Genomic DNA, 70,658 nt, shown 5'->3' with positions numbered 1-70,658 from the left:
GGCCACTTATAGAGCGGTTCAGTAGAGGCCCGTGATGGAGACACATAACAGAGTGCTGGGTAGAAGGGTGCAAAACCCCAGGGTCTCTGCAAGGTGGTAGAGTAATTACAGGTATGTGTGTATGTGTGTATCTGTAGTATTCATGTAAGGACATTTGTAATAAGGCCCTTAGAGAGAATTTTGTGTGGCACCTGATTGGTTGAATGGGCCAGACTGAGCCATAAAAACTCCTTCACCTCCATTAGGCCATAATGAGAGCTGTGTCGGGCTGCTGGATACTGCACTTTGGCTGCTACCACATAGCAAAAACCTTCACTGGAGAGGAAATGAGGAGTGATTGGTACAATGACTCACTGTGAAGTATAAGTGGCACTGGGACAAGCCAGGGATATATGCTAGAAGTAGTGGCAGGGTTTCCATCCACCGTGGTGCTTATTAACCTGAAGGGTGTTGGTGGGTGCTGAAACAGGAAGCAACTTGTAGCCCTCATGTCTCACTGTGTGTGGCTGTGCATGGGTCCGATAAAAGTAACAGCCCAATGTTTTAAATGTGGAATTTCACTCTCCGGCACCATTCTCCCCACTGTACCATGTTAGCACACCTCCCTCTTCAACACTGTCACAGGCTGGTAACACTTAATTGTGTCATGCAACAATAATCTCTAACAGCTGATTACATGAATGGAGTACTGTGCTGTATCACATAGAAAATATGCGGTGTGAATAAACCTTAACAGCTAAAGCGTCAGAACTACCAAGATCCAACATGAGTTATGGAGTCAAACAGAATTTTACCCACTTTAATCCAATGTTTATTTATACATCATGGGAAATCTTTATAAGTTGCTTGTTTTGTAATCATATTATTATAATCCTTTTGTACGAATAAGTTTCTTTGCTGCAAGTGAAGACTGGTTGTGTGTTGGTAGCACTTGGCAGTCTGGGGCACTAAGTTGCCTGACACCCATAACAAGAGAAATGGACAATAAACAGAGGGGAGAGAAAGAGGTGAGCAGTAATAAAGTTTGAAAAAAGAAACGCTTTATCTGCTTTTAATTTGCAGAAAGAGTCATTAGCTGGGTTTGTGCCAGCTTGCAGTAAAATTTTAACCTTTCAAATCATAGGGGCCATTCCTTAGAATCACTAGAAGGAGACGGTTATAAATCTAAAGGTTTTATTTTTTTCCACATGGGATCACTCATTAGATTGCAGCAGTGCAACTGAAACTAATACCATATGGTTGTTAACGGAAGAAACTCAATTAGTAAGCTAACAGGGTAATTTGAGGGCATTGGGTTTCAAGAAAGGGATGGTCAGACAGAAAAGAGGAAGCTACATATGGTGGTGGACCAAAACATAGGGAGACACAGTCTCTGTGTGTTTATTTGAACGAAGGAAGCTAAGTGATTCTCTATATTTAGAAATAAGATACAAAACACTAATGAGAAAGGATCTTTTTTTACAGTGATGTTGGCTTTCTTGCTGAGATCAAGACCTCTCTTAGGTCTTTACAATAAATATAAAGCTTAGCTTATCTTAGCATAAAGACTAGAAACTGACAAGTTCTCTTTCATCTAAATTAAGACACTAATAAACAGAGGAGCCCCACATTTTTGCTAACCCTTTACCCCCTCAAAGAAAAGGGGCATCCTTTTTAAATCCAGCATACCATTTGGCCTCAAACCAGACCTTAACCTTAAACCCCAACAAATAACCAGTGGCCTTCCCTTAGAGCCCCCTTAGACCCACCTTTCAGCCCCCTCACCCTCTAAGCCAGACCACCTGGGAAACTGTCTCTAGTCTTTGGTCTAGCCTCTACCTGTTTGAAGACTCCGGCATGAATCATGATCTCATTCTGGTGAGTTAATCACATCACAAAAAGCAATGATCCTCACAGGAAACAAGACTTAAAAACCAGGAAGTTCAGACAGACCAATAGCTTGAGGCTAGTAATCAATCATGTGTCTGACGTTAGGTCATCTGGATGTTTATGTATGTGTGTGTTTAAAGCATTCAGTGTTTCTAGCACATTGTATCAAGGTCTCACATAATCTTTGACTTTGGGAATTGTCAAGATATGACCTTTGCCAACCTGTGTAAGCCAGCGAGATAAGACATTTATGTTGCCACAGTAACTACCAGCTCAATTTGGGCTTCACTGGAATTTGGATCCGTCCTGACAGAAAACCTCATTATGACTGACACACAGTAACTGAATTTTTTTCATGAGAAACATGTTTTTCAGTGACCCATCTTGCTGAGTTTATGATTGGGAGATGACCTTCATTGCTGTGGTTCATAAATTTAGTGCAACCTCTTGTTTCCAAGGTTACAACATGGCACCGTCCAATTAGTGACAATGTTCTGACTGACAGGTAGTGCTGATACTCTCCCAGCTTCAAAGCATTTTCGCTGTCTGACAGTGGAAAAGAGGAGAGCAGGGTAAAATGTTTTACATTTTATACTATTGTTTTCCAGTGTCTTCTTTTTCTTCAGTGTATTCTTTTCATCCAGGTTTCACATTTGTTGCTGCCGTGTAAATTTAAATTCCAATGGTCATCTTGTGTCATGTTATATGTATATATATATATATGTTTGAATTCTTTCTTACTTACACTTTTACATGTAATTATTCTAATAAAAGACTGTGCGTTCACGTTTATCATTCACAGTGAAACTAGAGCAGACTTCTTCAATCTACAATCCCTTAGAGCAAAATACAAGAACAGAGGCTGTCAGCAAAGAGGAAAACAACACATCCTGGGGCCTGTGGCATGTGTCGTTAGTTAGAATTGAAATAGATTCATTCCCCTCTGCTGACAGTCTGCAATATCAGATTTTGGCTACACAGCAGTAATAAATCACATTAATATGGAATGTATTTCATTTAATTAGCTTCCTGCCTTCATGAGTGAGCACACACACATAAAACACGCAGATGCATGCTCTCACACACGTCTTACATGCAGAGAAAGATGCTTGCATTTTTCAGGGAATAGTTCTGGAAATTATTATAGCGTTCATGTTAAATCACATCCAGCTTGATACACCACACCTGTTCCACTGACACATTGGCTGAATGAAAGAACAGGGCAGGTCTGTAAAAGCGCACTCTCCTGCTGTTTACAATGTTGCTCTCAAGTACCCTAACCCTCCCGACAGGCTTTCTCTCCCTCTCTTTAAGCCGTTTTTGTCAGGTCCTTCTAAAGGATATAGCTGGTAGCTATGGTTAATGTACCATATCATCAGATGTGACACATCTTCCTTTCATCATAACTCTTTACCGTACTGCAAATGTTTGTACATTATGTGTTTTACTGTGATACAATCCAAGCCGTGGAGCAGATTGTTTTCATAGTGTCTCCATTTACCCTTAGCTCTTGTACAGGTCTCAGGAAGTGTAGAACATGCTGTCAAATTAACCGTTTAAAATACAGTGCATGTATAAAAGTTCGTCACTTACCCTTTTCACACTGATGGGGTGAATGCCCTAAAAGCCATCTTGTCTAAACTTCTCTAACCCTAATGTTGCCCTTGAGTTAGGCTCCAAAGCCAGTAAAACATAATTCTTTCCATGCTGCACAACAATGTCACATGTGTTTCATAAAAGCATATTATCTGTGCTGTATGAGCTTGTTCTTATATACTGTATATATATAGACTTGCTTTTAGACTTGCTGAAATAGTCCCAACGATTTGAAAAATACACTTTTTTGCTTCCATAGCAATATTTTGATGAGAGAATCAATACCACACATATATAAGTAGATTACACAGGAGAGGAGAGCACACCAGGTAAGAGTTAGCTTAGCCTTTTTTTAAAAAACAGCTACTCTGACTCTGTCCAAAGGTAACATTTTTTTTCCTAATAGCACCTCTAAAACTCTCTAATTAACACATTACATTTTGTTTTTCCATCCAAGCAAAAAACGATGTGTCAAAGCGACATGTTGTGGTACTAGAGGAGGTTAAGTGTAAGTGGCTTTTTTCTTGGCTTCAGTAAGTTTGTTTTTGTTTTGATTAAACAAACAATATAAAATGTGTTTTTTATTGCGTTTGTAAGGTACAGTACTGGATTTTTTTTGTACAGGCAAGAAAGAATGTGTATTTCCCAAAATGTCAACATGTTGTATTTTGTAATATTTTGGAATTTTGCATTGACATTTTTGATAACTTTGGAATGCTATCTATGCAATTTGAAGTAGAATTTAAGATTTTTTCCTGGGAGTGTGGCATTGCAACATGCATTTGAATGATGGATTCACCAGTGAGGGAGCCAAAAACAACTGAGTGGTATTTACAGAACAGAACAGATACACACACACAGAGAAGATATAAGATAGATGCAGAGAAGCTGACAAAAGTAGAATATTTATACTTTTAAACAGTTAAGATGGAAAAGCAAGCTGAGTCCCTGCATCTGGTATTTTGCACTCTCCTATTTGTCAAAGCTTAAAAGTAACCTCAAACAGCTGTTTGCTCCTTGCTCTGGCTACAGTAAGATCGTTGAGCCACCTGGCTATCCATATGGTCGGTGTCTGCATATTACATCTGTTCTGCTTTCTTAAAACTGAGCCATAAAAGTAAAATATTGGTTAAGATAACACAATTATTAAGATTGTGACTTTTAACATCATCTGCCAGTTAAATCAGCCATCATAGGATGTTGTACAGTACAAAGAACACTGTAGTGACGTTTTTTTTTACTGCTTTTCAAGGGTGCCATTGAGAAAGAGTGCTTGAATGATTAAGGTGCCCCAAGCTGGACATGGTGAGGATTATAGATCTCTATTGTGTTAGTACAGTCTCTGGGCTGTTGACAAAATCTCTAAGCTGCACCCCTGCTGACAATAGCTGCAGAAATTTTGAAGACTCCTTCAATAAATGTCAATGTTGTAAACCTATTTTAACGGACTCGCTCTCCCCTTTAGACGAGTGAATTTTATTGTCCCCTAAAAGGAAATGGTCTGTTGACTGACTATCCGAAAGAGCTGATGCAGTCCCTCTGGGCCTAGGGAGTGACTGTAAGGAATGAAAGGACAGATGGAGCCAGAAAGAACTGAGACCTTTGATGTGTGGTTAGTGATAGAGCTTCAGGTTGATGTGTTTGATGTTTGTGAGCTGGGCTGAGCCTTGGCAGGTCAAACAGTCAAACTCAGAGGACACACCTGCAACACTGTAAATATATATATTTTATCAAAGGGTACTGCAAACCCATACACAATAAAGCACATTTTATTCAGTTTTCAGAAAAAGTTTGTCTCCATGCATAATCAAGTGCAGCAGCAAACTGTCTGAGGGACAATAACTGAAAAGATCAGCTGCAGTGAGGAACCAGTGCGCAGAAAGTTGTGACGCATTTAACAGTTCAAAAACCTGGTTAAGATTAAAATTCTTTTTATCATGTGACTATGAGATTTCAAGTATAACTATTAAATACTACTACTATTTTCTAGTGTGTATGATGTAATTTAGGGCACCAGTTAGTGCACAGCATCATGTATTATCCACCAAAGGGGCAATTTGAATGCACTTTAGTCAAAAAAAATTTAGAAATACATAGCAGATATATACTTTTTATAAAGTTATATGAATTTATTCTTGATATACCAGGACTGAAACCTGTGCAGAAATCACAGCTGGGGTCATGCTGTGTTGTTGTTTTTACTTCCAGATGTTTAGTCCATTAAAGAGGTTTTGTGTTTTTGATTCAGAAACACATTGATGTTGTTTTTGGAAGCGAGAGTAACGCTCTATAAAAATCCTGCTTTTGTGATTACTATAAAAGTGTTTTAGTAACGCTTCTCTGACAGTAAAACAGCTGGACTCTGTATAGAGCCCCCCCCACACACACACACACCTATATATGCACACACATACAGTCTTAAAGACTCCCCTGTTGATGCCCTTATTAAGCTCTACCACATGGAAGCCATTGAGTGTGAAATTGAAAACAGGGACAGGAACACCATTATAATGTCACTGCTCTAACTTCATAATGGCAGTTCAGCAGAAGATCAGATAGTTCTTGTGCAGGCAACCAGTCCTAAATAAAGATTTCTGACACTTGTAAAGAGATTCATCTTTTTTTTTTCTTCAACTGAGAGGTGATGCTGATATATGTGACATAAGGGAATCATCATCATGGTTTAAGACATACCATCAAAATGTGAATGTTTAGGACAGTTCTGTAATGTGGCTGCTGCAGAACTCATTTTACAATATGTGATACTTGAATGAAGAGGCAATTACCCTTAAAATGCTCCAAACAGCGTGGCTTCAGCTGTTCAACTGTTTGAAATAAATAAGATGCTGAGTCTGAGTTCCTGTAGTAATTAACCAAATCACAGTTTTGACTGAACAAGGCGACCTGAAATTAATTAGACAAATAATTAAAGTAAAAGAATAAACTCAAAATCAGAGAGTAATTACAGGGAAATGAAATAAAACAGAGCGGAGCAGTGTGGATCTCAATAGCAAAAAAAAAAAGAATTTTACTTTTCCCCAAATTATTTAATTAATTGTAAACCTAGGCATACAAGCATATTGCCAGTGATCAAACAATAGTACTGTACTAATAATATTGTGCTTAATAATCTACATAATAACCATATACAGTAGGGTAGTTAATGCATAATGGATGAACTCTTTCATCCTTTATATTTACTTTTCCTCTTCTACTGTTAATCTGAGGCTCTCGGCTACAAAGATGTTATTCCTCTCTGCAGCCTCGAGTCTCCAAAACAGAGCAGTGACAAATTTTCCAACTTCACTGCAGTGCCTAGGTTACAAGTGGGGGTCGGAGAGTTGGTTACAGCTCCAAGGAGTCAGATCATCTCCTGGACTCTGGTCTTCAAAGAATACCCAGGAGAGCCACATTTTTTTGCCTCTTTTAACCCTCTTTCCCCTCGTTTGTCATGGAGCCGCTCTGCTGACAGCAGACCCATGGCACTGCTCACACTATCAGCTGTGCGTTCCTATGTTACAGAAGATGCTGTATGTTCACATATCCACACCTTGGATTCACTCTTTCCCAGATACTATCTTTTTTATCTGACCTGAGTTCACACTGTCATCACAAAGTCACTTAGGCGCCAAAACTGTTACCTCTCCTGTACTAACTACCTTCTAGGATTAAACCGAAGGGAGGGACTGAGAGAGTCAGTTGTCTGCTGGGATTCATAAGACCTCTGAGGCCGAGGGATTGATATAAGGATCTGTCATCTCTTTCTGTCTTCTTCTATTCCATCTGTCTGTCTGTTCCCTGTAGGGGTTGTGACGCCCCTACTAATGTGTATTTAACGTCTCGTCTGCCCTGTCACCACGTAGTTAGGATGATGTCTGCCCTGCCGTTCCACAGGACGAGCTGTGGTTTTGATGGCAGTGGAACAACTGCTGTACGCTCCGCTGGGGCCTAAAGGCTCTGTGTCTGTCTGCCTTTTTATCCCTCCATCCATCCTGTCCCTTCATCCCACCATCCCTCCTCTCCTGGGGTTTATGTCTCCTCGTCCCCCTCCCCTTTGTCACAGCTTGTCCTGTCATTACTCACATAGACTATACGATGACAGAAAGACAGAAAAATGCTTGGTGTGTGTGTGTGTGTGTGTGTGTGTGTGTGTACACTCAGCATCTTATAACATCGTAATCAGTAGTGTAGCAGCCAACAGCAGGGAGCAAATCACATTAAGATAATTGGGAAACACTTCATGTTGGACAGCTGGGGTTGTGCTGGATTGATTAAATAAATTTGATGTCACAGAGGAAAACCAGCCTTCCCAGAGCTAGAGACACTGTGTGTGTGCGTGTGTGTGCCCATGTAGTGATAAAAGACACAAGAGAGTAAGCTGTAGAGAAACAAGACGGAGGTTTACAAGCTTGCCAGTGTAAAAAAAAACACCAAGTAGAATTAAAGCTGAGATGGGGAGTTGGGGGCTAAATTGTTAAACGGAGAAATAAGCAGCATTATTGTTTGTCATCAGCACAGGTTGTCATCCACATGCTCTGCACACAAGCCTCATAATTCTTCTGAGTAACCACTAGATGTCACTATTATCTGCGTGTTAAATCTCCCTTTGACTGCCCTTGCTGACATGTTTGCCCTTGCTGATAACCGTTGCCAAATTTGCCACAAAGCATTACACTGTTGTTTTCAACAGACTCCCCTCAGGTAAACTTTTGTCAAATGATAAATCATTTTAATGGTTATAAAACAGCTGATGATTTTGGCATGTCTGCAAACTCCCCTCACAAAGACATACAGGATTTCTTGTAGGAATGTGATAAATCTGTAAACTTGCGTCTGCGTTGTTCTTTCATTTATTCTAAGGTCACCTCGACTCTACTGGCGTAAGGACATATTGGCTTAAACTAAAAGTATGCAAATGAGCAGCAAGTAATCAAAGTTCAAGCTGAATTGTTTAAGAGTTCATTGAACTGGAATAAAAAGATGTGCAGGAAATTACTTCAGTTTGTCATCGCTGTGGCAAATTAGGCAAGGACTGAATAAATGGATTAGCAGAAATGTGTGTGCTCGGTGCGTGTGTTGGAGACATAATAAGGGTGATGTGTGTGTGTGTGTGTGTGTGTGTGTGTGTGTGTGTGTGTGTGTGTGGGTGTGTGTGTGTGTGTGTCACACGGTTGTGTATGTGCACACTTTATTTTATCCATTCACACAAATGTATGTTTTTTGTGTCCGTATGGGGATGAGATAACAGGATACACAACATTGCTTCCATCTTTTTAATGGCGTTCGTCCTACTCCTCCCTGTGTTGTCATGGTGATGTGTCCCTTCCCAACCTTTTTTTAGATAGGTATGCAGGGTTTGTTCCTCCTTTGCAATCTGACACACATACAGCGGAGCAACAATGAACATGTACCATATTACAGACTCATTGTAAAAGTAGACAGCTTGCAGCGTTGTGGATAAAAATTCTAACTTACTTGTCCTGAATTCATGGGAACAACCTAAACTTACACCCAAGCTTATGATAGACCTAGTGTTAAACCTAAACAAATCTTGAAGGGATTTAAATTTAAAAATAACATTTCCCTTTGAGGTATTTACAGTAATGTAGGCTTTCCTCACTCAAATTTACTTTTCATTTGAACTGTCCTCTTTTATAAATCCGCCTTGCTCCACCCCCTGAGGTGCAACTAAATAGTGCAGAACTCTTATTGCCAGGCATTAGTAATCGATTAGGAGGAGAAATGAAGATTTGGTTGCTGCTAAAACTTTAAACACCCAGATGATCTTATTTAGATTTAGTCAAGGGAGAGGGAAATTGTGAAAAGAGACGTTTTGGATAGACAGGCTTGACTGTCTTATCTGCAGCCTGTGGTCACATCCACTTTTTCACACCTTCTGTTCTATCTGCTGCCCACACAAACACGTAAACACACACACACACACACACACACACAGGCGCACATACAGGTACATGAGCGCACACGCACTTGAAGACATGGTGGTTAATAGAAACGTCACTGGATGATTAATTATTACATGTACTGGAGATGATTTAGCCCAGTTAATACATTTACCGGTGCAATGGGTTGTCATCTAGATCCCCCTGTACAGCTACTGACTGGAACACAGATTTGTTCATTATTGGTGCCCACAAAAAAAAAAAAAAAAGCTATTATACCAATGTTCACATGTGCAAAATTTAACACACCTGTAGCAACAATATTATGCCCATCTGTAGCCTGTTTCCTATTTTCCCATTGTCTGCACGTTAACAAAGGCTTTGTTCCACACAAATACACACAGACACATTCAGCAAAACCCTGTAACACATTATTATCAAGGCAGACAAAACAAACCATTTTCCTGTATGAGTGGTTTCCTATTACATTTGAACAGGAAGCAAATTAGGCTGAGGAGACTGTTGCCGAAGAGAAGTGTGTATCTGGATGCCAGGTGCAGTGGAGAGCTCGTTTTGCATATCAGAGAAGTGCTATTATGAGTAGAGCCATGCATACTCTGCATTAGTGGATGTAATGACCGAATAAGGGGCGACTAAATGAGGGGTTACTGTTCACACACACACACAGACACACACATAGATATACGCACATACCGTACAGGTACTCATCCAGATAGACCCTGACATATACACACATAAACAGATACAAACTCTAATACACTCAGTCGTCTACTGTATGTGCTGAGTGCAGGGTCATCAGTAATGGAGCAGACTATGGGAGCGAGAGCGACAGTGATGGAACCGCATCTCCATAAAACCTGTTCTCTCCTTTGCAGCCTCCATACATATTCAGACGGGCTGACTGAAGCCGTGCCACGTCGTTAGCAAATGAAAAGTAGTTTAGCATGAGAATGAGCCCAGGGGTCAAGGGAAGAGAGATGCACAGAGATAGAACAAATTCCACTCGGCCTGTAATTGGCCCAAGAGGAGAAAGGAGGCAGAGGAAAAGAGGATTGATTTCATTTATTTCATAAGTATTACATTTATAGTGCTGCCTGTATCTAGATCCATTTTTGTAAGGAACATCTGTTTGCATAATAGCGGTATTGTTATTAGACTGAGCCATCTGATATTGAAATCACAGTGACATTGGTTAGTGGAGTTTCATATTCAGGTAGGGTGATACATTTGCATCAGCGAGGGTTATGAGCTCTGATTTGACACAATGCCACAGGACGGCAGCACCTTACGGTTCAAAAAATTGGATTTTTTTTTTTTTCCGTGTGTGTGTGTGTGCGTGAGGATTGCTGTACTTTGCAAACTTTAGATACAACATTCTGACAACAGTAACTTTGAGAGCAGCTGGCACCTTGTTGTTGGCAGAGATTTATTAAGGCTGGTTTGACATCTTCTGCTTTGCCCTGAGTTCTCCATATCCATCCCACAACATTTCCACGTTACAATAAGACACTTGTTGACTGCGACCTGCTTCCTGTCAACAAACTTTTGTCGTAATCTAGCTTCCTATAGACTCTATGGATCACCGCAGGTAAATGGCAGGGAGATTGTTAAAGTTTGGTGAAGGTTAGGCAACTAAAACTCTTAGATAAACTTGTAGGGAAAGTGCAGTGCCATTCTGAATAATAAAAACATAAACTCTAATGACACAGAACCCATAGCTTGAAAGAAAGTGTTTACATCCTGACCTCTACAGCACATTTAATGGTTGTTTTTCTCAAAGATGCCGCACCTTGCTGTACTTGTATTCCATATTAATTTTAGTTATAGCCTTGTTCAAGGCAATTTTAAAGTTTTATTGCTCACTTTCAAAGCTTTAAACGACATTGCTCCTGTATACATTTCCAATTTATTGATTTATTGTATGTGCTCGCTCAACCCTGTGGATGTAGCCCTGCTGGTTACACCCCAGGTCACAATGTGCGACAAAGGGTGATCAGAATTTTGCTATTTGTGCCACCCAACTATAGTACTTACATTGTACATCACTTTCTTGCATAAGATGAGAAGATATGTTTGCCCATTAAATATGAATCTATAGCCAAGAGACATTTAGCTTAGGTTAGCATAAAAACTGGAAACATGGAAAGAAAAAATCTGCCAACCAGCACCTCTAAAGCTTGCTAATTAACACGTTGTATCTTGTTTGTTGAATCCATGCAAAAGTCACCCTAAAGTCATCCCCTTAATTCCACAACTCTCAGCATTTCTTTGGGTATGGTATTTATTTGTGTTCCACAGAGAAACGCCAATGTCTGAGCTTTCAGAATAAAAATGGCAAACAATCTTGTATATAAGCATTGCTCACTGGGGGGGTTCTGGTGGATTCTTGGCAAACTGACATTTATGAGCCACCGCTGTTGGAGACTCAGCCTTCCCCTGTCTTTCTTTTGAAAACTCACCAGTGCAAAATATCGATTTGCTGGCAAGATGAAGTTTAGACCAGATGTTCAGTTTACCGTTGGCTGAATAGTGCAGTGCAGGGCAGGACAGGACAGGACCAGGACCGATCAGTAATCAAGATCAACATGCAGTCTGAACCAATTTACAACACCTAGAGAACCTGACATGCTTCAGTGCTCAACCCCAAACTCTCTCTTGCTCGCTTTCTTTGTCTTTCTCTGTCCTTCTCTCCCACTCAGTCTTTTTTATATGTAATCTCTCTGGCCCAAGTTGTCCACAGAGCAGAAAGTCATTAAGTGTTGGAGAAGCGACAGCGCAGTGATGGTTCAGGCTGAGAGAACACAGTCTCCTAGAGCAGGCCTGACCACGGCTGCACAACCATTAGCTCATTACAAGTCATGCACTTACTCTCTCTGTGCAAAGGCAGAGTGGGAATCCAAAGGGTAGCCAGGTGATGTTCTCAATGGGACTTTTTTATTTGCAAATCAGTCTGATTCTTTTCTTTTCTTGTCCTTTCTTTTCTTGTCCTTTCTTTTCTTCTTTCTTCTTGGCTTGTACTTCTTTGTTGAGGCATCACTGGAGTGATTAATTTCATTACACTGAAGGAAGTCTCAACGTGCTGTTTTATGTACCCATCACTTACGCCTAATGTACCTACACACACACACATATGCACACACATACAAACACACATTTTTTAAATATTACTCACAATTCAAGACACAAACCCTGATTTTTGTCATTTTATTAATTGTACATAAAAGCATTTTTGCATAATAAAGGCCAAATAGTCATTGCAGTTGACATCTAAAATTTCATGTGATGTGTGTGTGTGTGTGTCTGTCTGTGTCTCTGTGTGTGTATACCTCATTAGGCCCACAGCGGAGGATAGTAGCCTGGCCAATTACACCAAAATTCTCCTTTTCTTCCCTCTTCTTCCATCCCCTCTCTCCCTCTCTCTCTCTCTCCCGCTCTGCCTCTATACTTCCCCAACCTCCCCAAACAAACACAGCCATTTGCATATTGCTTAATGGATTGCGAATCATTCGACCCCCCAAAATGAGCTTAATTGAGGTAATGCATCATATTGTCGGCTGATTTAAAAAGGGTAATCATTTTTGATGTCATTCTTAAACATTTTGCCTTCCCTTTCCCATTTGTTTACAGCAGGCAATGGGCCTTTGAAGGAGTGGAGTGTCCAGTCATCACTGAAATGCAATTTCCAATTATGAAACACAAAATCACTTAATTTAAAAAGCACACTCTACTAAATAGGGATCAAAGACTAAAATGTGAATTGAGGTTGTTGGTTTTTTTTTTGGACATTTGAACATCACAAGAGAAAACTGGCATTAATTTGTGTATTTCCCGTTTGCATTACATGAGGGTTTTGATACATGGCAGCATTACCCTGCTACCTATGGACATACATGGAAAGAAGACTGTTATGTATCACAGTGTGGGATCAGTGGTCCTCAGAGTCTCAAATACAGGCTAAGGCATGTATAGCTATAATCTAGTTGGAAAAAACAAGTGGTGTTAATCTGCTTTAGAGGAGAGTGTTGATACTGGGAGACAGAGCAACTGGGAGAAGCCACATGTCACACTAGTGGGGTAGTGAGGGTGTGTGAAGAGATGGCCAATGGAGACCCTGAGAGAGCAGGTTCCCATGACCCATATAGTCCAATAGGAGGTCTCTTCAACTTGTAAAGACACCACTCTGTCGATGAGCACACACACATACATAATCACACACACAAACACACACACAATGTGACCACACACAGACCAGTTTCAGTCAGTCCAATCTGATCTCAGGCTAATTTGGCAAACACCATCCTCTCTATCTCTGCTCCCTTTTCATGCTGCTCCTGAAGATTTAATCTGTCCCTGAGAGAATTCCCAGGCCCACTCATCTGAACACACACACACACAAATATATGCAGCAATTTATCAACTATCTCACAACAAAAGTGCAAAAACCCACCAGGATAGCAGTGTAACTCAAATGCAAACAAGTGTCTGAGCTAATCATACACCAAAATCTTCAACTCTCAATGAAATTAAAGTTCAAAGAAACTTTTTAAGATACATTTCACATCTGGACAGCAGAATCTTTGACAGAGAAGCTCTGTCTAGTCTGAAATCTTCTGAGGATATCATCTGAAATGATGTGAATATTTATGAGCTGAGAGAAATGAGACACAGTCATATCTAAAATATGAATCTCCTAATCAGAGCTAATAAATATTTGACTTGTGGAGTCTATCGTGTAGATTAATAGATATTCGGGGCTAAATTCTTAATGTGAAGAAGGCTATACAGTATGGTTCCCCATTAGGACCCAAGTCATCTTTGTCACTTACAGATGACGTTGCTGCCTGACCTTATCATTACATTCTTTTCCCATATCTGTCAAAAAAAAAAAGAATAATTCCTGGATAGCTCTTGTATTACACTCATGTTAGAATCAAGGTTATCATAAATTACTGAAGATCAGGCTTCTGAGGATTTTGCAACAACCTGTTAGGATTATTGGGGCAGATTATTTATCTGTATTCTTATTGTCTGGGATGCATGTAGGGATGTTGTCTTGACTTCAGGCCACAGCACCCTTCCATCTTCTCTTTCTGTAGTTTTCTGTGATGAATGATGTGACAGCCCCTTACCTTTGTTTGATCAGTCATCTTGTTACTTCACCATGGTCAGAATTTTAAGTCTTCTTTAGTCTCCTTAACGTCCTCTGATCAGGAGAGGAGTGGAGAAAAGAGTTAACAGAAAACACAAGACAACCAACATTTCATCCCTTCATCATTTATGATTGTGAATCCTTCAAGCTGCTCTAATAAATATTTTTAAATTAGATATAGATGAAATGACTAATAATCAAATTACTATGATTGCTCATAGTGACAAACTCACAAAAAGATCACCTCGACTCTGCAGTTCCTCTCTGCTCTACGGAGTTTTATAGCCCATTTTAGCTCATTGTTTTAGTTTGAATGCTTGTGTAGGCATGTATTTCATTGCATGATTCATTTTCATCAGCATCATTGTCAGCTGAACGGTTTCCAGAGAAAAGGTCAGATAAAGCCACTATATATACCCAGCACAAGATTGAAGAAAGTCAAAGTTAGGACCACCGTAGTGCATTTAGTAGCTAAGGAAACACATGTTTCCCTCAGGAGTTGGTGCAGACCAAAACAGAGCTAAAATAAGAGTGAATATTTGACTTACTTTCCCCAGGTGGCTGTAAATGCATCCGCAACTGAGTGCTAATTTTGCTCCATGTCAGCTGAATGTGTAAATAGTCAGCTGTTTGCTAACATGTTCACAATATTCAGTACATTGATGTTGTGTACAGCTTGTTTCTGCTGCCCCCAAGTGGCCAAATAATTGGTTAATGCAGGTTAAGTTAATAAGATTTGGGGGTTTAGTAGAAAAACATAATTTAATATGTGCACAAGAATGGCAAATGCAAAAGTGAACTCATAAAATAAAATCTGTTGTTGTTTCTTGGGTTTTGGGACTTACTGTAACAGTAGTAGAAGATCTATGTACTGTAACAACTAGAACTGGAGCTACATAAAGTAAAGAGCCATTTGGGAATGCCAACATGTAAAATGACAGTGAATAAAAGTAATGCTGGGTTTCTTGAATGTTCCTGTATTTCATTATAATTCTTATATTTATATAATATAACATTGATACATTTGGGGCTGTTCTCTGGCCAACACAGGGGTACTCCAGCTTCTTCGTTTGAGCCATATAATTTAACAGCCTTTTATGAGCAGAGAGGAGAAACTAGGAAAATGCAGTCAGGAGAATGAAGAAGAGAAAAGAAAGGTACCCTAATCTCTTCGGGTCTAACAATAGAAACCCAGAGTCAGAGCCAGCACCAGAGCGTTGTCGATTTGAATTCCCTCACAGGCTGCCTAAGACAGGGCCACATGCTGAGAGTGATAAACCAGTGGGTTTATCCATCCACCTCATCCTCCCCATGTAGCTGTCCACATGTTAGCAACCACCCGACTGAAGGAAACTACAAAAACCAGAGGAGAGAGGCTGATAAAGCAACTCTATTACCTTTTAAAGCAGGCTCCTTTTATGTGTGTGTGTGTGTGTGTGTGCGTGCATGTGTGCGTGTGTGTGTGTGTGTGTGTGTCACACCAGCACCAGCACCAGCACAGTACAAACTCAAAATAGAGCATACATACTGTGTATATGGTAGTCAAATCAGTGGGCCACACCTTACGGCAGTCGAAAGTGTGCAGAAGTGTGCCAGGATAAACAAGATATTGCAGGTAACACAGCAACAATGGGTTAGGGACATGCATAGTTTGAAAGAATGAATCTTCACTCCAATGTTCATTTATTATCAACACATTCATTACACATTATATGTAAAATGAAAAAATCATAATAATGTACAGAAAGGAAGTCCTGCACTTTAAATTCTACCATTGGCCATACAGTCTCTGATAACATTATGAAACTGATTTAAAACCATATTGATAATACAATTACTTTTAATAGGATGGTACCTCTGTCATTCTCATTCTTTGCCCTGTATGCCTGTTCTTGCATTGTGTAACTCTGGACCCAAGGTATGAGAAGTGTGTAATGCTTTATGTTTACACACCAATGACTATGTCAACCTCTGACCTCTGATGTCTTCTGGCTGCTCTTCCGTAATTTGCAGTTTCTTGATGGACCGGAAAATAAGTGCTCTTAGCTTGTTAGCTCAGTTAGCTGTGCAACACCAGGATGGGGCACCAGAACTATAGTTGGTGTGGTTATGCTCAGCAGTTGCAGAGGCCATGCTCTACAACTACTATGCTTATTGCGTTCTCGTGAAGAGCAAGATGAAAAGATAAATGCCTCTCATATATTTGTATGGCAATGAATTATAAAGTTACCACCAGGAAATGGTTAGTTTAGCTCTGCACCAAGACTGGAAATGAGCAGAGCTGGCCTGGTTCAGAATTAGGAGGTCATCAAAGGTCATCAATTTACATGTCAGATGTTGTTTGAGTGTCAGATAACATGAAAATTAAACTTACAACTCCTTGAACTTTTGGCTAAATCACAAACAAACAAAAAAAAGTTTTACAAATCAAGATACCTGAAGTTATTGTGTGCCAAACATAAATTATATCTAAATTATTAACATTAGCATAGTGTAGAATCAGTGTTATCTTTTGAAAAACACTTCTTTCTACTAAAAGAAAAGATACATTGGTTAATATAATAAGCAAATTTCTGTTGGAACTTTTGAAATTAAATGGCTTACAAATAAGCATGCAAACACAATGCTGAGAAGATTATGTGGTAAAAAATTAGGTTAGATAAACAAAGTGCTCGTGCACACCTTTAGTTCTGACACAGTGGAGTGAAGTCAGCTCTCAATCATGGATCAAGGTTAAGAGCCCCACTGTGCACAAAAGTGCATGCCACCATGGGGAAAGTAAATCAGTTGAATATGAGAGTATCTCTCCCTCACCTGAAACCTTTTTAACAAACTCACACTATAGAAAGTGCATGACTCATTTCTGAGAAACTAAAGCATAAAATCCTGTTGAGAGAGCTGGAGCTGGAAACAGGATTTTGTAACACCTTTCTTCCTGTAGCTGTACATGTTTTGACATGTCTTAATAGATGAGGATTAGGATACATTTAGAATGTTTATGGCAATATGGTGATGAAACACTGAGTTTTGTTGCACGTTCTCAGCTGTCTGGGTGTGTGAAGATGGTGACCTTTCTGCTCACTGCACCACCACACTGGAATAAGCAAGTCTAGTAACACTATTTATGGCTCCGTGTGGACAAAATGGTATCCTACACACATGCATTTATGCATTCGCGAAAATTCATGCACTCTCAAGAAGACAAGGAAAGCCGTCTCTGTGAAAGAAAGATTATATACTATTCTTATCATTTAGAGACTACACTGTAAATATGCATTCCTCTATAAGCATATTTTTGCCTGGCATACTCAGACAGTTTTGTTTATCTGAAACTGCAAAGTTAAAGCACTCAAAAAGTTGCTGTTACTTCTACCTTGACACAGCTCGAGTGTTCAGCAGAAGCTTAGGCAGTGACAATCAGGAAAGTTAAACTCTTCAGTTAAATTCTTGTTAAATTCAAAGTGTGAGACACTGTAGGAGGGTTACTTAAGATCAGCTCCATGCTCCATCTCTCTCTCTCTCTCTCTCTCTCTCTCTCTCTCTCTCTCTCTCTTTCTGTTTCATCTGGCAACAAAGCCATCCAACAGCACGCAACACTTGGCTTGGTGCTTCTGCACTTCAAACACACATCACCTATTCCCTGAACATGTGCACAGGCACAAATGCAAAGATACAGATGTGCAAGAGACATGCATGCAAGCCCCCAGAAATACAGTAGCTCCTATCTAAAAGCTACACCTGTTCGGAAGTATGTCTCTGCAGGAGACATGTAGTTTAATGAATTAATCCCTACCTAAACTGTGTGGGTGAGAAGGCTTTAAAGCAAAATGTTATCATGTGTTTGACAAGATGAAATGGTGAGTAGAGGTCAAACACATGGTCCTATGAAAAGATTTTTCTTACAGCACATCTAAAGAGCCACAAGAAAAACACTGCAGAGATACAAGAAATACAATAACACACACACACACACACATTTCAGTGAAGCCCTGACATTCCTGCACTGTATTCATAGACATGAGGGGTGTGAGAGCTCTATATTACGGGCAGCAAAAGGAATACTTTTTTTGAAAAGACAAAATCAAGGCCAAACACTGGGTTTGATTCATCATGTTATCCACAGAATAAAAAAGCACCGAGAGATGTTTGCAGGACGCTTGTATCATTTGATTTATTTAACTTTCCTGCTCATCAATAGGAGCACAAAATGAAAGATGGGCTTACAAGAACAGCAAAACCATGTTTTCTGGCACCGGCCAATGAAGCCAAGTCAAAAATGAATCTATCTAAATCAATATCTATCTATCTATCTATCTATCTATCTATCTATCTATCTATCTATCTATCTATCTATCTATCTATCTATCTATCTATCTATCTATCTATCTATCTTTAGATTTATGGCTGCTAGCTGAATAAGGTCCACTGTTATCAATCTAAAACTAACACAGTAATAGGGCAGGTATATGTATCTGTATATAATGAGGTGATGACATTCTATACTATGACTCATACGTATTTGATGATTTGACTTTATCTAACTGTATTTTGTGAGAATCATAAAGCTGGGTTTCTGCAGGTCCTGTTATTTTTTACATAGCAGAACTTGGCCATGTCAGGGGTTTAGGGGTTTTATCTTCCTCTGGAATGAGACACATGTGGGCACACATGCACGCTTGCATGCACACGCACAGGAACAGATCCCAGAAGCACAGCAAGACATGCTATCTAGATTCCACTTTCTGAAGATGAAACTCCTCACGTCTCAAAGACGAGACAGTTCTGCTACCCTGCCCTGTACCCAGCGAGGAGGAGGAGGAAAAAAGGTGGGAGTGAAGAATAAGAGCTGGGGCAGAGGCAGGAAGAGGTGAAGGAGAGGTGGGGAAGAGAGGGAGGACAAGGTGGTGATTTTCTGTGAGCATACAAAATATATATGTATTCACTGCCAAAAAGATTCAAGCCAGCCTAAGAGTACAGTCAGAAATGTACATAGCAAATATATGCATAAAGTGTTTTTTGTGTCTTTATACAATCTAAACACCTGGTTGACTTAGAGAAATAGGATGGACAGAGCTTTATGTATTGATAACATTATTATTTTTTTGATTCCTGTTATTTTAGGATTTATCTACGCTTCACACCTTGCGAGCTGCATCTTTGCTTCTGCACTGACAAATATCGATGCTTCATGTGTATGCTATCCAGACTGCACATTGACGTCAGTTTGCCTGTTTCCCCTGAAGCCATGAAGAAACACATGCACGTGTACACACACACACACACAAATAAAAAAACACGCACACCCTCACATGAAGGGTGGCCTGAAAACACAATGAGAAACTCGATGTGTAATACTATGATAGTGAACATTCTCCTGAGGGATTTACTACTGAAAGTTAGAAAAAAGAGAAAACAGATAACAGTCTCTTGTGACCTATTGATTGGCAATACGTTCCAAGATACACACACATGCACACAGATGCACAAACTCACAAACACAGACATTTGAACAATTGTAATGTAGCAAAAATACTTTACCCTCTCCCAGCCATGCTAGAGGCTGCTGATGCTGATGTATTAGAGCTATAATTACCAGGTTTACCATCTTAGTTTAACATAGCAGTAAAGAGGGACAGTGCCAGGATCACCAAAGTCATTAGGATTAATTGTTTTGGAACAATTAATGGTCGTGTCTAGATGGTACCCATTCTTTCTACATGTTCAGAGCTTTCTGCCAGAAAGCTGCCGTACATGTCTCATGTGAAACCAAAAGTCATTATTATTTTAAAACCCATACCATGATATTTTACAAAAGCTAATCAAGTAGTTCTACACTTAATGAAACTGTAACATTAAACTGAAAATAAAAAACAAAGGTTGTAAACCACAGTGTTTTTGGTGAACGTCCATTCATCCATTCATCCACCACAAACCCCATGTCGACTTCCGTGATCACAGTGGTCAGCAACTGGTGGCCAGTGGGTTGGATATCAGGTGATATTCAACATGGTGTTGAAATAGATCTTTTTCGTGGCAGCAGTTGCCAGAATCACTATCTCTTCAGCAATTTTGCCTACATCAGTGCAAGAAAGTACAGTATTCGGTATTCTGTATTTTGAGCTGAAGTGAGAGCTTCTGAACAAAGTTCAAAAGATTCCTTTTCTACTGTTTCAGACTGTCCTACATGATTTAACCACAGGGTGGAACAATTTTCTGGGCAGTTACAATAAGAAACTTTCAAATTGTCAAACTTATTTGCTGACCCCTGTAATTATCAAACATAACTTTAGGTTTTCTCCTCAAATGACAGCAGACGTGCTTCAAACTTCAAATCAGCGGAAACAATAGATAGGAATCTCAAGAGAGTTTTGCAAATCTAGGGTTAGCATCTTGACAGGACTGCAAATAATGGCTGCAAAATGTGGTGACAATCCATCCATACACTTGTGAGGACATTTCAGACATTTCAATCAAAGCCAAAAATGTCAACCTGATGGCAGCATTACAAGAAGAGTCAGGGGATCACAAACGTCTTCAAGGCTTCTTTATCTGGGGGATAGAATTGCCATCCCCAGGGCCATGCCATCGGTGTGGCTAAAAAGCAACATAAAAGTCTAAGAGGGACTAACAAGAAGGATAAAGTGAATGCTCTGCAAGCACAGATAGACAGTGAAAGAGAAAAAAACAGACAAAGACAGACAGGCAAACTCACAGAGTCAGATTTCTTTATGAATTTGTTCCCTTTCTGCCCAGCTAAGCAGCGTCCTTGTTGCTTGCTTTTTTTCCTCATAAGAAGATTAGCTGCAAGAGGTGACGCAACACAGCCAGATTACAGTGCATATAGTTGTTGAGATGCTCTATTCATCATATCCGTAGCAGCCTTATTAGATTGGCGCTCATCACTCGAACATTTTACAACAGCACTCTATTCATAGATCAGCTCCTGCCCTTTGAATACAGACATGTTAAATCCACAGATGGGAGAAATCCTTTTTTTACACACAAAAAAAACATCAGAAGATGAGTATCCTCAGATACAGGCAATTAGAGTTGTCAGATTGACCTGCAGAAGACAAGGTGACTGCTGTGTTCTGTTATCAGGCTTATTCTGGGTTACAATCCCTGCTCCTTGGATTGCCCGTCACCTACAAACTTGTGTTCTTCAGCTTTTGTGGTACAATTCTTGTCTGACATCATCCATACTTTATGGTACATCATTTGGATTCATACCCTGTTCCACTTGTTTATGTAAATGCTGATATGAGTATCTGTCACTTCACTCAATATTATTATGATTAATGTATGCTGCCCCACATACTCAACTAACAGATCTCTAAGTCTTTGTGGCAGATGCTGCCAGCAGTTTGATAAAAATTCAAAAATGAGAATGATTTTTGTTTTTCTATTTATCAGCGTACATGGGGATTTTAGGTGCTTCGCATGGAAGTCTAAAAGCGAGATTTATTATTCAGATGAGTCATGAGATGATTACTGCTGCACGCGCACACACACACCATACACACTAAAAAAGGTTGTTCCACTTTAACACATGTGCATCTTCCTTGAGACACCTTATGACTATGTTTAAAATGCTATCTCATTAACATGAGTTGTGCCACAAATGTATGTCCCAGGCAGGTTCCAGACAGGTATGAAACACATATGAAGGCGCATAGTCACACTGTTAAAGTACAATTCATGTGTTGTTGTTGTTTGTCAATAGTTACCCGAAATAACTATTTAATTCCTCTTTGCTTTACACTCTCCTTCAGTATCTCCTAGTGAACACAGCAAGCTGCCACACACACAGGCTTACACAAAAATATATATATGCCTGGAGCATGCAATTACCTGTGTGTATGTGAATGACTGGTGGCAGTGTCATCATGGTGGTTGGAGGATATTAGCCCCAGCAGGAGCGGCTGACATCTCACTGCTGCCATAGGGCTGTCTAACAGTGCAGAAAATAAAGGCTGGGAAACTCATTAAGACTCATTTACAATGTGTTGCTACTGAGCGCTCTAATTTAGACATGAAACTGACTTCGGATCTGCTGCTACAAACTGTGCGCCAGCATGAAAAACACATTCATGCCCCAGCGCAGCTTGAGCCACAAATCGTCCACTTGCTACTTTGACTGCACAAGGTAAAGGAGGAGGACAAATAAAAAGAAGAAGGAGCACCAAGTACCATATGTCAGCCCATAAAACAGACTACATATGGCTCATTATTTGTTTAGGTTTTAAAGAATTGGTTTTGTTTATTAATATACATTCATGCATATATAATATGAATAAATGTGTGAATTCTGGATTTTAAAAATCAATCATACAAAAAAGCTTTTTTTCTTTTGTTTTTTTTTCCTTACATATATATATATTTCTATATTTATTTAAAGATGAACAGCAATAATTCCATTTCTCCTTACAGCAACAAAACATTTTTGGGTTCATCAAGACATAAAATAATTCATTTAGTTCCTCCAAAACAAACTTGTGTGTTCTTTCGGCAGACATTGGTAAAACCTTCAGTCCCATAAGTAAATAACGGTACTTTTTAAGGTCACTGGTTCAAACATAACCATCTATTCAACATTCACGCCTGGCAGCCAATAAATTGTGATATCATCTATTCACACTGGCTCACCTGGTGCACCACAGTAACTGGCTTGTTTAACTTGATCAGTGAGGAGGCCACCTTAAGGCTGCGATTTGAAATTATACCCCCAAGGCTCTATGACACAGTTTACACATATCCTTTCAGCCCACATGCAATACACACACACACACAGACACACGTCGGAAATGAAAAAAAAAAAAGGTCGAGCAAAATGTGTGTACACAGACACACACACTTTCATGAATAAAATACATTCTGAGCTATATGTACTTTGTCATCTGTGAGATTATGTGAGCAGGAAATGATTTATTACCAATGTAACTTTGGTTCACTTGGCAATCTGTTTGTGTTTGTATGTGTGTACATACAAGATGTTATGGCATGCATGCGGAACACTTGAAAGGTTTTATTGCTTTTACATATTTATGTTTGAAAGTTGATGTCCTGGCATATATATATATTGTGTGCTTACATGCCTGTGATATCCTATATGTGCCTATCAATGAGATATATAAATTAATGCATTGGACTGTCTTTCAGGACACACTTGGCTTGGCACTCATATCTTATCCTACTCTTGACGACTAGATGTTGAGGGCATCGGGGTAATATAAAAAAAGTTGTTAGTGTTCATGGCATATTTCCATACTACATAGAAATTGTCCATGCAAACAAAAGATGATGATACATTTTATTTCCCTCCCTGGCCAACTGCTCACTTCATCACAATGTAAGGCCCAAGCTCACCCAGATAAATAGCCACACTTTACTTCGTGGCTTTAAAAGTTTGGCGAAGCACAAACCATCAAAAATAAAAGATTTTATAGCACATTGGATGTGTTGTAGAGACCCAATACCTCCAATAACCTCAGAATAACTTTATTGACTCTGAGCTCATATAAAACGGAGGCAAAAAAATGGTCCAGTTAGATTTTACCAAGTGGCTGAGGTCCTCTCCTTACGAAGAAAAACACAGCATGGCCCTGTGAGGTAATGTCAGTCCACAAAGGATCTGTCCTTTGAGGCATTCGGAAGAAGAGAGAAGAGAGCAGAAAAGCAGCAGCTCTTGGAATCAACATTTAGTGCATTTCGGGAGCACCTCTGAGGATCTGTCAAGTGATGAGTTCACTTTTCAGTACCCCACCATTGCCTCTTCACAGCGTCTACGAATAGAACAGCACACATAATTAGACACACGTAATTACACGTACACACACAGGCACATATGGTCTCATCTGTAGTCTGGCTATGTTTTTACTGATTAGAAGAGGGGAGGTGAAATTAACGGAGGATGCGAAGAGGAAACAAAAAAGAGGTGGACTGAGAGAAGAGCTGAAGTCCAGAGAGAAAAATAAACAGCTAAAGCACTTAAGTTTTTTTTTCAATGTGTTTGAAATGATACCATGGGAAGGTTTCATGCCAAAGCAATTGTCTTCCGCTTCTTTGTTTAGTCCAACATTCTGTTTTAATATGCAAAGAAACTGAGGGTGTATACATGTGTGTGTGTGTTTGAGAGAACCGGGAATAAATGTGCGCACATATGCTTCGTGCATAGTACTGGTGGGCAAGTTCTAGGCTGAGTTCTTGTAAATGTGTCTGTGCGTGTGTGTGTCCATGTGTGATTTTAGTGTGGATTTGAGTATTATCCATTACACCACAGGGCAATTTGAGTCTCTGACGGGCACTCTGTGTTGTGAAAGAGCAGAAAAAGCTTTGCCATTGCCAAGCTCTCACCTGGACAGCTCTTCAAAGCACCCCTCTCATAGCAGCCATCCTGGAGCGACTGGCATGGGCAGAAATAGCAACATGACGGCCGGGGATACATAGCCAGCTTCATCTGAGGCACCCACTTACAAAAAAAAAAAAAGGAGGAGGGGGGCGGGTAATCTAATGGCAGAGCTACGGATTCATCCAATGTCACTGTCTACTCAGGACTAAAGATCTCTTGAGTTTTGGGCATGTTCCAAGACATTTTTAATCAATTTGTCATAGTTAAACTTCCTCTTTATTTAAAGTTTTCTGTGCAACTGTCTTGTTGCCATGTGGCGAAAGGCAACACAGCAAAGAGGGAACGGAGAGGAAGAATAGGAGAAAGGAACAGGCAGAGGAGGTCTACTTCAGTTGAGAGGTTTGTAATTAGCAACTGTGATAATTAACCAAATGGGAGATTAATGGACAGGGATGAAATTATTTCTGTTCTATTTAAAGCATACATGCAAAAACAGATAACAAAATCTCAAGATAGATAATACTGATTAAGAGATGAGCTAAAAATACACTTGGAAGAGCAGAAAACAACATGCTTGCATCTCTGAATAAACCAGAACATACAACAGGATATGTAGAAGTTTCAAGATCGCAGTGCTGCATTGGTTTGGATGACTCTTGATATCCATGGATGGATCACCTCATTAATGAAACATCATCTCTTATCAGATCGTAAAATTAAATATTAAAGCTTGTGATAATGAAGTGGTCTGCCTCCTAAAATCTAGTGTCAAGACACACTTGTATGAGCACAGCCATACAAACACATATACAGACCGTTAGTTGATTTAAAGGGGTGATCCTGCCCCCTATTCATCATCCTGCACCTCTGTGACTGGCCCCTGCCAAGTCCTGGTGAGTTTCATCAGCGATGACAGTGGACATAGCTCACTCTATTTTCTCTCTGATGAGCCTCGTGCTCTCTCAGCCTGACTCCAGTAAGGAGCCATCTAGCTCTTATTTTCGCTGCTAGATGACTGTCATTATCCTAATTTTCACTCCGTGAGTGTCAGCATAACTAGTGTGTGAGCATGAGTGCATCTGTGTGTCTATATATGTGTGCCTGTGTGCTTCTTTATAGGTGTTCCTGTGTGTGTGTGTGGGTGAGTCTGTGTTTCAATATATACACTGCATCCTGTGTGTATGTTTCAGATGCAACTTCAACATGGAAAAGAATGTATATGCTTTCAGTATAGCTGATCATGAATTGTCATGTCAACAACTTGCACGAAACCAGACTATATGAGAAGACATAACAGTGACAGTGACTATTCAACTCCGTTTATCATACTGCATACTAAATCAGTCAGTAGAGTTTAAACTTCATTTGCATTCTTCTCACACTTGAGCCTTGTCTTTTTTGAATGTCCAATCAACTTAATGACAGATAACTTTAATGAAACTCTGTCTAACCACTTTCAATGAGAAATTTCCCATCACTAAGGATGCTTGAAGGCTTTTTACGGCCAAAATCAATCGAGGTAATGTAATTAAAATTGGCCCATTTGATACCAAGCACAGATTGAACCTGTTCCTAAATACGCAGAACGCTCTTAAAAGACACTTATAGTGTGTGTACTTTGTGTCTTTGCCATTTGTGTATTTAAAGCTGGTCCTGCCACTGGAAAATCTAATTATATCCACCTAAACTATTACGCACTTCAAAAGAGTACATTCCTCGTATTCCTGTGATTTAATGCATTTTTCCGTACGTCACACCCACCAAAATCATCAGCCATGTCTTTTAAACATTAAACAAAAATCTTCTTTTATAAAGACATTGTCATTGTGGGTTTAGATCCACTGGCCAGACAAGACCTCTGTCAGATCTCTTTTTGTAAGAGAGAGTTTTGTGTTAACACAACATTGGCCTTCGGCATAGGAGACTTCCTGTTCCATACCAACATTCAATGTTGGTATCTGTTCACTATAACTGAGAAGTTCATTCTTAGATATGACAAGGTCCTCAATAAATTCCACAAAAAAGTATTTTTACCTAACCAAAACCTTAACCATCAACAAAATATGGTTTTATTTTTGTAGTACAGTTGAGTAACAGTTTGCATGGCACTGATAAATTAAATTGCCTTGGCAATATGGGGCATCAGGTCAGAAATTTTGTAATTCTAAATAGTGGAGGATGCCCTCCATCATCCCCCTTTTTTTCTATCTTGGGCACAACCTTGCAACACATGAACAATTTTTCACAAGAACACACACACAAACAAAATGCTGCAAGTAGGACTGTAATATTGGAGCTGAAATAATCACAGAAACACTCCATGAGTACCTGTTGGGACTGACAAACTGCAGAGTGTTTGCTCAAAGAAATTGGTTTAGGCTTCTGTCTAAAATGAGATACAGCATCAACCAAGTGAAAAAAAAAAAAACTGACACTAGCTCTAAAACTAAGATTGATAGAAATCTTTAGGAGCACAAAGGTGGTAACATTCTTTTTCTACTCGTTCCAAATAAGGTTACAAGTCAATACGTCTCTGACTCCAGAGGCCAAAATTACATTCAAATGATTATGTATTGTACAGTATGTTTACAAATGTATAAATGCACTTGACCAGTGAGTTATTTGAATTGTTTGTGAGTGAGTGAGTGAGTGAGTGAGTGAGTGAGTGAGTGAGTGAGTGAGTGAGTGAGTGAGTGAGTGAGTGAGTGATCCTGTCTGTGTGTGTGTGTGTGTGTGTGTGTGTGTGTGTGTGTGTGTGTGTGTGTGTGTGTGTGTGTGTGTGTGTGTGTGTGTGTGTGTGTCAGGGCCTTTGCGTAACATTACAATGATTCTGCCTCTCGTTCCTCTCATCCATGCACTCTTATTGTCAGAATGCTGCTGCAGATCGCCTCATATCATTAATCAATTATTCACCAGTAGCCTGTTAATGTTTAATGAGTGAGGCTGCTGCGGTCAATTACTAATGAATTGTGGTCGTGGTGAGAAAGCTCAGAGGAGAGGCCAAATCAGATACTGTATACAGTCCTGTAGCATTTGCATATGTTAAGTATAATTTCATTATAGAGTAAGTCCACACTTAAGGCTCATTGCTGCTCTTTGCTGTCACAAGTAACACAGTTCCCTGTTGCTTACACTAAATGTGATATTAGTGCAAGGAAGCTCAAAAAACATTTCCTGTAAGGGGAGACAAAACTCCAGGAAATTAAAACAAGCTCCAGAAAAGCAAAAGAATAGAGATAATTACATTGTTTTGAATTAAAATATCACTTTTTTGTATTCAAAATAAACTGTAATGAGTTTTAGATCCTTTTACGGGAATAAATAAAATAATGAGCCTTAAACAGAGTAAGAACACTAAGAAACTGTGAAAATATGTTACAAAAGCAACAAAACATTTGCTTATGAGAAACAACATTTTGTCATCTTATCCTATAGGCCACTAAATAAAGTTTGGATTTAAAGCACCCTGGACAGAAGGTGAGTTGAGTCACTGCTCACGTCAAGTATTGAGGTTTTTTTTAGTGTGTTTATGTAGGTGTGTGTTTGTGCAAGTGTCTGTGTGTGTTGGACTGACAAGCAGACGAACATGAGACAGGTCAGTGCACGTCCTGCGAAGTGTGTGTGGCCTGCAGTCTGTTGGCCATGCCTCTGTAACCAGGATAATTAGAGACCAACCCCCTGTTAGGAGCCATAAACAGCCCGAAACATTACCAACCATATGATGTTCACACACGCACAAACACACACATGCTTTTACTTAGCGATCTAAACCACATTTAGGGCAAATTTGTTATGCATCATACTTAATTTCCAAATATAACCATTGTTTTCATTTGCCAGACAGCTCCATACTGGCAGACTCTTGTGGATCATGACGATGTCTCTCCTATTTTTTTAGGCTACTGAAAAAACCCCACAAAGTGATTCAAAGTCATTTCAGTAAAAAAAGTTTTCTTCCACAATAAATTGCATTTATTATAGCCATATACATTATAGTTATATAGGGGCACATTGCCAAGTTTTTAAATGACCGTGTTTATGTTGGACTAGATTAAAGACACACTCTACTTGTATATGTGATGAGGATATTATAGGAGCTTTTTTTCAATACATGCAGCAAGTGAATTTTGCGCAGGGTGATCAAGTGCAATGCTCTTGGCATTGGTTCCTGAAACAAGTATATGTCATAATCAGTATTTTATGTTTTTCTAAAACACAAATAGGTCTATGCCCATTGTAGTGGTGAGTGTGCCCATGGGAATATCTGAAGAACCCTTCAACCTTAGAAGAAATAATAATTCAAGGATGTTGTTTCTTTCCAAAATGTGGTCCTAAATATTGTCTATGAAGGAGAGAGAGAGAGAGAGAGAGCGAGAGAGAGAGAGAGAGATACAGAGAGAGAGAGAGAAGGGGAGGGAAACAACAGACGTGGAGAGCTGTAGACCCTTGCCAAAGGAGAGACATACACTTTCATAGTAACCAAATATTTACAAAATAATATTTTGTCACAAAGCAGATGCAAGAACACAACTTATTTTCTCATCATATCTCAAATAGAAATGTTTTGTCATCATGGATCAAAGCCCTTTTGTCCACTTGACCACATCACAAGTGAGCACACTGACCAAAGCAAATGGAAGCTTGTGGTCGTAACTAGCCCTGTTGTCTGACCAACACTGGGCACACTTCTAAGCACACTCGCTCCTCTGTGTGAAGCTCCATCCATCACAAGGCCAAGACAGGACAGAAGACCATGGGAAATGAAGCATGCCTAATTCTATTAGTGCGGGGACACAAACAATCTTTGGGGAATCAAAGAAGAAGGAAACATAATCCCAGTGGACCCACTTCCTGCTGCCTGAGCTGGAGCAGTTCACCATGATAAGGCAAAACATTGAATTCCTGCGCATTAGATTTCACACAAACGCCTGTAGATGGTGTCACAAAGTGAGGTTCAAGTTGTCCATAATCACCTCACTCACCACCATTTTTTTCTTTCTTTCTTTCTTTCTTTCTTTCTTTCTTTCTTTCTTTCTTTCTTTCTTTCTTTCTTTCTTTCTTTCTTTCTTTCTTTCTCTCTGTCGGTTCTTCGGCTGTGCAGTGCCTCAGCCCATGGGGAAAGGCTGGGCACAAAGCTCTCTCGCTGAGGGACCCTTATGGGACAAAGCTGGCTTTCTGGGCTTTCTGCATATATGCATGCCATGCAGACAATGAGGCCTTTATTAGAGTATCCAGCATCTCTGAGCTGGAGCGGCAGGGATGAGGGATGAAGTCCGGGAAGGCTGTGACTGACACTGGGTGCTAGTGAGTGTGTGTATCTGTAGTGTGTGTGTGTGTGTGTGTGTGTGTGTGGTGTGTGTGTGTGTGTGTGTGCACTTCCCACCTCATGCCCGTGCATGCATGTGTGTCACAGAGGTGTGAAGTGGATGCTCTTACCCTTACTTCTTCAGTCAACTAATCAATCTCTGCCCATCCGAAGCTTATCCTCAGAGACAGTTTCCTTATGCCATATGGTGTCACACATTAGATACATGGAAGAACATATGAGCTAAAACTCCAGCCTCCTGTCGTCATGCATCTGCATATGAAACAGGCAAAAACAACATGCCGCGGCCTGTAGCTGCAATCAAAAGACTGCTTTAAGCAAGCCCTCAGACAGTGTATCTCTATGCACTTGACTAACTTTACAATACAGAAATCAGACCTCTAGACTGAGTGTGTGTGTGTGTGTGTGTGTGTGTGTGTGTGTGTGTGTGTGTGTGTGTGTGTGCGTGTGTGTGTGTGTGTGTGTGCGTGTGTGTGTGTGTGTGTGTTTGTGTTGAGTAGAGAGAGAGAGAGAGGAACACTCTGTGACTCAATCATGCGTGAAGAGGATTTTCTGTTCAATAGGAGCTGCACACTTGCATACTTGCATTCTAATGACTCCATGTGCATAATCATACAAACAAGTGCAGATACACACATGGGTGTGTAGATGCACACGCACACACTGAGAGTGACACTGTTTCTGTTCTCACGATGGTAAAATAGAGGAAACCAGAAAGAGAGAGAGACACCTGACTTGTAGAACATAGAGTGTGTGTGTGTGTGTGTGTGTTCTTGTGTGTCTGTTGTTGCCATCATGTATCATGCTAGTGTGAAGTATGATAACGGCTTCAGATGTACGCTTCTAGTCACAGCTTCAGAGGTGTTTAGGTTTGGGTGTGCTATAACTGTACTGAACCAGGCAGACAGGTTTTTCAAATGTGTCTGAACAAGACGAAGACATGGACAGCATGTTTAGTGCTGCTCTCAGTGGGTTTTTTTTTCTCTGCCACTGACATCATTGAGTGTAATACCATGTTAAAACATTGATGGTGCATGAAATAAAAAAGGGTGTTAAATTCTGTCTATGAAACTATACATATGTATGTTTGGAGTCAGATGTTTGGAGTCAGATCACACACACACACACACACACACATGTAGAACGTTCCTCAGGGATCATCTCTCTCCCTTTCTCTCCTTCATCACTCTCTCTTTCCTCTCTCTCTTCACTCAGTAAAACCGGAGTTGTTGTTCTGAGTGGTAAACATGTGCTAAGGGGGGGGGGTGAATGGCTAAGTTTTCTTTTTATCCAATAAAAATGTCTCCTTGCCAGATCGATTGTTGTTGCTAGGAGACTGAAGCATCCTTTGGCAAGGGGCTACAGCTCTCCACGTCTGTTGTTTCCCTCCCCATCTCTCTCTCTCTCTCTCTCTCTCTCTCTATGACATGCACGCGCGCTCACACACACACACACACACACACACACACACACACACATCCACAGAGCTGGCGCGCAGAGCAGCCCATCCTCTCTCTCTCAGTGCGACTCCTCCGAGGGATCAGGAGTAGACTAAGTCAAACTTCCAGCAGCTGAAGATTTGTGCACAAGCGTTGAATGATCCAAGTCGTCAAGGTAGGTCAAATGTAACATATTCCTTTCTGGTGGGCAAATGCGTTGCAGTCATAGATTTCGGATTAGGCGATAGAGTGCAGTGAAAAATTGTCAGTCCGGGACCGTTCGAGCGCGCGTCAGCCAATCCTACGGTGGGGAACAATTTGCTTTGAACTTTGCGCAGGATTTAAAAACCCAGTTGTGCTGCATAAACGTGCTTCCTGTGTATGTATTTTAATCAGATGTTCTCACTGATGGCGGGTTGTGATAAATTTAAAACAAGCCTGGCAGCTAATCTCTGCAGCAGATGCATGATAAAGATACAGAAGGTGAAACAAAGAGTATCTGCAGTTGCGTATTTTACACTGCCAGGAGAAGTTATTTAGGTTCACACAGACCGCAAGGCAAGGTATGTCCCGCGGCTTTAAGCTTCTTGGGTAAAAGATGGGCGGGTAGTGCGTCTCTGGAAACAGGGATACAGGTGGATTTGATAACCGAATCTAGTCACTGTTTATCAGTGGGATGACTTTTCGTTCGCTTCTAAACAACCTCTCCACACCTTGCGCCATAGAGGTGCGCGGACCTGTACTAAAGGTACAGCCGGACCAAAATGTCTGTATCCCCATCAGATGCTACGTAGACAGACTTTGGACATGTTTCACTCACAGCAGGATTTTAAGCTGTGATAGAACTTGGATTTAGTTAATAGATGAAAATATTCCTGCACACGTAGTTCCCCCCTAAATTGGTTTAAGCCTCCACTCCAACTCCAAAAAACATTAAAATCCAGAAGACCAGCGAAAAGATCAAGGGCCGTGAGCTGTATTCCTGCAGAGCCTGTGTGTCTTTATAACAGCAACGTTCAATTATTTCCTATTATTTAAAAATATAGTGTGCTCATATGTTTAGTGGCATACTGATCATATCTTGGTGAGCACATTGGCATGAATTTTATGCAGACACCATAAACAGCAGACAAGATTAACACCATGTTCCTGTTTTAGTCAAATATTTGCATTGAAAACTTTAACTAATACTATATGATACGAAATGCTACTAATCCATGATGGTATTTTTCTCTGTGATAATTAGAATGTCTATTACTATATTGTGATTTTAACATCAGAAGATAGACTTTCTACAGTAGGAGTAACGAGAATTTTAAGTGAACAGTTATTCTTCATGTGCTCCTTGAAGAGAGAATGGAAAGAAAAAAAAACATTTACAAAGAGGAGGGGTGGCCAATGCTTCTACAGTTAGATGTCTGAGAGGTTTGGACCTGTAGCAGACATAGAAAAAATAATAACGATAACAATATTAGTATCTATTTATTTGATGTGTGGCAGTAAGGAATGAAAGCGTTGAATGAATGCAGATTTTGCACAATTCTTCTTTTTTTTTTAGGGGTGGGGTCCTGTTTGTCTGTGTACTGTATATACACCTGTGCGCCTATGTGGGCAAAACAGCAATACTTTGCTTTATAATGTCAGAAATGTATGTTTGATATATTTTATAATGTTGAAATGTCTGTATATTACATTGGTTTGCCTATGATGTTTTGCTGTACAGACACAATGCAGCATGTTTGTGTGTTTGTAAATTTCATGTGTTTGTGCACATGTACATGTGTATAACTTGTTGCTCAATTAAGTGAATTTTCATACGTGTGTTCATTCACACTTGTGCAATATAGTTTGTTAGTCAGTGAGTCTTTATGTGTGCTTCAGAGGGTCAAACACTGTGTAGGAGGGTGTCATAAATGTATATGCTTCTGCACAGATGTATCTATGTTTGTGCTTTATGAGAACGTGCATGCATGTGCCACTCAGGACACATTGTCTGTCAATGAATGGATTTGGCCTTGAGTTTCAGCGTTTTTATGCTGATAAATGTGCTTACATGGGCTTGTGTTTGTGCATCATTGTGAGTGTGTGTATGTGTGTCTGCGCAAATGGCCTTGTAGCCTCCTCACAGCACTACTCTGTGCACACTAAACTGCATGCAGTACAGAACCTCATCGTTTGCAGTGTACTAGCACAGTGCATAGGAATAGGAAGCCCCTGCAACAGTGATATCCTCCAGTTTTTATTGGATATGAGAACTGGCAGGTGAGGTATGTGTGCAAGTGTGCGATGTGACATAAGCACAAGTGGTAATGATTGTAGAATACCTTGGACTGATGGTTTTTCCGATAATTTCCCGTGACTGATTTTTATCAGATTTTTAGCTTTAAATTGAAGGTTTTGTCTAAACTGGATCTGGCAGTCTGTTCCAGCATCACATCACAGAGTAAAATCAGCCCGTAAGATAAGTTTAATGATGTCTTACTGACTACACACAGCCCAACATTTAAATACTGGGCATGCCGTATTAAAAAAATAGTCTGGTGTAATGCCATAAAAACTGTTTTGTGTAAAGGCCACGTATTTCTGTGCAACGCAGCATTCTGAGTGCAGCCGTTAATAAAATACTCTGCCCAAAATCTTTTGCCTTTAAATATAAGCCTGAAAACTGACTGTAAAAAGTTTGTTGTTTAATCATATAATACCTGCTAGAATTCATGTCAGGTACAGTGAATTTTGATATTGACCTGTTTTCACATTTAAAAAAAAAATCTGAATATCAATAAACAAACCACAGCTGCAGTATAATCCACTCCTCTGCTTTCCACCCATATGCTCTATAAGGCACTCTAACATATGTAAACACACCTGCTCACATTGTGTATAAGGACCAGGATGGAAGCGTGTTTAACCATTAATTGGTGAAAATAGGGGTGTCTGTACATACTACTGTGTCTTACAGTAAGTAATGAGCATATGGGTAGACAGCAAAAAAAGAGGAAGTGGATTATGCTGCAGGAGTGCTTTCCAAAGTTCTGTGGGCATTTTGTCACGATTGAAATTAATTAACCAACACAAGTTCCAGGACAAAACGTTTTACAGAAAGCTTTCAACAGATTTTGAACAGATTTTAAATCATTTTGATTTGACACTGATGTGTAAACAAGTGACGATGTCTTACTCATTCCCACTCCGCGTCCCATATGTCTGTTCTTGCACTTTGTGCTCCGAGCACAATCAACCACAAGAAATATTAAACACATCATGGCACTATCTCTCTCTCACACACACACACTTATTTTGGTAAAACTGGATATTTTAAGGAGAAAATATTTTCTGTTTTTTTCCTCTGATGTCCTCTGGCTGCTGCACATCAATTCTCTGTGATTTACAGAGTTTCCTGATGGACAGTCAAGTAAACTGCTGCAAACTACAGCTGCTGTTAGCTGATGTTAACTCTGTTTATTAGCCAAGCTGGTTGGACTGGGAGCTCAGAGCACCAGAAGGGAGCTTTAGTGGGTGTACCACAGACAGACACCACAAACAGGAGGTTTTCATGGGGAAATGTTGATGGGTAGTGGAGCTAGTGTCATGCCAGAACCAGAGCTGGCAGGCAATTTATCTCAGCATAAAGGCTCAGCAGCGTTTATGGACATAATGGCAGAGGTGAAGAAGACAATAGGGGAAGCTAAGAAGAGAAAATGAGAAAGTGACTGAGTAAGAAGAGTACTGACTTTTGGTTGTTGGCGAGAGCTTAGTGAAATTAAAGGCTGAAACTCAGAAGCCAAGCTCGTCTCCTTACTGTTGGAATAGTAAATATTAGCCGGCTGCTATGCAATGTGTTGTTGCACTTGACTGATGTTTGGTTGATAGCAAAGTTGTCGACCTGCTAGTTTTTTATCATAAGTAATATAATCATAACAAATACAGCTGTCCACATTTTAACAGTGGCATTGCACTCTGAGACTGAGGCTATATGCTAATACTAACTTCTAAGTGAGTAAAGTATGTTTTATAATTTAATGACACACTGCAAACTATGTCCTGGTCGGTGCTGCCTTCTACAAATTTTTATATACAAGCAAACATTTAGCATTAGATATGTTCTTTGCACTGTATATTTTCCAATATATATTTAGTACTTCTTGTGTAGTTTTATGATGAAGAGGTTTAGTTTTGCAATGTGTTGTTGGTGTAGTCTAAAGTGCATTTTATTAACAGTGTATTTACCTGACTTAAGCCATACTTTGTTTGGGATATTTATCTATATTTAATTTATGATTTAGTGTGGTTTAGAGAGTGTGACAATATTGTTACTTGTTTAATTGTAATTTAAATATTTCTTTTGCAATTGTATTTCATGTAATGCTATACATGAGCTTATTGAAAAGTCCTGCAACGTATCAAGAAACCTGTACTTACCTTAAAGCCACTACATAGAGAAAGTGCATCTTTCAAATTATTCTAATGACGTGATTTTCTCTTTGTAGAAAAAGTAACAATCCCTAACACAGTTATCGGCCAACATAGTAGTGCCATGCAAGTCGGGGCAACAAAGTCAGAACATTTTAAATTCTATATATAGTGGCTTTAATCTTTTTAGTTATTTTAAAGTATAAGTCTAGATAAACTGGCGAATAAATGAATATTCATCATCCCTTAGCAAAGAAGGAGTTAATAATTCATAATAATTTATCAATACTATTAATTGGGAATTGCATTTGTGACATTATACATACAATATGTCCTGCCACAAGTTGATAATACAACACTGGTAACGCACATTAATAAAACATTGTATTCCAAGCGTTGAATACTGTTGAACCTCCACAGGTGAGAACGGCATGAAATGTTGCTGTCCATGGTTCTGAATTCATTTTAAAGTAATGTGTCTAACTTAACTCTTTGCAGGCTGGTAAAGTACAAATTTTATTAAATTAAACACTGTGTTTAGAAAAGTCACACAGAAGAAATGTTTTTTAAAAATTCAGTCTCTCTTTCTCTTTCTCTTTTTTATATATATATTTTTTTATCAAAGCTGTAAACCAGGAGATGGAAGCATGGGATCTACTATCAGTAGGGCCAAGAGGAGTCTAATACACTAAAAAAACAGGTAGGTAACTCAAAATGGATGCCCCTAACACTATCAATATTAAATGACTTTTTCTTGTGTCTCACTGTGATGTGATCTCTTTCCAAAATTCATAAATTCCCAAAGAAATTAAATCATCAAGTGGCCTACCATAGCATTCTTCATGCATTGATTGTCTTTTACACTCAAACATGTTCCCATTCCTTACACTAGTATCAGGAGATCAGCCATTTTTTTCAGTTTATTACCACTAGCATCTATAGAAAACATTAAATACATTACAAAAACACAGAAATACATTCTCAGAAAATCAATTTTAACATTTCTAAAGTTTTCAAAGTTGATGTCTCCACACAGTTGCTCGGGCTGAATACAGTGTCCAGCACAGTTGGGCTTTTGAGTAGAGAATACAGAAGTTATACAGTTAGTGCCAAATAAAAAATGCTTTAAAAAAGTTTTTTATATAGTGTACATTTAAGATATTGATTTTTTTGAGGTGGTATTTTTTACTTGGCTTAAATACATTTTTTTGTTGACCTTGTCCACAGTGCATAGTTTTGCCTCTGTACTGGGATCCCTGCCTGCTTCTAGAAACTAAAGTAACTGTCCCTTTAATCAGATATAAGACAGTAACTAAGGATTTATGTAGTAATATCCTTTGTAAGATGCCTGCCATTATTGAGGATGATGTTATTGGAAGACTTTGGACCTAATGAACATTATCATTATCTGCAAGTAATTAAATAATTATAGCAATAGGTATATGTGGGCTGTTGTAGCCCTGGTTAACATGGAGATCATTAGCAATGCAAAGGTTCTCCATGTTAAACAGGACAGCAGGTGCAGATACAATGATCAAGCTGTGATGTTGAAAATTTTGAAATATAACTCATATTTTAGATTGAGATTCACTACAAGCTTCAAATTAATGCCATAAACTAGGTCCTGCATTCTGTTCTAAAGGGCTTCCCGAAGTTCTTGGCTTTTCAAGTTTCTGTGCTGTTGCTCCGCTCCACATGTTTCTTACACTGTTCTGCTCTAGTGAGAAAACAAGGAAGTGTCTGGAAATCACTGCTGCTTCCCACAGCTCACCTCTCATCAGCAACAACAACACACACCGAGTCGCACACACACACACACATACACACAGTGTTAGCACTACACTGTTCACTGACATCCATCCTTCCCTACATGCACACACACACACACACACACACTCAGGGGATGAGGCAGTGAAAGGGCAGTGGGATGTACAGCTGTGATGGTGTGTCTCTGAGAGAGATCAGACTCTTTAATAAATGATGAGCGTGAGGAGGGAAGAAGTGTACGTGTGTGTGAGTGTGTGTGTGACAGAGACAGGGAGAGAGAGAGAGAGAGAGAGAGAGAGAGAGAGAGAGAGAAAGGTGGCTTACTGGTCATGCAGTGGCTACTATGCTGCTATCACTATAAAGTGCCATCCTGACGGTACCTCAGCAGCATCACTTCCAAAAACTTTGAACGTCTGTTAAAATCAGAAAGTTTGCCTTTATTTCTGTGGTAGCTGACTTGGTGCAACAGTTGTGATGCCTCATAATTCAAAATCTTGTCAGCTCAGCAAGATAATATCTGGGAGTAGATGCAAATTCGGATCAATGCTTAGGATGAGAACTCTAAAAAGTATTTAAAAAAATAATATTGTTATATAAACAACGTACAGGTTCTGCATTCATACGCAAATATCAGTTTATAGATCCTATTTGGTGGCGGTTTTAGTGGTGGAGTTTTTTCACTTATATAAGTGTGTGTGTGATATCACACTAAACAGACGGAGGGTTAGAGTGTTCAGTTAGAGCTCCACACTTGGTATATTTTCTAAATCTGTAAATAGTGCACATACCAATCATGTGGAAGTCTACATCCTTTTACAGCAATGGCAAAGGTATATATACAGGTTTATACACTAGATAAGTGTTGCATGAATTAATTAATTCATTTGTTTATTTTTGTGACGTAACCACTGACGTGGTCCGACACACAGGGGATTACATGCCTCATAACAACATCCAATACAAATAAAGCCTTCCGGTTCAAATGAAAAAGAAAAACAAATGTTTGCCGCATACCACATGTGTTCTCAATCAAAGAGAAAAAGAATCATGTGTTACACATAAACCAAATAAATATTTATAACAAAAAATGATTTGGTTCCCATGCAATTTCCAAGTGGTGTGACAATGCAAAGATTTCTGTCACACAGTGTCTTCCGATAATTTACATAACCTCTCTCTCAGGTTATGATTATGACAGACCTTTCTCCCCTATTGCATCATGCATAGTAACTACTCTGGAAATTCACTCCTAATGCACAGGTTGAACCCACTGATTCCAACCACAAAGCTTTTCCTTGCTCACTGCTGTGTGGGCATCTGCCATACACCTGGGAACAACATGTCAGCTGTGACTGTCGCCGTGAAATAATCCATAAAGTATAGTGTATACAGCTTCCTGCAAATTGTATTTGTTAGTTTGGACTTTTTGTTATGAAATGAAAACCTGTGATAATATTTAAATGGATACAAATGAATACAGGAATTCATTTAATGAATGTAATCTTGCTAATTTAGGTTTCTGCATAAGAATAAATACAGAATACGCAAATGTAAGACATCGCAATATGAACGACAGCTGTACAAATACTTATTTTCTTTACACATACATACATGCCAAATAACTGTCACTTTTCCAGTCGGAACAATTAGTCTTTCAATTATGATGACAACAACCCATTGGGGAGGGAAAAAAAAAATAGTACACCACTTCTCAATTCTCAAAACTAGTGAGGAATGCCTGCTTTAATTGGTTTCTACACATCGGCGCCTCACCTGAATCAACCAAAACCAACCACCATTGTATCTAACTAAGAGCCCTGTGTCTTTGTCTAAAACCAATTATATTTATTCTTCTAGCTGTCTAAGGTACACTGTGGTCAATACTCTTCATTACTCTCTACCTGTCCATTGTATCACGCTGTACACCTCATGTATCGACCACAGTGACGACAGACTGGCAGGGTGTGAACATGAATTAAGTAGGATGCAGCAGCAGCCGCGCCATGAAGGGGTTGACTGATGCTCCATGATGACTTCCAGGGTCATTACATGACAGTTAAGTTGATAGATACCATCCACAGAGGGGTAATTCTCCTTCTGACAGGCCCACCGCCCTCTACAGTGATGAAATGCGGATCTGATGAATGCTTTCACACATTTCTCAACCCTGGTCTGTTTTTAGGCTCAACGGCCATTTTTAATCATGCTGTGTCAGATAGGCTGTGGACCACCAAAACACTCTTTGAAGACTATGAAGACAGACTGAAATTGGAAGACATATCAGATCCATCTAGGGCTGCAACTAACAATTATTTTTTATAATGCTGTAATTATCTCAGTTATTTTTCAATTATCCTATATTAAAAAAACAAACAGAAAAACATCCAACAGATCAAAATAATTGATTCATTTCCTGTCAATTATACCATTTTTGAAGGTCTCACTACTTTACATAAGTACTTTGTAAAATAGTCCACAATGCTGAGTACTCCCACCGTAGACAGTGTGTGTGGTGCTCAAAGGTTAAAAGCTCTTTTAGCAGAGAATCCCTTTAGAGTACCCACTGCACATTTCAGTCCATATGCCCCTGAAGCACACCACTTCTTCCATGGGTTAATCCAATTTTCATCATGAATGTACTTCCTTATCTATTACAGCATGTGAATTACCAAACGTGCAACTGCAGGTCTTTTGTTAAGCAAAGATCAATGCTTGTGTGGTTAAATCTTTTCAGTTTCAGCTGTCCAGGAAAGTCCAGAAAATCAATTTCTATGTTTCTACCATGATACGGCCTTTAACCTTTGAACTTAATGCAGGTCATGAAATGGACTTATTAATCAATACAGGAAAGGCTGGTTTCTATCTGACTGGGTGAACTGAACATCAATAGTCATCTGAAAGAGAGCACCTGATTATTGACTTTGATTGGTAATTGGTGGCAAAGGTGGTTTAACACAAGTTAGGCATCATCACCCTGCAGAGCTATATTTTTAAACTGTGTTCTCTGTGAATGGACAGAGCCTACACAAGTGCATTCTTTATACCATCTCAACTGATTTGGCTTTAAAAGGAGGGGGGGGTGTGCATCATGTCGTCATCGTCTTTTTTGCTGTTCGGCTGTTGTGTTTTGTGATATCTCTCTGTACTATCTATGGATCACCAGTCTTTCCTGCCTAAAACGTACTTCATAAATAATTAACGGTCACAGCCCACTGCAGCCGTTATGGCTGTCAGACGTCTGTGACACCATGTCTACACACATATGTAATTGTTATCTGATGGTCAAAATAAATGTAGTACATTTTTCACACATTTTAAAAAGAACTAAACAAATGTTGTCTTTCAAAATTTGTGTGCCTTTAATTCACATTCCCCCGGCATTAGTGAGTAGCACTGTACTTATCTTGCCTTAGAGAGGGAGAGGTAGCTAGAGAAAGCGATAGAAAGAGAGTGAAACACACAAAGCAATTGACTGAATTTTCTGATAAGCCTCTGATAGTGTGCAGGTGTAGTAAGGGGTCTGTTGTTCTGGAATAACAAAGCTTCTCAAACCCTGCCTCCCACCTATCTTTCTCTTAAAAACAAAAAGAAGTCACACACACATGCACATACAGTGATTCCCAATACTGTGAGATTCGCGTCACTGGTGCAGCTGTGGGCTCTGTGAGGTGCACTATAGATAGATAAACAAGCACACGCACACACATACACACACACATGAACACACGCACAGAAGGCTTGGTTGTGGGGCTTCCTCTCCGCTCAGTGTACTGCGGTCCATCGACCCTGCATGGCTGCTCTCAGCTGGATACGTGTCATCCACAGCAGCCCTGCCTGTTAGGGGGAGAGTGAGGGCTGTGGAGGCTGTAAGGGAGGTGGAAATAAATGGGCAGAGTGGAGCACCAACAACGACAGGGTGGGAGAGGGAGAGGAGGAGAAGTTGAGGAAAGGATGCAGGGGTGATGCCATGGAGGAAACAGGATGAAACACAAGAAGCAAAAGAGAAGTGTGCGGTGGTGCATATGAAGCCTATTCACTGACTTCAGATTTGAACAGGTTCAGAGGTGAAATGGAGTTGTCTGTCAGATGTTACTCTGCATCATAGCTCCCAGGAAAAGGGGTCAGTACTCAGCCTCTTCCTTTATCTGAACCTCTCTCCTGTTCTTCTATTGACAGTTAGGTTGTTTTATGACAGTTGTTTACTCACTATGTGTGTCCGCCATCTCTCTTTAATAGGTGCCTGTGATGATGTTGCCATGTGCCAACTGCCATCTGCTCTTGTCCTACTTTATTCAGGTAAGACACCTAATGGCTATACTGTATATATGCATATATATTGTATATATACTGCATGTAAATGTAACCAGTAAATATATAAATAAATAAGTAAATATATATATGGTATATGTACATTTGTGTACAGAATGTACACATGTACAGAAAAAACATAATACATGTTGTTAAGCAAGTCTCAGCATGTTGATGTCCATATTCCTTGGACTGATATGACCTGTAACCAGTGGCTGCTTGAAAATGGAGGGAAAATGCTAATTCTCAAACCGATGTAAGCTGTGGCAGACTGGAAATTGCTTTCTAATAATTCTCATGCATGCTCATACATGCAAACATACTATGATCATTATTCATGAGTCAAGTGGACTTTCCTGGGCGTTTTTCCTGCTTGGCAATATTTTCAGCAATAAAGAAAGAAGGGAAAAGTGAAACATTTTCTGTGTTACAGAGTGTGTTTTGCTTGCACAGTTGCTCTTGAGACAGGAAGCTGGGTTTGGGCACTTTCCAAGAGGTTATAATGAAGCAAACATTCAATTTCAGTGGGCACCATGAGAGTGGTGTAAAAAAAACGCTGGGAGATATTATTTGGCACATTTCTGGGAAATTGACTTCAAGAGCTGCCAGTTACATTAAAGCATACTGTCAAAGTACAACGATGAGTGAAACTGTTGTTACAATCTCAGCCCCATAAATATACAATTTTATATGCCACAACACACACATCCGTGCGTACGCACTTGTGCACAAAGGCACGCACACTCAAAACAAACACACAGCCACATCTGCAGCCTTGTTGCAGTGTTGTCCTCAAAACTGAGCTCATTACAAAGTTCCTCTTTGTGTTTGTGGCCTCAAAGTGGCCCTCTAATAATGATGTAAGTTTCTTTAAAGAGTTTACTTCCAGGAACGATAGCTATGTCAATGAAATACTGGGAAACATTCAAAGAGCTTCTGCTTTTTCCCCACACATAATATACATAAAACATACATAATAAGGATATAAATACACAGATGTAGCATCAAATACATGTTAGGTCATCTCCAACTGAACAAGATACAACTACTTAAAGTAAACTCATCTGTGATGGACTTGAAAAGACTATATCAAGGTATATTGTGTGGTTCAAATGGGGTATGAGCACTCCAATCCCTTCTGTAATAATGATTTATCATATTCTGTGCATCTCCTGTGTGTGTTTCCTGAACAAACTAATTCAGATCTCTGTTGGTTGAAAAAAAAAGGGAGCTAAGACATAGAAATAGTCTGCTTTTAGGTCAACCCCTCAGAGAAGTAGAGGTGTGTGCTTGTGCATGTGTATGAGTATGAGTGTTTATGTCTGAGTGTGCGTGTGTGGGTGGGTGTTTGTCTGGGTTTGTGTGTTTGTCTGTACGTGTGTGTCATATTACAGAGCAGAGTGGTAAAGGTATGGCAGCCGCCTGCAGAAAAATCTGAGCTGCCTGCATCTAAGAGAAGCTTTCATCCTCCTACCTGCCCACCAAAGAGGGGAGGCATGCACTCTCTCACTCTGTCTCTCTTTGTTACACACACACATACTAACTATGGTTTAGGCCAGAGGTGCCAGCAATCAACAGAATCTTTTTTTTTTTTGATTGATTTTCATAGTTAAAATTTCTACCTCCAGCTTCTGTCTTATCACTACCAAGGACTGGAGGGACTGCAAGGGAGCCATGGGAAGCAGAATTCAAAAGAAAAAAAGCTTTATCCTACCCTGGGATTTTACTGACTTTGCATTAGCTAAATAGTTTAAAAGACAAAAACACAGGGAAAAAGTGACAGAGAGACTAGAGGAAGAGCACATTATTTATCATATCTTAAAGCTGAATCTTAGGATTCTTGGACCTTTGGGTAGTTTGCATAGTTGTGAAACTTGCAAGAAACTAAAGGTCAAAATCAATTCAACAAGGGCTGGGATATGCTGACTTCAATATTCATTTTCCACCGAGTGTTAACATGCAATATATCTGGATATCTTCTGCAAGGTGCACACCAAACACAATGCAGTCAGGATGCTATCAGATAAGCAAGCCCATCTCTGATATGTGTAAATGCAATCTGTGTTTAGTTTTCTTAGGACAGTAAGTCTACGATCATGCTAGCAGCCGAGGCTGTACTAAGTTAAATAATTTATATCAACATGCTATGCAAAGGCAATGTTAACACGTTAATGTTCTCTATCTTAGTTGTGCTAACATTTGTTAATTAGCACTATTCACAGAGTAAAGCTGAGGCTGATGTTTCATAGTTTTGCAGGTCCAAAAACCAAAGTAGTGGACAAATTGAAAATGTAAATTGATTACGATGCAAAATGAAAACGCTTTTACAATTCATGCACTGGGGACAATAAATGTCCATATCACATTCATTTCATGGAATCTCATAGTTGTCCAAGCTTTTTCACTCAGTTCAATTTGAAAAAAAAAAATGAACAAGAGGAAAAGCCTAGGAATCACTCGTCATTAAAGTACATTGTCAGGGAACCTCAAAAAATGCCAATCCATCCAGCTGATGTTGAGATATTTCACTCAAACCTCTTGACCGCTGTTGGCGCTAGATGAAGTCATTAGAATGTATCCACTATGAACCTTATCTGCAGCAAATTTCATAGTGCTAACGTGCCTGAAAACTTCGCCCCGTAAGTTGAAAGGTCATAACTCCACCCTTTCCTGCTATTCCAGCATATATCTTTAAACAATCCCTTCTCCTCCAAGAAAAAATTAAGTGCAGCCTATACAGCAGAACTGCTTCTCTTGTCCTGGCACACAGTATGGTTTTTGAAAAGTTCACGAGCTCCTCCTTTCTCATTTGCATTTTGAGATTGATCGCAAAAGTGACAAAATTCCAGACAGCAATGCCAGTTGTAAACCTAAAGGTCAGTGATCCAATGTCATCATGCAGATATCCAGATACAGACTGCATTTTAATACCATGTTTGAATGAGTTCCCATGTATTGGCCGCGCTACTTTGAATTGTACACTTCCCCTTATGACAATAGCATCTTTCATCCTTGACTGCATCCCACATCTTTCCGCAGAACTCCACAAAAAATAAGATGAAATATTTCACATTTATTTCTATCTTTGCGAAACGTTAATATGGAAAATGTTGGTGAACAAAACACAGTGATGAGCTTTAATTGAGGTGTAAGCTATGATAAGTACCATCAGCTGCTGTTGGCCTCATTGTTGTCACTTAGCTTCTTTCATGGTAAAATACATTTAGTCCTCACACTGTAATTATGCAGGGTAGAGGGGGAGCAATAAATCTGATAACACACACACACACACACATACTTAGGGGTAAAAACTCATGGACGAGCAGAGAATTGTTGGAACAGAGATCAGATTAGAGAAGCTTTTCTGATATGTGGCATGAGAAGGCTGGGCTCTTGTATCAACCAGCCATCTAAGCTGGCTTATCCTGACACAACCAGGGGCAAACACACACACACACACACACACACAAGAAAAAAGTTTACTGAGTGATGTAAAAGGAGCAAGATTGGAGAACAGTGCGGTAAAATCTCCAAACAATTCTATATCCTTTTTAGTCATGGCCTGGCTTTAGCTGTCAAGCAGAAACATCTTTGAGCCCTTGTTAACAGTGTCCCCAAATTACACTAAATGTCTTCTTTGCTGTCTTTAGACTTGATGGTAACACTTAAAAAAGAAATGTAATCCTGCAGCTCCTGACAGTTTTGTGATTTGCCCTGTGGCATTTGGAATGACTTGAGTTGTATCTCCTCTCTCTTCTCCTCCCCCTGCAAGCAGGACTGATGTCCAGATGGTATGCCCCTCCATGTGTGGTCCAATTCAGCTCTCCCTGACCGTTTCATGGGCCACAGACCGACCCAAGCATCCACGGCCACTGCTCGACTCAACCCCACCGCGCACTGTACACCTCACCCTTAATCCCTCACCCCTAACCTTTGCCTTCAGCCCCCCACCTCCCTCTGTCCCACTTTCTGTCAAGCCTCTCCTCACATTTTGACAATCCTAGCCTTCCCTGAGCCCAACATGGTGACCGGCATTCCTGCTCTAGTCTTGGTCATGATGTGTCGGGGCGTCTTGCTCTCTGTTGGAGACCCACCTCAGTCTCGCCGGGAGATCCGCATCGAGGGAGATTTGGTGCTCGGTGGACTGTTCCCAGTGCACGAGAAAGGTGCTGGGATGGAGGAGTGTGGCCGTGTAAACGAGGACAGAGGGATCCAGAGGCTAGAGGCCATGCTGTTTGCTATAGACAGAATCAATATGGACAACACTTTGCTGCCTGGGGTGTCCCTCGGGGTCCACATCCTGGACACCTGCTCCAGAGATACCTATGCACTGGAGCAGGTGGGTGAGCACTGGCTGTGCAGGGTGTAATGCATTAATAGAACTCACTTTAATTGAAACTTTTATTTGCATGATAAGTTGTTCACTTTAAAACTTTATATAATTGGTAATTTACAACATTACAAGAAAGCACTTTAATGCATTTATATGTATACAACAACAGTGAAAGTAATCAAATCCTCAGCAAAACCAGGGTAGAAGTACATCATTAAAATAACAGCTCAGTTAGAGCATTCATTCTCCTAATTTCTGTGTTCAGTTGTATCTGCATTTACTTGTGAATGTTTAGATACAGCACTGTTCAGACACAGGTTACATTTAATACGCTATTTGCGCTCGTGTGCTGCCGAATAACTTAAACTTCTGCTTAATTTCATGTTTAAAAAGTTGCTCTGCAAAGTAAGTTGTGATTTCAAGAATAATAAGTGCAATTTCCGTTTGAAATCCAGTAACACTATAGGTACTCATTAGAAGGTAATATTCAGGTAAAGTAAATGTACCTCGAAATTCTATTTTCTGCTATGGGTAAGGGATGGTTGCCTCAAATAATAGCAGGAAATCCTTGATGAGAAATAGAGACTGAAGCAATTTACAATGAGGGAAATGAGCCAGATATGGAAAAAAACAGCATTTTTCCCTCAGGGATTGTTTTCTTCAAAAGAAATATATATTATATCTTATTGCTGCGCTATTTAGGGATGATGTATGTAGTGATCTTATACAATGAACTCTTTGATTGATGGCATAAACCCTGAATTCTTGACGTTTGGTTTCCCTGTGGGATTACAGGTTAATCTGCTGTCTGTCCACAGACCAGCAATATGTTATAATATACACCTTAAGTATCCAAAGCGCACCTGTATGTGATCACCACAAATACCCAGCAGCACTTCTACTCCATTGTCTTCATCACATAATGTGCCTTGGTCTCAGAGGATTTCATTTGCAATCTGGATCCTGTACTGAAAGCATTTAAGAGCCCCTGGTGTAAAGCAATGAGGTTTTATAGTCCCTTCAAAAAGATAGATTTTTTTCTTTCTAAGAAAACGATCAACTATGTTGCATATATCTTATATAGAACCTAATTTAAAGTGTTTCACAGGCTAAGAATAAACAGATAATATCAGCCATATGGTGTCAGTACATCGCACAGCAGTTGAAATAAATTTCAATGTGGGTTTCCTAGGCTCTGGAGTTTGTAAGAGCCTCCCTCACCAAGGTGGACGACACAGAGTTCATCTGTCCGGACGGATCTTACGCTCTGCAGGACGACAGCCCGCTCGCAATCGCTGGAGTCATAGGTGGATCCTTCAGCAGCGTGTCCATACAGGTAACACACAGTACAACACACACAGTACCATCTAACTGTAACATCCTTGGTGGCTTCTTCCTCTCTCATCTTTTACATCTCCTCGCAAAAGTATCAAGTGTGCAAAAGCTGATTTTCAGTGACATGGCAGTGCACAAATCTCCAAGTATGTCTCACTGCATGTGTGTTTGTGTGTACTTATTAGTATCAAGAATACTAGAATCAAGTTCCATTGGTGTGTTCTTGTGTGTCTCCACAGCTCTTGTAGCTCTTGTCACAGAGCTGAGTAATTTGCATAGTTTAGCATAAAACCTCCTTCTCCTTTACTCCTCTGTGACTGCACAAAAGCATCTTCCTATCAGTCCTTAAATCCCTAATCTCTGCAACTGTCTCTCTGTCTTGTCTTTCTCACCCTCTCTTTTTCCCTCTCTCCCATTTTATGTATTTCTCTTTATTTTTCTGGCCCTCAAATCATTGCTCTCTTCCCTCTCATCACTGCCTACTTCTCTTTTTTTTTCTCCCTTCTTTATATGCATTCAGAGGCACCCCTCGCGGCTATTTGGGGAGAGCTCAGTGTATGCTGACCTCAGCCCCCTTCTTCTTCTCCTCCTCCTCCTCCTTCTTCCTGGGGCAGCCATTGTTAACACATCTGCTTTGTCCCTTGTCCTTCATCACACATAATTATCTACTGTTTTCTCGTAACTCTATCTTGTTGGCGTCAGTGTTGTTTTTACCTGTCTTTTTCGAGGGAAGCACTGTTTTTTTTACGAGACCCGAACTGTGCTCTGCTTTCTGATCTCTTGCCAGTGAAGCTAATCCAGCTACTCCTTCATGCCGCTCTACTTGGCCAGCCTTGTCTTTTGCTTTTAAATTAAGTCATAGGGAATTATTTCATGTTTAACCATGCACAACTAAACTCCAATGTTTCGAGTGCATTTACATAGCAGGCATCATTCCTCCCCACCATTCACACACGTGTGTGTGTGTGTATGTGTCTCTATGTGTCTGTGTGCATGTATGTGACTTGCATTCCAAGCAGAAAACACACAGCAGCCCTCCACTGCACCAATTTTTTCCTCCTTCCCTTTCATTTTTTTCTTCTACTCGTCTCTCATATTCAACCCATTCCTACAGTACATCTCCCTTCCCTCTCTCTCACAGGAAGGGAGCAGCTTTCACTAACAGAGTAAACTCTCAATGTCTCTACAGACAGGCCTCTTAGCTAGCGCTAGTCATTGTTCAGAAGCAGGTAATGGAGCAATGCGGTTACATTTTGCAGCGTGACCTTCCCTGACATTTAAGTCAACTGCCGTCTTAAAACCATAAAACCAAGGGAGAAGAACTATAAGCAGCCATCCGTGTATGTGTGTGTCAGTGTGTGTGTGTGTGTCAGTGCAGGTGTTTGCGCACATGTCAGCCTGTCCTAGTGCACATCAGTATATGTATATGAGTGTGTTTTCTAATCTTCTACATTATTAGTCTAATGAGATTCTGGCATGTTGTCAAAACAGCTCATCAACTGAGCTATGAATGAAATATAGAGAAAGCGCCGTGAGTGATGCGCGCTTGTGTTTGTTTGCGAGCGTGTGCGTGCGTGGTTGATGGTGTATGTTTACATGTCTTTTGTGCGCTTGAGAATGTGTAGCAATTACAATCTTCACTGTTTGTTTTGGCGCCTGTGACTAAAATTGTAATGAAGAGAACATGACCAAACTCCAATCAACAGTAAAAGGGAATATTATATGGACATCAGTAGACCCCAGATGATGTCCATCACTAATGCATGAGTCAGTGATTTATAGAACTGTCTGTGTGTGTGTGTGTGTGTGTGTGTGTGTGTGTGCCATTTTGTGTTTCTCTGTGTGCATGTATGCCTACACTTGCAGCATTGTCTTTTATCTTTAAATAATCACATTATGCATGAAGTAATTCATATCAGTAGTAATCTTCGAAATCGAAATATGTTCTAATTTTTTCCTTTGATGGAAAAAAAATATAATTATAAAAGGATCATTTCAGTTATTTTCATGGGTCTTATTCTCAAGTTTTTGTCAATGTGCCAGTCCTTTTTGATCAAACTTTTAATACTTGGCTAATTTGTAATCTGTAAGTCTGCTCTCCACTACAGACCAGTTGGTCAATGGGAACATTTTTAAAAAACCATACCACTGCAGTGTATTGCAGAAAGATAACATTGTACTTGATATAAACTGTATTTTCACATTATTCACACTGCTGACTGGCAGTGCTCTTTCAGACAGTTTTACTTGTCTTACAGCGTTGTTGTTTTTTTACAACGAATGTTTTCAGTGTTTTTTTTTTTTTGTTTTTTTATCGCTTTGCTTCATCGGATCATATTAGAGACAGAAGCTATACCTACAAGCTGAATGTTGAATGTTTAACACAGCAGTGACATGGATCAGATCTAAACTCAAATGTCTAATATGAAAATAATTATGGTTTCACCTGTCAAACAATCCATGGGATGAACATACCCTTCGTAGCAGTGTAGATATGAGAGAAAGGGCTCATTCCAGTCACTTTTGAGATAATTCAGCATTTTGTCTGCCTGTCCTCCAGTTTCCTGCTCACTGTGTGTACTTGTATGCGTCTTTCAAGTGCTCCATTAAATTAGCTGCTGCCACCTCTCAAAACATTTGCATCGTAAACACTACAAGTAGCTGCTTGACTGAATTCAGTCTTGAGTTTAATGTAGTTCCACACTGCAGGCCTGACTGATACCATGTGCTTTCAAATTGTGTGCCTCACTGCTGTAACTATAAAAAAAAACATCTCTTTACATAAATGAATGAGAGGTTAATGGGATAAAATATAATAAGAGACAATCAGAAACACCAAATTGGATTTACACCAATTGGATTTTTCATACAAGCCAACAAGAAAATTGGGATAAAAATCAGTCAAATAAAACTGAAGCAGAACATGAAATCAAAAGGACTCATTTATAATGAAATTATGTGAACTGTTGTTTAGGCTCTTGGTCTCTCTAATTAAAATGCACGTTTCCCCTCTATCATTTTAAAAGTTAAAATTTATTCCGAAACAAAATCATTCACAAAATATTATCTTATCATCTCATATCTCTGTGTGCTGCTCAATGTTTTTTCAAAAAATCAAAATTAACTTCATAAGATTCATAAAAAAAACTGTGTTTGAATTGATTACTTGATTTAAATGTCTCGTTTCACTGCATCTCTCTCCTCAGGTTGCCAATCTTCTCAGGCTCTTTCAGATTCCTCAGATAAGCTATGCGTCAACCAGTGCCAAGCTCAGCGATAAGACCCGTTACGATTACTTCGCCCGCACAGTTCCCCCTGATTTCTACCAGGCCAAAGCTATGGCTGAGATCCTCCGGTTCTTTAACTGGACGTACGTGTCCACTGTGGCATCGGAGGGCGATTACGGTGAAACCGGTATAGAGGCCTTCGAACAAGAGGCACGCATGAGGAACATCTGTATCGCTACTTCGGAGAAGGTAAGGCATGAGAAAATGCAATAAAATATGAGTTTATTTCTCAATGATTATAAGCATCCAGTGCTTACAGCCAGATACCAAAAACCCAAAACTATAATCAGCAGTGTCACACTGATGTATGGCCTGAAGCTGCACTAGTAACAATGAATGGGGCACTAAATTTGTGAGCTTATAAAAGTTTGTCTCCATGTCTTATCTTGCCTTACACACAAATGGGATTTATATTACATTGGTGTTATCAGCTGTGAACCAGAAAATGAAAGCTTATCTCCAAGAATTTATTCTGGGTACTTTCACAGTCACATTTGCTACGGAGGTGCATGATGGTGTGAGACAAAAGCATTTTGTTGCTTGTTTCTTAATATGAATGACGGTTATATAAGGTGATAAAGGAACTGGAAACCTTTTTGATGAATTTATAATGCATCTGTCGTTACATTAATGTCCTCTTTCTGTTTAGGTGGGGCGTTCTAATGCTAAGAAGTCCTATGAAGCTGTGATCCGTCAGCTCCTCCAGAAGCCAAATGCCCGTGTGGCTGTCCTCTTTCTGCGCAGTGACGATGCCAGAGAGCTGCTGGCAGCTGCTGCCAGGCTTAACACCTCCTTCATCTGGGTGGCCAGCGATGGTTGGGGTGCACAGGAAAGCATTGTCAAGGGAAATGAGGTCACTGCTGAAGGAGCCATCACACTTGAGCTGTCAGCCAATCCCGTGCCAGAATTCAACCGCTACTTCCTCGGTCTGAACCCGGCCAAAAATCATCGGAATCCCTGGTACAGGGAATTCTGGGAGCAGCGGTTCCAGTGCTCCTTGGGTGGTGGAGGAACAGGAGGAGGGGGAGGTGTTGGATTTGGAGAGACGCCTCTCCCGCCATGTGACAAGGACTTGTCTATGGACAAGAGTAACTTTGAACCAGAGTCTAAGATCATGTTTGTGGTGAACGCAGTATACGCCATAGCCATTGCACTCCACAATATGCAACGGAGCCTGTGCTTCAACACCACCAAGCTGTGCGACAGCATGAAGGCACTGGATGGGCGCAGACTTTACAGGGATTACATCCTTAATGTCAGCTTCACAGGTAAGAGAGCTGGAGCGCAACGAAGAGAGTGAAGAGTCCTAGATAAGGTGTTCAAGGTGGATGAAGAGTGAAAAGAAGTTTGAGAACGCTTGAGAGGGAAGTTGGCGAGGAAAGGGCAGAGATAGCAAGAAACAGACAGGGAGTGCTGTGCCTAGTTAACAGTCCTCTCATGAACAACACAGGGATGTTGTCCTCCTCAGCCAAAGCAGCCAAACCACAGAACATAAAAAGTACTGAGACAAATCCGCTTAATTGCTATGTATTGTCAGAGCCAGCCTGCCATTGACACCTATTACCCATGCGTAATTGATACGACACTACAAAGTTGCTTTGAGGAATGAGAGCTGCAGTTAATCCGTCAGCCATATTCTTCTCCCTTGCACTAATGAGATTGTGTGTGTTATAATAGCTCCTATAGCAGGCTGCCTGTCTGTCAGTCAGTCTCTGTAGAGTTGGGAGAGAAGAGACAGAGGATTGGCTTGACTGAGAGATGGCGTACAAAGGAAGCGTTATAAATAAACTGCTGCGTCTCAGGGACTGACACAGGTTTAGAGGTGCTTATTCCTCCACCAACCGTGACCAAGAGCAGACATCAAAACAGCCAGACAAACAGCTCTAACACGGCAGCTTTGCCACGGGACGCTGGGGAGAGAGCAGGAGGGATGGATGGAGGACGAAAGAATGGCATCATCTATGAAGGGACGGTGAAGGAAGCTTAGAGATAAGACTGACAGGCAAACTAAAGTGAGGAAATGAGAGTTTGGCGTAAGGTAAAAGGGAGTAGGACTGAAAAAGAGACGGGTAGGAAGGGAAGGAGGGAAGGAACAAGGGAGCACAGAGGCAGTGCTGGAGTGGGACAGCATGTGTCAGCAGAAGAAGAGGATTCTCTTTGAAATTCCCCATCTTCATTTCTGCTACAAATCAAAGGGCTTGGAGCATTTCTGCCTGAGAGAATGGAGACAGAAAGAAGGGAAGAGGGATGAACAGTTTCAGTAAGACAGAGAGAGAGAGAGAGAGGAAATAGTGAAGGCGATTGCAGTCGTAGCCTCCACTTGGCACAGATGATAACCACTCCCTTCTAGGATGCATTCAGAGAGGGACGGAACAGATATGCAGATTCACACATAGAAAGTTAAAAAAAAAATGCTGTGGAGTAAGTTGGAGAGGAGAGGAGGTGTGAATCCCACTGTGACTTCCCTACATCTCTATGTCTGATCATCTTTCTCCCTTACATTCTCCTCTCAGGCTCTCCCCTCCCCTCGTTTCACTACTGATGTATGTCCATGAGGCGCATGTCTTTACTCTGCAGCAGGGAAAGAGTAACAGCGTGTACGAGGATCTTGAGTTCTTTACAGCTCAGTGTCAGTGTCGACGGTGACAGCATGGCAAACAGCTGTATCTGTCTTTAAAAAATGCATTCAAAGAACGTGTCGATAAGACGCCAAGGATGTTGAAAGAGGCAGTACAGGGAGCTGTGTTAGCATTTGATTTTTAGTTGTTGGTTAGTCCCGAATGATGCACTCACACCGCTGTACATATATATCTTTCCATCTACAGTATGTAAGGAAGGGGCTGAGGTGAGTTGAGGTTGAATGTGGATGTATAAATACTGCAGCATCACCATCCGCAGTGCTCTCAGTCTGAACTGTAGCAGACGGAAAACCAACACTGTTCAGCGCTCTCTATCTCTCTCCCATCTCACAAACATGCATACTGATTAGACACTCTTTACATTGCATTAAACTTTGATCTCACTCATATCGTCATGCAGTCCAAAAACTCTGAATTGCTTAACTTTACATTCATAACACGGCAAACTGTGATAAGGCTGTTTTTGTTGAGTGTGTTACCGACAGCGTATGTGGTGCACTGAGGCAGTATGCTGTGTGGTTAGGAGTGTGTTTTCATACGCCGCTCTCTTCATCTAGTCTCATCTCGCTAGTTGCTATGGTAATGAAGCCGACACTATTGCCAATTGTTGAAGTGATCTGCTAGATCATGGGAACTGCTCCCTACCAACTAGTAATAGACACGGGGGCATATTTGAGCATTTTACGAGGCCTTGCTACACCCTCCGAACAAAAAATATACACGCACAAGAGACACACACACACGCACACACGTGCGAAACAGTCAGCTTTTTCCAAAGAGGCAGCTTGAAATGCTGTTTTTTTTTCCTACCAGCATGAAATTGCAGACACCCCCAACCCACGCACTTCTCAAAGCCATCATTCAACTCCCACCCACCCACCTCCCCGATCTGCAGCAAACATATCAGTATATACACACATGCACACAGTCTTCTGTTCAAATAGTGGTGATAGATGTGATATCCCCCCCCCCTTCTCTGCGCTTTGTGTGTGTGTGTGTGTGTGTGTGTGTGTGTGTGTGTGTGTTATATGTCTGTGTTAGCAGAGGCGGTGTGCCTTCAGGGCCATATTGAGCAAGAGAGCTTACTGCAACGTTTAGATGCTCGAGAACAACCTTCACTCTTTCTCTGCCTCATTTTCTCCTGACACTCTTCCTCTGTCTCTCCGTCTCTGTCACTCTCTGTCTCTCTCTCTGTCTTTCTGTCTCTCTTTCTCTCACTCTTCATCACTCTGACGCTCTACATCTCTCTCTATCTCTCTGTCTCCATTCTCTTTTCTCACCGAGAGAGTGTCCTCCTCTCTCTACATTCAAAAACAGCACATCCCACTCAGACTTCACAAGGTTGCTCTCCTGCCTCCACCGCCTCTCTGCGCCGGTCTGCTCCACTCCTTCCCTCTGTTCATCCCTCCATCCATCCTTCACCTTTTCTCTATTGATTCCCCTGTCTAAAGGCTTTCCTCCATCCACCTATATCTCTGCTGGCGTCACACCAGTTTCTTGCTTTTCTCTTTTGCTATCTCCTTTATTTTCTTTTTTTCTTGTATTCTTCTCTCTCTTCTCCCTTGTCACTTCCCTCCTTTCTTTGCCCTTATCTTGTCTCTTGGCTCATCCGCCCTCCCAGCACACCCTGCTTTTGGACTGCCGTTTCTCCCTTTTGTCTCCTCTATCTCACCACCTTTCTTTCTGTCAAGCCTCAGCTCCGTGCTGCTGCGCCTCTCCTCCTATACATTTCTCTTCTCTTGTTCTAAACTTCCTTCTCTCCGCCCTATCTGTCCTCTTTTCCCCTGTGGCCTGTTGGTCCATGGCCCAGGCAGCGCCTCCATCCCTGGGGACCAAATCTGCCGGGAGAACAAATATAGCCGATGTAATCTGTCTGTGTGTGTGTGTGCGTATGTGACATGTGAGTGCATCCCTGCGTCCATATCTGTATATGCTCAGGGATGTGTGTGCGTGTCTCTGTGGGGAACAGATGTGTAAGGTCATCAATGCTCTGAAGAAAGAAAAACAGGGACAAGAAAGGGTTGTCACACCATTAACATGCAGAGCCTTTGTATCTTTCTATTTTACCTGGAAAAGATGTGCACTCTATGCAGTGTCTGTCAAACTTTGTCACGATTAAAGGAAGGATTCAAGTGAACTGATGCTTGGAAATACAATTCTCTATTCCCTAGCCAACAACTAATCATCAGCCGGCTTTCGAATTTTTAGTCATACCCTCACACAAAGGAAAGATTTGTCCTGTCTCTATGAGTCTGTATACCTCTCTCTCACTCTCTCTCTCTCCACTTTTGGATTACTTATTCCTACTTATGCCTCCCAAACCTCTTAGCCTCGCCCCTCTCTCTCTCTCTCTCTCTCCCTGCCTTTAATACCCACAATCCCCCTTGGGCTTCGCTTTAGCCCGACATGGCCGAGAACATAATTAATTTCACAGCTTCTGAATGAAAAGCCTGTTTTCACCATGCTTCTAATTAAGCTAGAATAATAAGGTGCTTCTCGAGTTAGCGGGAATGCTAAAGTGTGCTAGGCTGAGTTATAACAGCAGTTTGTTTCACCTAACTTTATGTACTGTTATTAAATATTCTGGGGCCCCGACTGTTTGATTAACTGCATTCACAAAAATGAAGAGCGATGTGATGATGATCCTCTCAGACAGGCAGCAGTGTATTCACAGTTGTAAAAGGGCGCTAAGAAGACAACCTTTGGTCCACCTTTGGAGGCTGCTGGCACGTTGCAGGCATGGAACATCACTCAGAGTTGCGAGTAGTACTCAGGGCCGAGCCTGCTGTGGGCCTTAGCTGGATTGGACTGAGCCAGTGGGAAGTGTTGTACGGATGAGGTCACACAGAATCATCACCGTTCTAAGATATTACAGTCGGTGTTAATACCCCGTAGGCAAGCTGCTGTTCGGAAGCAGTCCAACACCATTCACTTCTTTAAATGATCAAATTGGTTCAGTTCATGGTTCCTTAAAGTTACATTACGTACAGACATGCTGTAGAAAAGTAGCTGAGGGAAATTTTTGCTTTTAACTGCTCTCCTACTACTTCTCTATTGTGAATCTGCTGAAATTCAAATGCATGATTTCATGAATGGCAATGTCAGTATGTTGCCCCTTCGGTCCAACATTTTGGTTCAGACTGAAATATCTGAACATCTATTAGATAGATTGTCATGTACCTTTGTCCAGGCATTCATGGGCCCCAGAGGATGACACCTAATGATAATGGTGATCCTGTAGCACAGCCAGCAGGTTCAATCTTTTACTTAATCTGTAAAATATTGACAAATGTATTGGTACCACATTTTGTACAGAAATACATAAATTATCGCCTTTAGTGCCAGTTATTCTTGGTATTATTAATTGAAATTAAATTTGGTGCAACCACTCATGTTCTTCTTTATGATAAATTGTAATAACTTTTAACTTTATCCAGCAAAGATCATTTTAAACTTTAAATTTGTCAACTACGGACATTCCAACCAACCTCAATATTGTGTTTAGAGTTAATTGCACTTTGTGTTACCATGCTAACAAGCTTAACTAAGTTTACCTACTAAACATCAGCAAGTTAGAATAGTCACAAGGTCGGCCTCACATTGCCACGTGAGTCTTTGTTGAGTCAGAACGAAAATCTTTAAGCCACTAAAACTCCAGACTTTGAAATCCAGCCCAAAACAGCAGTGTGGGAAGAAAGTGAGTGGCATCCATTAGTCGAGGACCTGAAGTGTCTGTGCAGTCACCAGGGTCCTGGTGGCCTTCGCCAGCTCTAACTTGTACTCACATACACTTTCCTGATAAGCCGCTCCGTCATGTTAGCGAGGTCGATGGTGGTTATTGGGTGGAATCACCAGTGCTGAGTCTATTGCTCTACGAATGCAATCTGGGAAGTCAAGGACAATACAGCGACCTCAAATGGGTCTCTAGGCTAATGCCGTTATCTCTTTAGTCTGTATTATGTGTAATTACCACATGCAGCTAATTAGACTTTCAGCACACATCTAAGGTCCTAATAAGGTGCAGTTATGATAATTAGCTAGTGGCAAAGTGTTTCTGTGAGTGTGTATGGGTGTTGAAGAGGAGGAGGCTTGTCTTATTGCTCAGTGTTATTAGCAGACTTTATTATCTGCCAACTTGCAGTATAATGGATTCATAACTCTTCTTCGTCTGAAGATTTTATCAGCACCTTCTTATTGAAATCATTTTCATTTAGCTGTCATCTAAACATTTAGCCCCAAAATCCAAAGCAGACTTGACACTTAAAATTTCCTGTGACAGAGGGAGAGAGGAGGAAGATAGAGGGTTGTGCTGTCTCTGTGATTTATGGATTTCATAAACCCTAACCCCCTCTGCTGCCATCTGACACGCCATTCTTCTCTAAACACACTGAGCTTTCACAACAATAGCACAGCTTTAGCCCTTGTCAGTGTTGCAAGCTTATTCACACAAAGACACACACACACACACACACACACACACACACACACACACACACATACTACTAACAGCAGGGTCAGAGCTTTGGTTCTGTCAGCACAGTCTCCCACAGCACTGAGAGCAATACCTTAACCATCACACTGTAAAGTAAAACCTAATGGAGCTCCTACAGGCATCTGTGCACACATACACAGTTAGGACCAACAGCTTATTCACAAACTGTGTTTTGATTCATTCCGCTGATCTCAGGCTGGATGTGTGGAGAATTCAGCCCGTGATATCTGCAGTTACCCAATGACACAGAGATATGAGGAAGGCAGCACAGTATCATTAATGCTGCCAGAGAGCACAGAGAGCCTTGTTATATGTTGAAGAGTGATATTTTATAAACCCAGTGTATGCTGCGCTATCCCCAGCCACATCATCATTTGACATGGGAGGCAGCAGCATATAACACTCAGACCTGTACGGTGTGTCAGCAGCACAGAGTTGATTGCTCTACTGTGAGGACAGAAGTGGCACTATAGGAGTGACATACACTTTGTCTGTGTCAAAATGGCCAAGTGTCAGCACTGTCAGGTCCAACACTGCCTGCAAGAAGTTACTTTTTTCCCCCCAGTCCATAGTCTTTTTTCCTTGGGTTGTTTTTAATGGTTTCAGCATTCTGCCAATTTTACAATGTCTTCTGTTGCCACATCCTGAGGGTAGATGGTAATCCTTTCATAACAACTTGTATACAAACCAATTTGGCAGTTTCAGCAGTGTACCTCCCTCACATGAGAGACCCAGAGGCTAATTTTATCAATGTGTAGGTTGCAATAGCACTGCCCAGGGATTCAATCCTCTGTCTTCATGCCTATATGACTTTATGGGCTGTTTGTTAATGATACATTTGGTAATAATATTTGTCAGATCAGATTTCAGAGCAGCGTTTTTGTCCCTATGTGACCTTGGGGAAGGATGGGAGGCCACTGATACACACAGACATCACTAAGCATATCAGGCATTTATAGCCGCTTAGCAAATATGTTTGTAACTGACTGGTCTTCACTAATGAAAACACTATTGTAATGCCCTTCACTGTCTGTTCTGGACTCCTAAGGCTTAACTGACCGTGACTTATTGTCTGCGTCCTCAATGCTGCTTTTAAGAGACATCAGTGTGACATCAATGGGATGATTGTTTGTGACTGTTTAGTTTTAATCTCCTTTTTCCACTCGTCTTATCACTTTCTTTTCCACTCTTTGTATCCTCTCACCCCCTCCAGCCCCTTTCGCTCCTCCAGGCAGTGAAACAGCCGTGAAGTTTGATTCCCAGGGGGATGGCATGGGCCGATACAACATCTTCAGCTACCAGCGCTCTGGTGATCGTTATGGTTATGTGTCGGTAGGTGAATGGGCAGAGAGTCTGAGTCTGAGCAGCGAGCTGATTCACTGGCCTAGAGAAATGGTGCCCACCTCACAATGCAGCGACCCCTGTGAACGCAATGAGATGAAGAAAATGCAGGCAGGTAGGAGACAATGTTCTTTTTTGTCACTGCAGCATAACATACCAAGCAGCAGTGCCTCCTGAAAAATCTCAGACTGTCACACTCTGCTGTTCACATTCCTGTCTCCCAGGTGAGTACTGCTGCTGGATCTGCACAGCCTGTGAGCCCCATGAATACCTGGCTGATGAGTTCACCTGCTCGCCCTGTGCTCCTGGCCAGTGGCCCACTGATGACCTGACGTCCTGTTACGACCTTCCTGAGGACTATATTATGTGGGAAGACGCTTGGGCCATTGGTCCAATTACCATCGCCTGTGTAGGGTGAGTGATAATGGGCTGTCAACATGTCAGTTTCTGCCTGGTCCTTAGAGGGGCGAGAGTGTATGTGTGTGTATGGATGTTGGGATGGGGGGAGGGAATTGAACATTTGCTAAACCCCTGTACTGAACAGTGACTGTCCAATCGCTTAGCAACCGTAACAGCATGTCTGGATTTGGATTTTTTTCACATGCTGAAACAGTGCGCATGAGGCTCTCATAGAGCATTTAATAGCATTTAAAGAGCTCGAATAGCTCAGTTTTCATAGATGATTCTAGATATTAAAAAATGAACTCATCGACATGAACATGACAGTGATAGTTAGCATGTACAGTTAACTAGTTTACTACAATGACACAGCTTGACTTTCAACATTCAACAACCACAGACATTCACGACTATCACGTCCATTTTATAGTATTTCCTAACTATGTGGAAGCCTGGACACTGGTCAGAGTTTAGCTGCTTGGTCCTGTTTATTGGATTTCAGCCAGTTTTACCAAAAACAGCATTAGGTTTTTCAAACTCATCAGTTAGTCCTCATCCTAAAAGTCTTTTCTCCTGTATTGTTAAAACTGAATACAAGTCTGATTATTCATTTTTGTTCGTCATACTTACAACACTAAGGGTATACAGCTCTACAGTGCAACACAAGAACAACTCTTCCTCTTAATGACATGTGTCATGAATCACTTGGTAAGGATTCTGAGCTTTAGCATGATATCATACATGGATATCACATGTAAGAGCTCCTTTTTTTTTTGCAAAAGTCTTGTTTTAAAAATGAGTCAGCTGAAAACATTAAAAAAATCTTTATTTTCAGCCAACTCATGGAGGAAACATTGGTTTAATTAGCCACAGGTCAATAAAATCTGCCAACTACACCTGTCATTTCAGAAAAATCAGTGGTTGTCAGCTATAAATGAACACCTGTCATTTCAGAAAAATCAGTGGTTGTCAGCTATAAATGAGACGCCTGTGTTTGTCTTCCTCTGTCTAAAGTCACAGACCCATTGTATATAGCAGTAACTAACAGTTATGAGGTCTGACTTTGCAAACAATCGATTGAGTCAATGTGTTTTTCCCATACCTAAAAGTAAACATGCATTTTGATATGCTCCTATACTGATATAAGAAGATGTTCTGATTATTGTGATATGTTTTGTTATATACAGCTCAGCCCTACGTGTGTATTATACCTATCGAAACTGTGACTTCATAAAACTTTGGTTTGTTTGCATAACTTTCCTCCCTGTCCACAGGTTCATGTGCACCGGTATGGTGTTTTGGGTGTTTATCAGACATAACCACACACCACTGGTGAAGGCTTCAGGCAGAGAGCTATGTTACATCCTCCTCTTGGGAGTCTTCATGTCCTACGCCATGACTTTCCTCTTCTTGGCCAAACCCTCTCCTGCCATCTGTGCCCTGCGCCGTCTCGGCCTGGGCACGTCTTTCGCTGTCTGCTACTCCGCCCTTCTTACCAAAACCAACAGGATCGCCAGGATTTTCAGTGGCGTGAAAGATGGAGCGGGTGCAGCGAGGCCACGCTTCATTAGCCCGTCCTCTCAGGTGAGTGATTGCAGCATCATGTTTATCCATCTGCATCAGTCAGATGGATGGACAGACAGACAGTGGATCTTGATGACCTTACCCACCTCGCACCCCTTCTATTTCAGGTGTTCATCTGTCTGAGTTTAATTTCCGTCCAGTTAGTGATGGTGTCAGTGTGGCTGCTGCTGGAAGTTCCTGGGACACGGCGCTTCACTTTGCCAGAGCGACGACAGACTGTCATCCTCAAGTGTAACGTACGCGACTCCAGCATGCTTCTGTCACTGGGATATGACGTGCTCCTGGTCATCCTGTGTACTGTGTAAGTGTATCAGAGCTGGTTTGCGTTGCCATCATACTGCTGTCCAACATTTGTGCTTTCTTTCTTTCGATTTCAGAAGTTTTGTTTCTGATGGTGTCTAAATCAGACATATGATTCTCTCCCTTTAGGTATGCCTTCAAGACCAGGAAGTGCCCTGAAAACTTCAATGAGGCCAAGTTTATCGGATTTACCATGTACACCACCTGTATAATTTGGCTGGCATTTCTTCCCATTTTCTATGTTACATCCAGTGACTACAGGGTATCTTCTTAAACACACACACACACACACACACACACACACAAACTCAAATTCTTATCTCTTTCTTTTAGGAGGACATTGCGTTGACCTACATATTTCTTTTTCCAACGTAATCTTATCTTAACAGAAAAGTTAAGAGGCTTAGTCACTTTCTTGCCCAGAGTTAGATGTATTTGAATTCAGTTTAGTTTATTTAGAGAAGGGAAAGTGCATATTAAAAAATACACATGAGAAGACTGATACTAGTCTCATGTCTGTTTGCTAAATATGAAACTACTACCAGCAGCCAGCTAATTCTTTACTTAATTATAATGACTGGAGACAGCGTGAAACAGGAGCAGTAATTAATATGTTGCATCTTGTTTTTATCATCTGTGTAATTGACAGTTATCCTTTTATGGGTGTTATGTACCAGACTTATTCCTGGCCTGTTTGTGCTAAGTGGTAGTTTCATATTTAGTATACAAACATGAGACTCATATCAATCTTCTTAGATAAGTCTCAGGAAAAAAAAGAGCCCAAAATCTTTTCATTTAGCTCCTGGGGACTGTTTTTCTGTCCTCAAACTGGAGGTGAGTCTCTACAGTGTGAGCAGTTTTGTACTCCTTCAACATCATTAATACAACTTCTGTGTAGTCACAGTGACTACACAGGTGTAGTGGCATCTTAAACAATTTCTAATCCTGCTGGCAAATGGCCCAGCTCTGCAGTATTGGGATGGCAAACAGAAACGCCCTGTCAAACTGCTGACACGTGTCCAGATTTAACACCAAAGGGGAGTGAGTGTTCACTAGATCCATACAAATCTTAGCATACATATACACCTTAAGCACACACTTCCACAAACATACACACACAGTACACCGTATCAAAGGGCATAAGAGAGGAGTGCTGATGCCAAGACTGCTCATTTGATCCATGTGGAAAAAAAACAACAAAAAAAACAGCTCACTTCCTCACTACCTCTCTCTCTCATCCTCCCTCTCTTTTCCTCCCTAAGCATCTCTTTGGCCTTGTAATCTGACTTTAAGATTAGTCAAGTAGAGGCATTACATCACCAACACACACACACACACACACACACACACACACAAGTATATACATACACAGAGGAGATGCTGAAGGGTTGATTACTAATGTGCCGCTCTGTAAAATACAGTGGCTTTACTGTGAGCTGCTGTTATTCAATCCTGTAACCCTTTTCAGCTAAGGTGATATGACACCACTCGCAACCTGAAAGTTGCATACAGCATACACTTCTCCAGACATACTTAAGATTGTATTTAGCATTGATTTTATACAATAAATACCAGATAATTAAGTTAAAGCTGGTATACTGTTTAGTTTGGCCTCTATAGTCTTTGTGGGTTAAGCCTTTTATTGATCCATCCTGTAATTGTTATCCGCTGGACTGTTGCAAAGTAACAAAGTCTGCCAATGAAGAGTTATATTCTCTCTTTAAAGGCCCCATTGCTCCTGTGTACATATCATGTTTGGTTAATTGGTTATTTACAAAGTAAAGTCCCATTGAAAAATGTTCATCTTATCTTCAAATTAGCAGCAATTACTTTAGACTTACACTAGCATGAGATTTATTTATCAAAATCTGGCTACTAATTACTGTCACCTCCTCTTTTGTCTGCAGGTTCAGACCACCACCATGTGTATCTCAGTCAGCCTGAGTGGCTTTGTGGTCCTGGGCTGTATGTTTGCTCCTAAGGTCCATATCATCATGTTTCAGCCCCAGAAAAATGTGACGAGCCACAGACTTAACCTCAATCGCTTCAGTGTCAGTGGGGCTGCCACCACATACGCATCCCACGGTAGGTTACATGCTGTTACCTCATTTTTAAAGAGACCAGGTTTAGAGCACCACTTGCCTGACCTTTTTTTTGAATATGTCTCTGCCAAATGGGTGTTGTGAGCATTCAATATTCAGCACAGTGGACAGCCTTAGGTTCCACTTTTGCTATAGGGCATATATAAGTGTTTGTTTTCTGTATTTTTCTGCATTTTGTTCCTGTGGAACAGTATAAAAAAAAAACAGTCCTGAAGTCTTATAATGCTGTTACTGTTACTCCAAAGGTGTTGCTCGGTAATGCATGAGTGACAGGTTCAATCATGAGCTAGTTAGATTGTAAATAGTGGCATCCTGCTGACAGAGCAGCAGTGTTGAGCAGAAAGTATGCCCCTAGGAAGTGTCTGGAATGTTTTGACTGCAACAATTTCAGGTTTTTTGGGCTAACATATAAATATCTATACAGTGTATTAACATTACATTATATAACATTATATATTTAGCACACATTGCACCCCAGTGTGCTTAATGTGCTTCAGAAAGATTAGTATCCCTTCATGTCCCTTCATTGTCATTGGACTGTTTAATCTACATTGTGCCTGCAACATAAAGTCAGTGTCTATTTAAAATATGCATTAATGGTCCCTCTGTGTTCTAAAACTGCTGCTCTGTTTTAAATTCTAACTCAAATATTAGTATAAGCCTGTGCACTTGGTCTGTTAGGTACACGGGTGTACAACATAGCTAAACAGCATCATTTATGTGACAGTCATCATTTTATTTGCCTAAGGGCAATACTTTTGCTACACTAGTGCCTAGACCTCTGTCACCAGGGTGCAAACTACAGGGGAGCCAGGGGGAGCTTGGCTCCTCTTAATAAAACATGAGCTCTCCTGAAAAACATCTGTGAAAATGTATGTATATATATATATATATATATATACACACACACACACACATTGAATTAAAGGCACAAATCTGTTGTCTAAGAATGCCTGATACCTTTTCTTCTTCTCTTTCTCTAGCTTCTGTCAGCACCCACCACGTCCCCACTGTGTGCAACGGGAGAGAAATCGTCGACTCCACTACTTCCTCCCTGTGACCACATCCAGTCCAGTCTCTAAATCTGCCCCTGCGACTGTTAGCCAATCCACGAACATTAACCCCCTTCAACCGTCATTCCCCACCTCATACGCACACCGTACACATTAACACAAGCATACATACATGTGGACACATATACACAAATACACGTGCAAACAAACAAACAAACAAACAAACAAACAAACAACCTTCCTTGTGGACTAGAACTGTATTGTTTCACAAATGTAGAAAGTGTGTAACTATAATTAAATTATTTTCTAGGGATGTACATACATGGAATCAACATTGTTGTAAGTAGAGAAACAAAAGAACAAAAAAAAGTTTTTAGGAGGAATTTTTGGAGCCTTTGTTTTTGATAGCTTTGTTATGATGCGGTGTAAATAGACATGCGCTTAATCAAAGTAGGAGGGTGTGTGTCTCTCAGTCTGGATGCACATTTGTGGCTCTGCTTGCCTCACCTGCAATATCCCACAGACTTTTTAATCTCGTGCTTTTTTGTAGGTCTCATTGTAATAACCAATTATGTATGCATTTCTATTGTGTATCTGTACATTTGTATATTATACTACTGATGGTTCAAACAGCACAATGTTGACAGTCTTGTTACCCAAGAATGAATGTGGACAAAAGGATTAACTGGATAGCATAAGATGGCCGGAATGGAAAAATCCATCAAACGATTTACAGTTACACTGTGCCAGAATATAATTTTGAGTTTGAGAATTCATCTATTCGCATCTTGAAAGATTTGCTTTGCAAACTTGATCCATATAAAGAAACAATTGTGGCTGTTTTTGCAGGAAAAATGTTGCTTTTAATACAAATGCTCTTTTTTATATTTCTAAACATGGAATCCCTTTATCTAAATGGCCATGGTACCAGACATGTTTTCACCAAAGCAACAGTATGTTCACTCCCACTCTTGAACTGCTGCTCAGTAATGGATTGTTAATAATAACTAATAGCAGGCCAGAAAGAATAAAGTGTGTCAAAAGCATTTCTTTTGCCTCAAAACTGTCAATACGGACAGTGCTGTTATAGTTCTGTCGACAAAAAAAAAAAAAATGTTGTCTTACCTGGTAATTATGAATTTGTACTCCAGTGACTCAAGTGCTAATGGAGGGAACTGTCTGCTTTGCTGAACACATGTTGAATTTTCCGACTTACAGGGGGAGTGGTAGCTTATGTTTTCGTGCCCCATAGATAAAGTATGTGGTGAAGTTTTGAATATGGCTATGTGCCTTATTGTATGTTTGATAGTGCTCCAGGTTGTAAGAGATCAGTTTTGCATTACCAGCTTCTGTTTGGTAAATGTAAAACTGACCTCAGTATAGAGTACTTGTTTCAGGGCAACACTATGCCAATTAGTTTGATTCCCGACCAAGTTTTTGCCATTGATTGTTTAGCTGAAGTATTGAAACAGTGAATCTGAGTAATCCTTAGGTGAAAATGACTTTCTCTACCCCCCTTCTTTCTCCAGTCTGTGATTAAAAAAACATGAAATGGATATTTCTGCTAGACACCCATCGCACCGATTTGACTTTACATTCTTTACAGCTTAGCTGCTCCAATAAAAGACTGAAGGGGAAAGAGAAGCTCTTATACCAGATAAGATGAAGTCACTGACTCGTCAACTTATTGAAGTGTGCAGTTTACATGTCTGTGTTAAATGTGTTGATGTTGAGAGGCACAGTGGAGCAGCTGGCTTCGGCAGTCCCAGAGAGGCTCACGAGAGGAAGCAGAGCACACAATGTCAGCTGCTGGCAGATCCCAACTAACAAAAGGATGTTAAGAGTAGAGTTCATATGCATATACGCACACATACATAATATTTATGAACATCCATACCTATCAAACTCTCTGTTTGTAGCTGGAAATATGACAGACTCTCTGATGGGTAATAGTTATGAGGTGGGGAAATAAATGACAAAAAGTTTTTGTTTTGTTTTTTATAAGAAAAGTGTGGACTAATCTAGCATTACAGCATATTTTATTTTAAAGAGTGGCCTGTCATGCAAGAGTTTATTACATTTAGAATGTTAGTAAATTATTAATGAATTGATCTTAAATGGTTACATACTATAATATGCTGTCTAAAATAAAGTGTGACTGTTATATTTGATATTTCTGACAAAATATGTGAGCCGAATCACTTATTTGCTTTCCCCAGACGAATCTAGTTGCTTCATGTTCAAATTCATATAATAAGGCACAGGCAGAACAACCATCTCTTGACCGCTCCACACCTTTGCACAGCCGGTCTCCAACACCACCCGTGATTATCACACTGAATGATAGATTGGAGGAATTTTACAGGATGCGCCAAGACAAGCCGACCTACATCGGGCGTGTGTATTAGGTGTGGAGAGCAGGAGGAGAGAGCGATGTGGCAAAGCAGAGGGGAGCTACTGCTGGATTATGTAAAGCACTCCTACAGCCCAGAAGTCGCAGCACTTCTATAGAAGCTCAAAACATCTCAGAGATTCACAGTCTTTGTTAGCAGAAGGCTTAGCCATTCACTCAGTGGTCCTGCTCCCACAAGATACACCCCGCATGGCAGGTTGCTATGGACAACCACCACCACATCCGCTGCCGGAATGTCTATTTGTCTGCATGGAGAGGAGGGTGGGAGGAGGGGTGAGGAGAGGGCAAAAGAAGAGGAATAGAAAGAGGAAAAACGGGGGTGCTGGTTGTGATTCAAATTGGCAGTGACTGATGAGATTTGGCTCAGCGAGGCCCAGTACTCTACTCCCAGCTTTTAATGGCCACACAAACAGAGCACTTAACCCTGATTCTCCTCTCATTTAGTCCAGGGACTAGTCTTGGACAACAGTCTCACACTCTTCCTCTGACCCCCTCTCTCTTAATCTGCCTCACCCCTTTTCAACCTTTTCCCCTGCCACCAATGTCCACCTCATCTTCACTCTGTGTGTGAAACTTGCTGCTGTGTCTCAGCCAAGACCACCGAAGCCAGACTAACAGATTGGTAGCCCACACTTAAACTAAAGCATTCGGATCTGGGCTACACGCTGCAGCACATGCCAACGAGGTGGCCTTGAGGAGGTTGGAAAAGGGATAAGGGGAATGCAGATAAAGGAGTTGGATCGCATATGGGGAAATGAAAATGGGACTCAACTATAAAGAAAAGCATCACTTTGAAATATATCACCTTCCTGCCTACACTACACACAGTTTATCATCTCATGTACCCACTAACTCTTGCTGTGGCTTCTTTAATTGGCTTTACTCATGAATATGCCTTTCAAACAGAAAACCATCCACTATGGACATTGTTCCTCTATTCATCCTCTGCCAACTGCCATGTGCTCTACAAAGGCCTCTGTGCTGTAGCCCCCGCTATACAACAAAATGTGTCCTTGGCCTCTAGGCTTTCAAATGAGACAGGATCTCTGCAGCGAACTGAAGCTGAGGTCAAGCTGAACTCTGGAACTGGTCAATTGCAAAAAGCAATAGTTCCTGTGTTTATGATACGTGCAATAATGAGGCTGTGATGACATCATAATAAATAACAACAAGCAAACCGCCGGTGTTGTCCACTCGTCTTTCTGTGTCTCGTCTGTCCAGTTCAGAAGTAGTTCAGTGTGCCTGTGTGCAAACTCAATAAATCTCAGCTAAAATCTAAATGTTAAACGCAAGTGTAGATGAATTTGTCTCTTCCGCAACATTACCAGCCCCTCACCGCCACTTTCACACACACACACGGGCTCTATTCATAGTTGTGTGTTGGCAAATGTTGAAAGATGTCTTTAACACTCCTTCCTAATCTGTTCCCTAAGTGATGGCACTCCAATTAAACCATCTACTGGAGTGCTCTCTGCCTTAGGACAATGCACCCCAGTGTGTAGGCAAAAAAAAAAGCCTGAGAGTCTGAGAGGAAAAAAAATAAACAAAAAGAAAGAAAAAGGTCTAAAAATATCGAAAGAACGCAAGAAAGAAAGAAAGAAAAAATGAAAAAGAGAAAGAAAGAAAGAAAGAAAGACAGACAGACAGACTTGGGACATTGTCTGCCTATACTGCCCTTAGCAACACAGTCTGGCACTTCAGTTTCACGTCAGTTTGTTGATCCAGTTCAGAAAATATTGCAGATATTGCAGGTACTAAATGTCTGCTCCTGTCTCTTATTTCTATCTACATCATTCTGCCTACAGGTTTTACTGTTGTAGAACTGAACGTTGACTCTTTCCCCGTAGCCAAGCAGTGATTGCCCTCTGGTGGTAGCCTCATACAAATAACCTTCATACACTCATCCCCATTAACCAGTTAAGCAGCGTGCATATTTAACTGGCAAGCAGTGGTGGAAGATGTACTCAGATCCTTTAGCTAAGTAAAAATACTAATGCAACAATGTAAATTCATATATTCAATTACAAGTAAAATCCTGCACTCCAATCCTACTGAAGTAAAAGCACAGTATTATCAAAAATATATACTCCAACAATAAAAAGTAAAGTGCCCACTCTGCAGTAAAATAGGAGCTATGTGACTGATTGTTAACACAGAGTTAGTATAACAAGATGAATCTTATCCTGAGATAACAAATCTTTAAAACAAAGAACTGCCATGCATATTTGTATTCATTATTTATTACCTTTCTCTGAACGTTTTTGTAAAATATTGAATACTTTTGGAAACTTTTTCAACTGGTGGCACCGCATAGACCCTGAAACATGAAAACTAACTACTTTCTTTGTCAAGGATCACAAGTAAAACTCAGTTGAATATTTAACAATGCATTGTTTTATAATTAGTAACTAATAATTATAGCTGTGGAGTAAAAAAGTAAACATTTTGTTTTTGTGAAATGTAGTGGAGCACAAAAATACTAGTACTACATGCTTACATTGTAAGGAATTGATCCATGGAGTTGGAATACTTAATTCTCTCCACTGTTGGCTGGCAGCAGTTAGTTAACATTTGCATTTCTAATTTCTGCTTGTAGTAAAGCAAAAAGAACTGATTAAAATCTAAGAAGATATTAAGATTTAAATATGTAAGAAATTTTCTCTCGCCACATCTCTGTTTTCCACTGCCCTCTACTGGAGAAGGGCAGCAAAGAGCTGAGCAATGTGAGCCACTACATTTACCATACAACATAAATAGACTTTTTAATATCAGATTTGAGACGAGCTGGAACCATGACGTGATGAGGGTCAGAATAGCTGCAAATAATCCCACTGATTCCTTAATATATCTTAATATATCTTTAAAATATTCACACTTAATACTTTCAAACAAAAACACCCCTAAAATGAAGCCTGTTCATACCCAGAACTGGTGGTGTGTCTTGTGCTATAATCCTTTTGAATGTAATACATCATGTTGAAATAATACTGAACTGCTGAGCCCTCATCTTGTACGATATTATATCAGGGGCTAGCTCATTTTAGGCGACTGACATTTTACAGCTGTTATATAAAGGCAGCTCAAAGCACTATACTTTGATAAAATGGTTTTGTAAGCAAAGTGACAAAGGCTTTTGAAGCACTGAATAATTTAGGGCCACACAAGACACAAATCTTGGCAAAGATGACAAGAAATATATTCGACCCAGTGGATAGTTCATTCAACGCTTTGAACTAAAAACATCAAACTTATACGGTTACTCCCACGGCTGTAAACATGCCACATTG

The 70,658-nt window shown here is 40.5% G+C and overlaps 1 protein-coding gene across 4 annotated transcripts; it reads left to right on the top strand.

Annotated features, from left to right (window-relative positions):
* The first annotated feature begins 31,686 nt into the window (after positions 1-31,686).
* On the top strand, positions 31,687-68,544 carry grm3 (glutamate receptor, metabotropic 3). Of its 4 annotated transcripts, none has more exons than XM_019273892.2 (14): positions 31,687-31,823; positions 36,684-36,758; positions 42,062-42,121; positions 45,909-46,472; positions 47,659-47,802; positions 51,008-51,277; positions 51,738-52,356; positions 59,433-59,675; positions 59,785-59,974; positions 61,234-61,543; positions 61,651-61,844; positions 61,973-62,105; positions 63,751-63,928; positions 64,929-68,544. In XM_019273892.2, the coding sequence occupies exons 4-14, from the start codon at positions 46,155-46,157 to the stop codon at positions 65,003-65,005; spliced, it is 2,676 nt and encodes an 891-aa protein (XP_019129437.1). In that variant the 5' UTR covers positions 31,687-31,823; positions 36,684-36,758; positions 42,062-42,121; positions 45,909-46,154; the 3' UTR covers positions 65,006-68,544. The 4 variants fall into 4 exon arrangements, with proteins under 4 accessions (XP_019129437.1, XP_019129448.1, XP_010728061.2 ...); XM_019273903.2 differs by having other exon boundaries at positions 45,906-46,472; XM_010729759.3 differs by lacking the exon at positions 36,684-36,758.
* The last annotated feature ends 2,114 nt before the right edge of the window (positions 68,545-70,658 follow it).

Source organism: Larimichthys crocea, chromosome XXI (genome assembly GCF_000972845.2).
Source record: "Larimichthys crocea isolate SSNF chromosome XXI, L_crocea_2.0, whole genome shotgun sequence".
Classification (NCBI taxonomy): domain Eukaryota; kingdom Metazoa; phylum Chordata; class Actinopteri; family Sciaenidae; genus Larimichthys; species Larimichthys crocea.
This window is presented reverse-complemented; position numbering and strand designations above follow the sequence as displayed.

Bases quoted from the DNA above. Each gene is read 5' to 3' on its own strand.
- grm3 (XM_010729759.3), top strand. From the start codon at position 46,155: ATGGTGACCGGCATTCCTGCTCTAGTCTTGGTCATGATGTGTCGGGGC. The intron at 47,803-51,007 runs GTAACACACAGT...CTCTCTCCTCAG, and splicing joins TCAGCAGCGTGTCCATACAG to GTTGCCAATCTTCTCAGGCT. The intron at 61,845-61,972 runs GTAAGTGTATCA...CTCTCCCTTTAG, and splicing joins CTGGTCATCCTGTGTACTGT to GTATGCCTTCAAGACCAGGA.